The sequence below is a fragment of the Colias eurytheme genome, chromosome 24, assembly GCF_061535395.1.
Source record: "Colias eurytheme isolate Ceu_HAF_F1 chromosome 24, ilColEury1 Martin Lab GWU primary, whole genome shotgun sequence".
Taxonomy (NCBI): Eukaryota; Metazoa; Arthropoda; class Insecta; order Lepidoptera; family Pieridae; genus Colias; species Colias eurytheme.
This window is the reverse complement of record NC_143003.1, coordinates 3,734,676-3,806,764: the sequence shown is the minus strand read 5'-3', so window position 1 is coordinate 3,806,764 and position 72,089 is coordinate 3,734,676. Positions and strand designations below refer to the sequence as shown.

At 32.5% G+C, this 72,089-nt stretch overlaps 6 non-coding genes across 6 annotated transcripts; 5 read left to right on the top strand and 1 right to left on the bottom strand.

Annotated features, from left to right (window-relative positions):
* The first annotated feature begins 41,088 nt into the window (after positions 1-41,088).
* On the top strand, positions 41,089-41,161 carry TRNAN-GUU (transfer RNA asparagine (anticodon GUU)). The gene has a single exon. It is a non-coding gene; the product is annotated as a tRNA-Asn (tRNA).
* Positions 41,162-41,975: 814 nt separating this feature from the next.
* TRNAN-GUU (transfer RNA asparagine (anticodon GUU)) lies at positions 41,976-42,048 on the top strand. The gene has a single exon. It is a non-coding gene; the product is annotated as a tRNA-Asn (tRNA).
* A 682-nt stretch (positions 42,049-42,730) lies between these two features.
* Positions 42,731-42,803, top strand: TRNAN-GUU (transfer RNA asparagine (anticodon GUU)). The gene has a single exon. It is a non-coding gene; the product is annotated as a tRNA-Asn (tRNA).
* Positions 42,804-43,373: 570 nt separating this feature from the next.
* TRNAN-GUU (transfer RNA asparagine (anticodon GUU)) lies at positions 43,374-43,446 on the top strand. Its single transcript has one exon. It is a non-coding gene; the product is annotated as a tRNA-Asn (tRNA).
* Positions 43,447-43,902: 456 nt separating this feature from the next.
* On the top strand, positions 43,903-43,975 carry TRNAN-GUU (transfer RNA asparagine (anticodon GUU)). Its single transcript has one exon. It is a non-coding gene; the product is annotated as a tRNA-Asn (tRNA).
* Positions 43,976-44,301: 326 nt separating this feature from the next.
* TRNAN-GUU (transfer RNA asparagine (anticodon GUU)) lies at positions 44,302-44,374 on the bottom strand. The gene has a single exon. It is a non-coding gene; the product is annotated as a tRNA-Asn (tRNA).
* Between the last annotated feature and the right edge of the window lie 27,715 nt (positions 44,375-72,089).

Here is a 72,089-nt window from a genome sequence, read left to right as displayed (position 1 = left end):
CTGAGATTTTAATGATAAGATTTAGTATATGGTTTAAATGTAAACCTGTGTTTGAAAACCATATTTTATCTATACTAATATTATAAAGAGGAAAGGTTTGTATGTATGTATGTATGTATGTATGTAACGTAACGGCACCAGTCTTGTACAGATTAAGGAAAAAATTGAAGTTTTTTGCATATTTCTCGTAGGTTTTTTAACTTTATTGGATATTGTTAAGTTATACCTTTAGTTCAATGTTAGTTTAACGTAACCAATGTTAGAAAAAAGATTACAATGCATAAATAATGAAGTTATTTATAAATTAAAAAACCACTTTTTTGCACCAGTGATGGACAGTAAAAATCTAATGATGGACACCCAGTTTTGGACAACATCCATTTATGAACACCCATTTATGGACTGTACCTAATGTTTTTTCTCCAGTTATTTACACTTGGAGAAGACTTATAGTTATCAATAGAATCTTGAAAATGATGATTGGAATATAATAAATCGGGGATGTATTTATAAAAAGTAGTACTTATTAATTTTTTGCATAGTTATAATATTTAAAACAGTCTTAATTTCCATTTTCTAGGCAAAAATTGGACAAATGCATCGTTAAATACGAGTTATGTCCGTTAAGAAACACCAATATGGGTTTTTTTTCTCAATAAGTCAGGGATGAAAAATATAACTAAAAAAAGTACTGCCATTCCATCCATTTTGGGACTTCTTCTTCTTCGTCATATCACTCTCGTCAGAGCGAACGTGGTCAACATGAGGTTTGGGGGGGGTAGATGTTACCCGCTTCACGATATTCCGCCATATCTCTCTGTTTCCTGGCATTCCGCTACACTCGTGAAGTGAATCGCCAATCTGAATCCGCCAACAGCCTTAATCTGATCGGTCCATCGATATGGATTCCAAATTGTAGCACGAGGCAAAAAGCTTTTTTTAAACTGTTGTCAAGATGGTGTGGATGAAATTTAAGCGTGTGTGCTATATGGTGGTGGAATTTAGCAGCAGACAGCGATCCAAACAGTTCATCAGAGAACTCTCTATGATAGATGCGTTACAATACGCATAAGTATGCGACTTCTCTACGCAGTAATAGAGAATGAAGCCGAGAACGAGTCGCACAGCACATAATGACCCATTTTTCTAAAATATATTCTTCATGGGTAGATAGATATTATGTTGTTGGACCCATTACTGTAATTTTAACAAAAAATGTCAATGTCCATTATAGGAACCAAAGCAAATCCAGTCATGGACAATTGTTGTACAATATTGGAACCCTTTGTTTGAAATGGTCGTGATAGGTATATTATTAATCAGAATGAAAAGACAATACAGAAAAGGGCATGTAATTAATACCTTTAAAAAAAGTTTATTTTCGACATATGTCCATAAATGGATATATCCATAGAATTAAATCCAGTTATGGACACTGAAGAATTTTATTTAAACAACATAACCTATCATGATACTAAATCGTGTAATATTTCATACAATTAACTACTATAAATAAAAGTAATATCAAATTTTGCTAATATTTATACAAAAATTCTTATAACCAAAATTGTGTCCTCACTTCCTTAAGGATTTCCTTAGTAAAAACGGATTTCTTCGAAACGAGTCGCAGCAACTAAACATAACGTTCTGCCATCTTCAAACGTTTTGGCCGAATAAGATGAAGTGTCGTATTTTGATAGCTTATGAACCAAACTTTTATTTTAAGTATTGCCAAATTATATAACGTTAATTTTGGTCTTAATATTTAAATTTAATATTTATTTTGTCCATTACTGGATGCTTGTCCACCACTGGTGCAACCAGCTCATGGAGTTCTTGGAGTCAAATAACATCCTTCCTGACCGACAGTCTGGTTTCCGAAAACACAGAAGCACTTCAACTGCATTGATGGACGTTGTTGATGACATATTGGGAGCACAAGATAGAGGAATGGCTACGGTTCTTTTGCTTCTCGATTACACTCGCGCATTTGATACTATAAATACCGATTTATTGCTGTCAAAACTAGCATACTATGGATTAAGTACAAATGCTGTGAAATGGTTTAACAGTTACCTCAGTGGTAGAACTCAAAAGGTTTCGGTCGCAAAGGAAGATGGAAGTAAACGCTTTTCGGACTGCAAAAGTATATCGAGGGGTGTTCCCCAGGGATCAATATTGGGACCTCTATTATTTATCCTGTACAGTGCCGATGTAGTATCACGCATAAAACATTGCAATTACCAGATGTACGCTGACGATATGCAACTGTACATATCTTGCTATCCTAATGAGACACAAAATGCCATAAACCAAATTAATTCTGATTTAAATAGTGTATTTACATGGTCCGTAGGTAATTCTTTATTTTTAAATTTATCGAAAACCAAATTTATGCTTCTAGGAAGCCCTAAGATGGTAAAAGCGATTGAGCAATTTGATCCCAAAATAGTAGTTGATAATAATTTAATCGAGCGTGTACACGAGGCAAGGAATTTAGGCTTATTATTTGACGAGAATTTGAGATTCGAAAAACATATTAATAATACCATTTCTAATTCTTTTTATAGGTTAAAAATTTTGTATAAAATAAGAAAATATATAAATTTAAATTTACGTATCCGTCTATGTGATTCTCTTGTATTGTCGAAATTTAACTTTTCGGATACTGTATATGGCCCTAGACTGCTTAGCCGTACTAGAACAGCAATACAACGCGTCCAGAATGCCTGTGCACGATATTGCTGGAACGTTCCACCTAGAAGCCACATCAGTCCCTATCTTAAAGACGCCAATATTTTAAATATGGATGGACGTAGGAAATTGCATTTTGCTACTTTGGTATTTGGTTTAATGCACAAAAAAATACCATTATATCTATATAAAAAATTAGCTTGGTTAGGTCAACGAAGCGACCTAAAATACAAAACTAGATTTGCCAGCATAAAGCTATCAATACCCATGCACTACACTGCATCATTTAGAGGCGGTTTCACATACAGCGCCACTAAGTGCTGGAACAACCTTCCACCACCCCTGTCTGAAGTAAAAAGTATTACAAACTTTCGATTTAAATATAAAAAACATTTATTAAATACGCTGTACCAGCCTTAGTGCCGTTGGTGTGTCCCGCTGTATGTGTATGGGTATCTCTATTCTCTTCGTATATAATATCATACTTCTTAATGTAGTTATTTATTATTCTTAATTTATTATTTTTTTCTATACATATATTTTTATTACACATATATTTCTTATATTATATAAGTAGTAAGTACAAATATTTTATAAATATAATATATCACACTTATCACTATTTCATCATATATAGTTATATATTATCTATTAATATTATCTATTAAAAAAAAAAAAAAAAAGCTGTAACTCCAACCGTCGCAACCGATAGGGGCTCCTGAAAATCAGTGCTGTTAGTGTTCCTATGGGGGCACTACAGCTTATAGCTGAGTAGTCCCTTTTGATGATGGACATTACCACACAGTTCTTTGTTGTTGTTTTTAGTTATATTTTTTTTAAGTTTAGTTATAAGGTTTTTTATATTATTTTATTTGTTATGTCTGTAAGTTTTATTAGTTGTAGTTTGTAGCTGTTTTAAGTCTGTAAGTTTTATTAGTTTTTAAGTTTTATTGGTTTTTTGCTTTCTTTTTTAAATATGTTTGTTTTTTGTATCTGTGTGGTGTGTTTTTGTTGTCAATAAATGTTTTTATTATTATTATGTTTCTCATTTCCATAATACTCGGGTACCACCAGAAGGACGGTACCCGGATCTTTGGAAGGCTTACGTGGGGACACGGATCCAACACGCAGAGGCCCTTTCGAGAATTTTAATGTGTTGTGGGACACCAGCCGCAGCCTGCCCATGACTGCACTATAGAGATACAGCCCTAGGCAGTCCGCGGCCGATGTAGGACTATTGCAGGGTATGGAAATTTAATAACTGGGCTATGGATTGGGATGCTAAATGGACTGGTATTGGGGACTATGGGAAAATATGGCACCTGCCTTTCTACTAAAAGAAAGTAAAAATATGTTGGCAGGTGGTGACTCGCCCTCTCACTGTATGGGCCCCCGAAATAAGTCGCTGCAATAGTGCGACAGGGGGGCAACATATTGTGAGCAGCTAAGGGTGGAGAGGCGTCCCTGGACTTTAAACTACGATCACGCGCTCCCTGAGGGTCCAGCATCACGTGCCCACTCGCCACTTACGATTCGCATCCACCCTTCGAGCTAAAAGCTCTCGCGACTCCACTCTGGCCGGCCGGTTAAGGCAAGCCAGAGGTGGGGGTCCTGTCCTCGTCAGGCTTCACTCCGACCGGACGGTGAAGGCAAGCCGGAGATGAAGACAGGGGCCTCCCCCGGGAGCACTCGGTTCCCGCGGGGTCGCTACTCCCCGACACCCCGCCACAAGGTGTCCTGCGGGTTGACTGACTGCACGGGTGGAATATCTGTTGTCACGTAAACAATAGATATTCCAACCGTGGGCGATGGGGTCGTCACATCCCTACGCCCTTATTATTATTATTATTATTGGTGCCGTTACCTTATGGTTTTCACGCATAAACTAGGTACTGGACCGATTTTGATGAAATTTGGCACAGATAATCTTTAGACCCTGAGAAAGAACATAGGCTACCTTTTATTGCGAAATATGTACCAAGGGCGAAGCCGGGGCGGACCGCTAGTACAATATAAATTTTGTGTTATTTTAACCTTCTTTTCTTCCATCATTACACCAGTACTACTTTAAAATTACTTTAAAAGTACTATAAAATTTTCCAAGTAAATTCCAACATTTCCAACAAAGATATATTTGCAATCGTGGGGTTATCCTCGCTATTTACTTACAAGGAATTATCAAAACAAAATCGTTACTTTCAAATTAACGTTACTTTCAAATCTCTTTTAGCACAAAAAACATAATTTTACTAAATTATGCATGAAGAAAATGCATTTAACCACTCTATATAAATATCATTTTCGGACGCCAACAGCGCGCCCGCGGTGCGCCCGATGCGCGCCGCGCCGCTTGTATATGTCCCGCGCCTTATAGACAGGACATAAACTCTAGAACAAAACTGTGAATCGAAAATGAATTGCACATCGTCGCAGCGTGACATAGATAACTTTACTCTCTTGTTTGTTCTAGTTATGGTTTGTGCGAAAAATATTATTGAAAAGTATTAGAAGTGCATAAAATTTTTTGAATGTTCCAAAGGGAAAAGTAGATTTCAATCTTGATGCTAAGGTAATTTGAGTTTACTATGTTTTGTCGAGTATTATTAAATAATATGATATTACAATTAGTAGCATCAGGCTTCACTTGCTTTCCTTCTAAAAAGTTATTAACGTATTAATCCAGACTATAATCTATTTCTCTCCTAAATTGAATCCAGAAACGATCTCCTGTTTTTGGTCAAAGAGTAACAAATAACCGTACATTTTCATAATATCTCAAACATATTTAATTATAACCTTTAAAGATGTTTTTGCATTGGAGGGAAAACGAACTTCCATCCCATAAAGTCGTGATTATAATAGCACTGAAATAAATATGGTATATGCAATCAAAATAATAAAAATATGAAGCGGCAGGAAATATTTTCCACGCGTCGCTGTTTACAAACGTCCGAACTCCAATACAAGATATCAGCCGAGCGAAAAAAGTCCTCTCACAATGGTGCGTGGCAAATAAAAATAATAAATGCGCAATTCTTTAGGCAGGGCTGTAAAACTGTCGGTCGCAGTTGTGCCCTTGAGTTCCGACCTGAAGTTTGTAGCCCCTGGCGGCGATTGATCACATGTCAGGGGTACGGAATTGTTTTAATGATGCTCTGCCCTATTTCCACGGTGTCTAGGGAAATTTTAATACCTGGTATAGCGTTAAAATTGAGAAAGCGTAATAACCATTTGTGGGTGTTGGTAATTTATTAGTTATTTTGTGAAACTGATATTTGTTGTGTTTCAGTTTTACAACATTGGTTGGGATTGTACAAATGCAACGTAGTGCAGACTTAGATTATTGCTTGACTCGTTAATTATAATATTATGAATAAGATTTAATTGTGCCAGTCTACGAATCAAGTCTTCTTAATTTTTTAAGGCAGGTTTGCATATTTTGATAAAATATTTTGAGTAAATACATTTTGACTAAATATAATGTTTTTCCTGTGAAAAATGTTGCTGATTTTGGAAATATCGATAGCTTTTCCTAATTACATTATTAATTATTATTATCCGCGCCATGTCTACTTCAAACAAGACTACGATATTTACGAAACACTATATTACTCTGATACAACTATGGGCTGAATTCTCAATCCTACGTTAAAAAATATTCGTCGAATACAACCATTACAAAACATTTTATAGGTAACTATATTATATTACTAGCGGTCCGCCCCGGCTTCGCCCGTGGTACATATGAAAAATAGATGTTGGCCGATTCTCAGACTTACCCGATATGCACAGAAAATTTCATGAGAATCGGTCCACCCGTTTCGGAGGAGTATGCAGACTAACATTGTGACACGAGAATTTTATATATAAGACTAGCGGTCCGCCCCGGCTTCGCCCGTGGTACATATGAAAAATAGATGTTGGCCGATTCTCAGACTTACCCGATATGCATAGCAAATTTCATGAGAATCGGTCCACCCGTTTCGGAGGAGTATGCAGACTAACATTGTGACACGAGAATTTTATATATAAGATTATATTTATTAGACAGGTAACTTCTAACCAATTGAAAATTCCTTAATCATTTATCTAGAACTATGTTTATTACTTACCTATCAGTTATCACTTTTTACCAACTTTTTCCCAACACCCTGCCACTGTCAAACAGTATTTGACAAAGTTGTTGAACGGCAAAGTGATTGATACGTTTGTCAATTCATTTACACTCGACGCCATCCTCAGAGGGTTAAATCTTTGACAGTTAGACGGATCACAAGCCTTTCTAATGAAATGGGCTCCATGATAACTTGGCCGCGTGTTTTGATTGATTTCTCCACTATTTGTTTTTTACTGGAAACTGTAGGAGATTGTGTTGAATGTTGTTAATACTGTTTGTGAAGATTTAGAGCGTTCTCTCCTAAATACAATGAAAGGAATTACTTACATTGTTGTTCAAACTCAAACTCAAACTCAAACATTTATTTATTCAATTAGACTTCTTCTAGAAGCACTTTTGAAACGTCATTAGGTACATATTTTTAACATTTACCACCGATTCGGAAAGCAGTATCTACGGAGAAGAATCGGCAAGAAACTCCATAGTTGCTCTTTTTAATCATATCAGTTTTACAATTTTACAAATTACATATGTAACATTATAATAATTATATTAACATAATATGCCAAAGAACTGTCCTGTGGTTTTTACGCGACAACCCTCCATGGGTTTTTATCGTCCTAAAAGTAGTTGTGCCTGTTATTACCTAAAAGTAGTTGTGCCATTTCATGATTTCCTTGTATCTTAGTGTCTTCTGTATGCTGATATTGTTTTATGTTTGGTTTAAATACAAAACGATTTTATTAAAATTGTATTTGTTATATATACTTACTAATTTATGATACCCATTATATTTGCAGTTCCTGTATGAATCTACTTGTGCCTTTCTTCCTTGGACTGGACCAAGGATTGGACGAAGAAAAATTAGACGTCTGAAGTACAGAAAGACATGTCGAAGAGTCATAATATATTAGCTATATTCCTCCATAAAAACCTACAACAGCTAATAATAACACATCAAAGAGAATAAACAAATAGCTCGTTCAAGAGTGAAGCCATTACATACTATTGTAAACTCTTTGATATTACAAAGGTTAATTTAAATATTTCGCAGCGTATTTGTTGCAATTACAAGTTGTCAAACGCAAGTGATGACGTCACGCACACCAAGCGGCTTTGTCGGCCATGTTTCAAGCGTGCTTGACAATGTTGACTTAATGCTTGCGAATGTAAGGGTAGGTTCACACTGTTGTACTTATAACTATTTAGATATAAGTGATATAACCGGTTTTAAATTGTCAGAAGAGGACAAGTTTTTGTAACAATTGTAGAGAAAATTTAAATGGGACCAAAATTATTTAACGGATTTATAAATTGTAATGAGAGGAGATGAAAAGCAAGCATTAGATACGTGTTTTTATTATTCATTTTTATATTTGTAAATTACAGGATTTTTTATTGAAATCGTGTTAAATGTACGTCTACATTATACATATTTTCTTTCCGGAATTTGTTGAATGCTGAAGCCAGCACAATGTGCGCGTGCCTTTATAATTGGAATTTCCATGTTATAATTTCGGGCTATTTCTTAATTTCTTTAAAAAACATTTATAAATTGCTTTGAATGTGACAATATTATAATCGATTGAAATTATTAACCATGAATTGCTTGTTTAATTGATAAAGGTACTGTTAAATAGAGACTTTTATTCAATTCGTTTTATATCATACTAGCTGTGCCTTGCGGTTTTACCCGCATTGCTCCGCTCATGTTGGTCTTAGCGTTATGATATTAGGTATATAGCCTATAGGCTTCTTCGATAAATGGGTTATCTAACACCGAAATCATTTTGTAGTTCCCGAGATTAGCGCGTTCAAACAAACAAACTCTTCAGCTTTATAATATAAGTATAGATTACTTAAAGAAGTTACAAAGGTATTCCGCATTACGCATTCAAGGTTCAGAAGGCTAGGTGTTAGGTTACCGGGCCAACATAATACTAATAAATCTATCTTGACTTTGACAAATGAATGCGAGTTTCTAGGACTTGCGAGGGTGGTGCGGGGTATAAGCGATTACTACATTGAAATAGTATCGTAAATTGTTCTATAATTTATATGATTTTGTTTATATGACTTCTTATAGTAGGAGAAAAGTTTGTAAGCAAAATTACAAGAGAGATGAAAAATTTAATTAGGACATTCGTTTTTTTGTTGTATCATATTTCTATCATGGCTCATTGCAAGGAAGACTAACCAACAACTAACAAGCAACAGTTCAGAATATAGGTAAATATTATAATATTTATACTACTAAACATAGAACAGCTACCTATATTATGTCGAAAAATATTTATGTCACCTCTACAAAGAATAACAAACCTTTGCATTTATAAAATCAGATTCATTTAATATTGAAAATATGTTCGCAAAACTCGTATAAATCAGTGGATTACCAGATATTAATGAAATGCCAAAAGCAGCCAAACCGCTTATAACTTAAGTGTGTCCGTGTGATAGCAATCACAATAAAAAACGCGTGTTTATCTCGCTCCTGAATTTAAAAAGGCCCGTCTAATTACCGTTAATCTTTGTAATACTCGAAAAGCCAAAAATAATTACAATGTTGCCCTTTTTAAAATATCCTGAACGTTTTTCGCAGGGCACTTATACATTTTTAATGTGAGGGATTATTTAGACGTGTTTTAATTTAATTTTACAGTTATAAATTACGGTGGTGTAGCGAGTTTTGGAGTTTCAGGATTCATGTGAAAGGTGTAAAAAAAGTAGAGTTAGAAAAATCTAGTGATTAAAACATAGCTATAGTTTTTTAATGTTCTATACGCAAAAATTATAACCTTCAAAGTTATTCGTAGATACAATATACCGTTATTATAATATTTTTTATAGTATTATCTATACTAATAAGTAATAAATAATAATATTATAATACAGCTGAAGAGTTTGTTTGTTTGAACGCGCTAATCTCAGGAACTACTGGTCCGATTTGAAAAATTATTTCGCTGTTAGATAGCCCATTTATCGAGGAAGACTATAGGCTATATATCATCACGCTAAGACCAACAGGACTGGACACTGCGGGTAACACCGCAGGGCACAGCTAGTTATAAAATAAAAGTACGATAGTATTGAAAATCTTGTATTGTAAAATCTTGTACATGACAGGTATAGTGAGACCGGTGTCGGAATTTATACACGTCTTTTTTAATTTCTTATTTCCAGGTTTTTAGTACACGCTTTATAATACTTTATAAGGTACATTTGCATTATAATAAGTATTTCTTAAATTCTCAATTAATGATTCGGTTGTTAAAAGGACGAAAGCGAAACAGGAATTTAAAGTTAATAAGAAAATCACAAGAACGAGTTACGAAGAGAAAACGGAATATCATGCTGTTTGACTGTTTTGTGTTATCTTCTCGGTTTTTAGTTAATTATTGATTTATTTATGTAATTACTAGCAGCCAGAAGCTACGAGTTTTATAAGAAAAGTTTTGTAGAGAAAATATTTATGATGAGATTTCTGGTTCGCTTAATGTTAACAAAATGGTGTATATTTTCTTGCAAAATTCATATTTTATAAAACAAAATACACCAGAAAATAATTATATCGTAAGCAGCTAACCCAAGAGAAAACTAAATTTTACCAGGAGCGTTTATCAAATGACCCTTTCTGGACCTTTTCGTCCGTAATTTCGGCAAGTCTTCAAGAAATATGAACTAAATTTATTAGTACTGAAGTAGTAAAGCTCTAACAAGTTCTAGATAGGCGTAGTGGATAAGAGGTTTTATTTTATTCTGTAATCAGATTTTTTGGGGTTAAGAAATATAGCTAAAATATTAGGTTGTTTATAACTACGTAATAATATGGTTGGTTGGTAGCAGTTATCAATATGGTGTGTTATAAGCTTAGAAAGTTACTAACGTACTAGATTTCCACCCGCGGCTTTACTCGCGTTTTCAAAGAAAACTCCGCATATTTCCCGTTCCTGTTCCATCGGTTCTGTAGTTTTTACGTGAAAGAATAACAAACATCCATCCGCACAAATTTTCACATTTATAATATGAGTAGGATATTCTTTATTGTTCTGTTTTATGGCTTTATATTTTGGGTAGTAGTTAGGTACCTGCTTATTCAAACTTAACATCTTCCTAATATTATCATACCATATTTATAATATCCGATAAAAATTCTATAAGATTTTAGTGCAAATAAAAAGTTTTTAAACAGCCCCAACTCGAAGAACATCGCGTTATAAATACACCATAAACAAAATCCATAAACTACGAAACGCAGTTAAAATTCAGCCATTTATTGGTCTAATAAAATTTTGTATCGCCACTTGTAAAGCCGATATGGATCTGTTATTTCCCCATATTTTAGGAAAGATTCGTAGGATTTACGACGTGGTTCATAAACGTATTGATTTTTCATAAGCTTATTAGTATCAATAGCGGATTCTATTTAGCATTTCTGCCATTTCTCTAGAGCCCAGGTTTAGGTCAAAATTCACAACCCGTATGAAATATTTAAAAATAGTAAAACTATAATAATCAAACTATAACGTAATACTGTGCATGGTGTACCGAACACTTTGGTAGTATTATAGAATATGTGCCATTATATCTTGACGCCATCATCATCTATATGATTTTTTTTAATGATTATGTTCAAATAAACAACAAATCGATACAATTTTTTATTGATTAGGTACCTACCTATATATTAAATTTCAATTAAACTAAAGAAATACTTTAAAATCACAGTTTAAATACGAAAAGCAGTAAAATTCGATTCAAGAATCCCCAAGTTCGGAAAACACGTAACGCGTTTAAACAATTTTATCAATTAACTGTAGTTTCAGCTCATTTGTTGCTGTTTACTCGTTAAGTGCCCCGGCTTTGTCCGGAACAGAGTAAATACGCTTTTTCCAACTTAAAACGGTAATTGGTTTAAAGTTTTAAATTAACTTGTTTGAAAACGTATGTACGTGCCTCTTGTTTAGTGTTTACGTGATTACAATTAACCGATAGAGCGGGAAAGGGTTATGTTTTTGATTGCAAGTATGTGTGTCTAATAATATAGGTAGTAAACATGTATGAATGTTTGATTCAATAAGTTTTTAAGGATTTGAGCTTCATCATCGTGTGAATGGGCATAAGGAATATAAAAAAATTGGAGCTATTTCCAGAAAATTAATGTGTAATTGAAAAATATTCTACATTACAATTTTTATAAATTTCTAGCTTTCCTTCCGCGGTTTCGCTCGCGTTGTCTTAAACTTGACAAATTATATACTAAAACCTTTCTGAAGAACGAAGCTTTCCATTGGCGTGAATAAATGAAAATCGGTGCAGTAGGGTAAGGTTTAACGCGATCAGACAGACAAACATTTTGCTTTTTATATGTACTGATTGTGTATTTTTGATAAAAAATAATTTCCCAATTAGATTTGTTGGTATTACTATCATTATTATCTATTGGATTAAATGAAAAATGAACAATATAATATTTTGTGAAGTGATAAGTAATTATTTTTATCCAGAATATAAATTAATAAATGTGTCAACAATATATTTGACGATACACAACTTGATCCCTTTAAAACTTTAAATAGCTTCCCTAGTATTTTTCAACGTTTCGTAAAATTGATGAAAGTAATATAAAACCACGAAAACATTATTTATTATTACGTTTCCAAAGCGACATTCAAGATGGTTAGTGAATCCATTTGATATTTAAATTAATATTAAAACTAAAGTCAGCTGGTACCATTTTTCAAAGCAAGTACGCTAACAATCTTTCTTTGTCTCAGTTATCTGGCATGCTACGAGCTAGTGTTGTGCCTGTACCGATAAAAATGTTTTTATTAAGAATTGTTAATTTTTAGGAAATTATTGTTTACTGGTAGATATTTCTCTAAAAGTGCAAAATTTTTTGTCATGTACTGTACTTTACATTGGTAGCAAAGTTATTTTTATTATTTTTAGAAATAAAAGAGACTAAATATATCTATTTATATGAAATTCAATACCACATTGCAAATTATTAGTTTATAAACATGAAAATTCAAAATATCAAATGTATCCTATTAACAAAATAATAGAGTTAAACTTACGTTAAATTTAGTCTTTGTTTTATAACAACTTTTAAATTGACTACCTATATATATATGTATTATGATGTCCAAGCTCATAAAGAGGAAAGAATGAATTATAACAAGATATGTATTGGGGTTTATATTGGAAAGATATTGAAAATTCATTTTGTTCAAACTACGTCTTTGAGTATACAATTTTTATCCCGTTTCAATGCTGGAATAGCCGGTACGTACACTACAAACTAGAAAATATAAAAACTATATTTTATCGACAAGCTGTCCCATCACTAATATAAAGTTAGCTCGCAATGTCACACCATCGCCAGCGGGATCGCTTAGATTAAACTCTTTTTACATTACCTATTCTTCTAAAGAATAATAACATGAATACATACATGACTTTAATTAATTTAAAAACTACGAGACCGTATTTAAAACTGCATTTACAGTTGAAAGTGGAAAACGTCGCATTCTAGTATTTCTATGTTATAAAACACGAATAATGACGTAATGGATAGTTAGTTCTTAATTTTATGGGGTAATATGGGTAAAATAAGGTGTTTTAATGAATAGGCGGTGAAAAATAAATGTTATTAGTGGTTAAGTTCAAAAATAATGATTCTTCTATACAATTTTTCCTACGTAGTACCTAATTTTGAAGTAATGAAAAACTAAAGACAAAGCTTTTCATAACCTACTGAATTCATTTGATTTCTTGGTTTTTATTTTTATATCGAATGTATTATATTATAATGTACATTGAAATTTACTACTTTAATAATTACGAACTTGTTATTTTTTCAGAAAAGAAACTGTAATAAAGATACCAAACCAATACTTGTTTATATTCAAAGCTATATTTACCCATAAGATAAACCACAGTAATATTTCACTAATAACAGTTTTATCTTCCCACCTGGCATCAAACAGACACCAAAATAGACATGTAATAGTGCAATAAAACTAGTGACCTATAAAATTAATACTTATTGAGTTTAATGCAGGCCACGACCTCACTCTATACATAAAACGAATGTTGAAATAACATGGATTTCGTAAAAGGGGTTATCGAATTTTGTAATGGTATATTAATATAGAAAACTAATACATACATTTTTGGTTTTATCATTTAAAAGAGATTACGTGATTCCATCTGCTATGATTTTATCGTATTTTTTATTACGGGGGCAGTTTCAACTTGTCGATAATATAATGCCTATAAAAAAACATGCACTACTTCATTTTAACTGATAGATAAACAGGTACCTAAATAAGTACCTATACAGCAAGTTATACCTGCCCTTACCTAGGTATTCTTAGAAATCTCGAAATCTACTGTTCTTCAATATCTTATTAAAAAAGTCTCATCTCAGTATCTAATTCATGCAGATATCTTGCCAGGCTCAGGTTTCCGCTTGCAAAATACCTTTTTTAGACTCTATATTATAAAGGAAAAATAGGTAACATCGATGCCAGCTGATTCTAAATAGCCTATTTTTAGAAATTGCGTCCAATACGTTACATATAAACCTAGATATATAAGAAAGAAACTTCCAAAACAAAAATAACCACACAGCGAGTCGATAATTGTTCAATATACCAAGAAATTGGGGTCAGACTCATTATTGTTTTACGCTTGTAATTATACGATATTTCGACCACCGAATAATATAATAAACGATTATTTTCTCTCCATTTCATTAATTCAGAGTTTTGTTTAACTTCACTGGAATGTTTGTTACAAATAAAATTACACCTATAATTTTTGATTATACCTTTTTAATTTTTAATTAAATGATTATTGTCTGTGTAAAGATCAAGAGCATCATCAGGATTATCTTGCGTACATTATTAAGCTATTGCATAGCTTCTATCGCGGGCCTTGAGCGCGGGGACCGAATCCAGAAATTGCGTAACGAAAAAACCTCACGCTCCCCACTCCGACGGGCACGGAGGTGTGGCTTGAAGGCATAGCATGCAATAGCTTTACCGCGGCAGTCCCCGAGTGCCACACGTCTTTTTTTTTATTTATTAATCATCATAACCTTCACTCATGTTTTAAACGGCAAAAAATCCCTCTATTATAATATAGCGCTATCTACAAAAATGTGTCTTTGAATGTCTTAATTTTGCTCCTCGAGAACCTAAGACAATATTTACGTACATTATAACGTGCTAACTAGACCCGCGACTTCGTTCGCGTGGGAGTCAATAAATGATACTGAATAAATTGTCGTAAGGTCCACTGATAGATATTATACAAATAGAGTGATACAGATAGATATAGATATAGTCTTTTATAAGTTATTGACTTTCACGAGAAATGGACTATCCAACAGAACACTTTTTCTATTTACAAGTACATACTAATTCTAAGGATATGCTTTCTAATTCAATAAAAACGGTTTTCATTTGCCTCTTTACCATTTTTATTATAAGGTGAATACACCCAACATTATAAGGTGGTCATTACAAAAAATGATCGGCATCAAAAATCCAATATATTTAGCGAGGTAGGTACATAAAGTTTTACATAATGTTCGTGTTCATTTTTTGCCCTGACCTCTTTTATGACAATGGCCCTTGAGGCAAGAGGGATGACAGCCCTGTTACTGCTAGGTAAGAGATTATCTTATGAATGTTACTAACAATAAAAGAGATAAAACTGCCCTTGTCTTCAAGATGTAATATAAGCTTAATGATAATTAAGTTTTCATGTTCTTTTTGGAAACATGAAGATTCTTATGATTGTTATAAGTTGCTAATTTTCTACCAGAAATTACTTTCATCTTTAAATCGGGCAATATTAGTCTTTTAAATAACTTCACAGATGAATCAATTACCTATTTCATATTATTAATGTATATCATAAGTAAATATTTTCTTATATAAAAATAAGTCGGGTTTTCTTTCCTGACGATATAACTCCAGAACGCACGAACCGATTTCCACGATTTTGCATTCGTTGGAAAGGTCTCCGGCTCCGTGAGGTTTATAGCAAAGAAAAGGTGTCTCTGGTGGCAAAACGGAGTTCGCCCGGTTTGCTAGTTTTCTTATAAATTTATTAAGTTATTCATGAAGATTAATTTCATGTCCATATCGCGAGATATTTCGTTAACTTTTTGCACGATCATTTCACATTATCTTCTTCACCTAGTAAGAGTAGTAAGTATTACCACGTATTACGCTATGCCACCGACTATTTTGCTTCTTTTAATTTTATTTTAAAGACATCAAGCAATGAGAAATCACTTAGAGCTATAAGACCAGATTTCTGTGCCTTTGTAATTCTTGTACTTTCATTAATAACGTTCAAAATAATTGTTTTAACCACTTTCCTTGTTATTATTATTACGCTTCAGTAAGAGCAATTGACTGATTTGCAACCCCTAAAGCTGCCTTGATCTTTCGGTTCAATTGTAATAAGTGACAGGAAATAATAAAAAATGTTCATATAATACCATGTTAGGAAACAATCATGTTTTCCCCAATAAGTGGAGTAAGAAAGATTTTAATCCTTAGGGAATTAAAACTTCTTGTGATGTTTTTGAAAACAAAAGCTGAATTTCTAATCTCTAGAGGTTAACTTTTTATTCAATCCAAATAAGTTTTTGAAGGTGCCGGTACAAAAATTTTCCGATGAAAATTGGCGACATTTTCTCTTACGATTTAACCACAATATCACCTAAACTTATAAGCTTACTATAAAACGTAAATCAATGTATAACCATAACTAATACTAACTCACTCTCACTCACTAATAAATAATATAATTATATTATATTACTAGCGGTCCGCCCCGGCTTCGCCCGTGGTATATGTTTACGTTTTCTCTACATAAGAACCATCCTCGAACTTCAAGGAATATAATAAAAAAAGAATTATCGAAATCGGTTCAGCCGTTCTCAAGTTATGCGCTTACCAACACATTTTGGGATTCATTTTTATATTATAGATTTATTAGTGAAGAGCTTAGCAATAATAAAAATTAAAGAAATATTTTAAATATTGTCTGTTTTGATATTTCCTCTGGTTTGAAACTATCATAACTTGGTTTTTAGGATCTAAACATTGCGTAAAATTGAAATGCGTCAACAAACCTTTGGCTATCTTAAACTATTTGTGAATATAATGACTCATATTATAATATACATACTATACATACAAATAAACAAAAACCTTTAAACTTTAACTTGCTTTTATTCAAGCGATTCCTTCACATTGGATTTCGTCAAAATAACATTTAAAAGCATTAGCGCCCACACCGTTTTAAAATTAAAATATTTATAAAACTTTTTGAAAAGTCAGCGCACAAAATTGGATTGTTTTTCTGTTTCATATGAGAAGCTTTCGGAAAAGCGCTGATTCACTGTACATTCATAAATAAAGCATTTGTCTAGATTTAGTGGTAGGTATTATATTGTATGTGGATTATTTTTAACCCTCGTAAACGAGGGGTGCTATAAGTTAAACATGTGTATCTGTCTGACTGGAATTATTGTCCCAAATGTACCTAAATGTCTATCGAGATAGATATCTGTGACTTATTTGAATACAAGCAGTCTGCGTATTTAACTATGATTGGAATTGAAGATAGAATGTTAGTAAGTAAATAATTTTGGTGATATTCTTGGCTACTAAATATTTTTGTATACTAAATATTCTTGTTTTTTTAATAAGAAGCAGTTGCTTTTATTCATATAATTTTTTTTGGACTGTAGTATTTTCATCCACTTTTTGAGTGTTCTTATGGATTTAATTTATTAATGACCATACATAAAAAGAACTGAAAAAGGCAAATTTTAACCAAATACGACGTGAAAGAATTTTAAAATTTAAACATTACGAATTTTCTTTTTTCATGAAATGCAATTTGCCTAACTGGCAACCCCAAGGTCCGATAATTGAATAAAAAATAAACACAAGCAGACAGCTCCTAACACAATGAGTCAACCGTTGAAAATTTAATTCACTTCAAAGTTGCCAGCCTAATTCGTTTACATTCGGGAAATTAAATAGATGGGTAATTTGGCAACCCCATAAAGGGCTGACTTAGGGCACAAACTAGGGGCAAATTTATGGGAACATCACTTAATTGATATGTATGTGGGAAATTTTGTTTGTTTGCTATGAGAGTGTCCGTTAGTTTTGAAAACAATAGAGCTGATTAAATAAATAAATAAATACATCATTTAGAGCGACCCAGGCTCCTAAGATAGTAGGAACTGGATTTAGGATTGAGGGATTTTTTTAAAGAACATTAAATATTTTAAAAGTAAATTTTCCATTTTATGGAAACTGGACATATTATCTAGAAATCTTTAAATATTTAAAGATTACAAGACAATCATAATAATTTAGTGGATAGGATAGGATAATACTTCTTCCTAAATAAAATTTGTACAACCGTTGAAGTCTGAAAAATATAACAATAAATAAAGACAATGTTGATTTAAAATTAAATCAAATAACATGCGCACTCATCAGCTAAGAGCAATACAAGGCGATTCATAAATATCACAGCGGGATACGATCACCCTAATGTGATTCAATTTATACGCATTTTAAATACATTACTCGCAAATAAAGTTTTTTGCACATTCCGAATTCATTTAAAGCGTTAATGGAGACGAATCGTGCTTGGCAAGATGCCAATTCGCCTATAAGTTTTGGATTTACTATGGGTAGTCGATAGAAACTCGAATGTATAGTTCTCGAAAGTTATGAATGTGTAATCGATTTTTCAATTCAAAAATGTTATAGTAGTTACATATTTTCGCTTTTGTTCCGCCTTTAAATTCTTATCAATATTAAAAAAATAAAGTCCGCCCCGGCTTCGCCCGTGGTACCTACATGTTTAAACTATCTCTTAAGTTGGATCGAACTACACATGGTGTGCGAATTTCATTATAATCGGTTAAGTGGTTTAGGAGTCCATTGAGGACAAAAATTGTGACACGAGATTTATATATATTAAGATAAACATTATAATGCATGCCCGTTTACACATCTTTGAAAATTCTACTCTAGATCAAGTTATTGTTTGACAATAAACTGGGAACTTATTAAAAATGTTGATATGAAATACTACGAGACGTTGTGATAATTAGCATTTAATCAATCAGTTGATCATATATTGGACCATTACCCATGCGAGAGCACAACTATAATAAAGTAGAATCGAGAACATAAAGTACGGCCTTTTGTTTTTAATGCTCTGGTTGGGAGGGCGCAGAAAGCTTGTTAAATTATTTTATGTGGCTCCTCGCATCCACTGGATTGAGTTTTGTAAGCGGACGATTAACGCATTGTGTCTAGACTTTTGAATTATTGACCTTTTGCAGTTTTAATACTAATGTAATTAATGATAATGCACAGGAGAAATGAAAAGTGTTAGATACTGCTTTGACTCGTAAAGTTTTCAAAATATGTTTTGGAGAATTTTTTTTGGTGTGAAAAGTATTTTATATTCCGTCTTAATGCTTAAGGTATAACAGGGCAGTAATCATTAAAAATAATTGTTTAAAGGGGTGGGTTTATAATATTGATGAAAGTAATGTTATGTTTTTGTTTCAGAACCTCTAATATAATATAACACGTTTAACCTCTCAACCACCGAGCGGCCAGATCCGACCACTACACAATAGATTTTCTATTGTATCTGTGATTCCGAGGCCTGATGGATTAAAGAAGAAAAACTATACTATCACAGAAGAGTGGAAGAAGATTAGAAGAGAACTGTAAATACAGACGGTCTTAAACGGCACATACAGATATCGAGGAAGGAAAAAGAAAAATCAGTTACAACTTCAATTGTGTTACAACGGGATAAAGACAATCACTTTAAAATTGCCTGTCAAATGAAGTTCACACCTCACAAATCAAACACGTAATGAATCTGCAATGAAATTTGTATCGCATCAAACATTAATAAAAACACGTAGTAACGATTAATAATAAATATTTGCTGTGTCAAATTTAGCATCGACACGGTGGTATTAAATGACATTTCGCTTGGTTATTTAAATAATTCAACAACGGGTTCGCAGTTCACCCGTGAGCGAAACAACCGATTCATCAGAATTAGCTCTGATTGGCGGAGAGTGATGACGTCATCAATATGCAACTACCCGCCGCTAGTTTGATAGGCTGAGGTTACTAGATCTATGAATAGCTTACATCGTTGTGATTGCTAAATATTTTGCTTTAATTTTCATGGAATGTGCTGATGTTTGGGTTGGGTAATTTTAATTTTTTTGTTTGTACGAGTTAAGAATATGGTATGTGGTTAGTTTATAAAAATACAGTAGAGCGTATATGGGTTCGAAGCTCTATAATAAATAAATATTATAAATAAATAAATATTATAGGACATTATTACACAAATCGACCTAGTCCCACAGTAAGCTCAATTAAGGCTTGTGTTGTGGGTACTAGGCGACGATAAATATAATATTTAATAAATACATATTATATAGATAATAACACCCAGACCCAAGAACAAATAATTGAGTGCATCACTCAAATATTTGCCCTGACCGGGGATCGAACCCGGGACCGTCGGCTCAGTAGGCAGTTACTTTACCACTGCGCCAACCGCGTCGTCAAATAATACGCCCAAGAAAATTTCTGGACGGTTAGAGAGAATCTATGGTAAATTTATTTTGCTTACAACAGACCTTTGATTTGAATATAATATTTTTTCATAAATTAAAAACTAAAATAATTTAGAAGTAAGATCGATATTTCGAAAGTTGGAAAAGAATACTACTAGTTATTACTTACATACTATACAGGTAGGTAAAGCATTATAGGTCTTCCATGCCTTTTAACATTTTTATTTAATAAATATAAATAATATTTATTTCGGTAGGTATCCTTCCCTTCAGTGATCAAACATCCTATCATACTGACTCCTACATCTATAATAATAATAGGTCCATGTCTGTATTTAATGAAAATTATTAAATTAGTCTCATGCGTTCAATACGCCAATAAAACGTTACTCGGCCCTTTGAAGGACCAAATAACATAATGGAGTCATCTATTAGCTACATTCAACCGCAAATAATTTAATAATGTTAGTACAAGGTCTGAGCAGACAATATCAATAACCTAACCAATACGATATTTTATAGCTACACAAGTCAGTTAGGATATTTTTAGTTTTATTATAACTGCAATTACAATAAGAGCATTTAATAATTTTGAAAGGACGTCTTTTATAGCATATGTCTTTACTAATATTATAAAGCTGAAGAGTTTGATTGTTTGTTTGGTTGAACGTGCTTATGTCAGGAACTAAGCTACGGGTCTGATCTGAAAAATTAAATAATCCATTTATTAAGGAAGGCTATAAGCTATATATATCATTACACTAAGTCCAATAGGACCGAAGCTATGCAGGTAAAATCGCAGCGCAAAGCTAGTTGGAAATAAACTTGATCTACAACTATAATCAGATACTTATATACAACTCTTCTAATATTAACAAGCTTTATTTAAACTAGTTAATATTATGATTTAAGGCTGCAGTCTAGCAAAATTGCGTTTTCAACAAGTTATTTGACAATTTTTTCCCGGCTAATGAAATGATAAACTGATTTTTTTTTCTTGTTAATCAATTAGTGTTATATACGCAATGCGCGTGAATTTTTTCACATTTATAAAGTTACTTTATGTTACCTTAATCAGGCCTTAAAGATAAGTCTCTTTCCCCCAAAGACATTTCGAGCTAAGTTTGTGCACTCACTACGTTGCAACCGATTACAATTTACACAATCTGATCAGCGCATTATTATCCTCATATAGTCGTTATTAAAAACTGCTGAATACAATTGCCGAAAAACTTATGATTTTCTTAATTAGGACGTTATAAATTCATTAAATTTCCCATTTTTTGCCTTACAAAATCGATTGATAAATACTGCTAAAAGTTATTTTTTCCATTAATTTATTCGAGTTGGTTGAAGACCAATGAGTATTAATCCTTTAAAAAAATTTTTTTTTGAATTTTGATAATTCTTTAAATATTAAAAAAATATTTAAAATAATAAGTAAAAATCCTAGCGAATTTCTTTAGTCGCGCTCCTTGGGCCGGAGCGTTCTGACGTGTGCTCTACGCTCGATTTTCCTTCATACAGAAGTGAAAGTTGCTCTACTTCATTAAATTTAATATTTTTGTTAATTGATTATTTTTATCTTAGTTTTGTGCAAATATTCGTATTTTTAAACATTTGATTTCGATATGGAAAATAAACGAAAAAAATACGCGTGTAACTACTAGAAAAAAAATTATCTTCGAACATAAAGTTAATGAAACCAAATAGATTGCAAAGGTGATTGGCAACAATTTCTTTATTTTACGGGGTGTCAGTAAAGGGATGTATATTTCTTTAAAACTAAAGTAAGCTCATAAATTTTCTTATAATATAATTTTTTTGAAGTTCCAAAAATGTTTATTTTTCGTTTGAGAAATACGAAATATAATATAAACTTGTATTGAGAACTTGAACTTCCCAAGTTCATCCGGGGAAATCCCCATACGGGGAAAATGATTTGTTTACTCCAAAATTGATCCGAGGTGTTTTAATTTTTTCTTCTAGTCATTTTCAACGTAGCGGCATGTTGTTTGATTATTAATTTTGTAACTTAAATACAGGATGTTGGTTTTATATTCTGATCTTACAGACGCGCTGACAAATTTAGTCCACCATTTCTAGTTTAGTCTACCAACTCTAAGTACCAATATTAAAACGAATGGATTATCATCACATCATCAAAACTCAGATGTAATGGAAGATCACAATAACATAGAAAATTCAGTGGGGTTGAGAACTAAACAAACAGAAGTAACAGAGACGCGAAGAATAAAAAAAGAGGACGAAAACGATAATTCGTTGATGCTTTCCCTTTCGACGTATTGTTAGGGTACATCACCAATCTGCAAAAAACAAAACTGATAATTCCCAATTGCTGATTAAAAATGAAAAACAAATAATCGACAACAGTGGTGAAAATTTGCTGATCACAATGAAACATCCTTCAGTGGTAGCAGATTTACTCATTTAAAATGTATCGGTGAACAGCGTAAAGGAGAGGAGGACAGGAAAACATTATGAATGTGGATGGTGGATTGTATACAGGGTGTAATCGATAAGTATGTGCAGGCGATTATGACGTTATTATTGCAGGTATCAAAAAACTTAAAACTGATATCGAAATTACTTTACCTAATGAGCAAAATGACAATAATAACTTTTTAAAAGTATAACGAGAAATATCTAAAAAATTTACTTTATACACTCCCATATCAAAAAGGGAAAATGGGACTAGTAGAAGTTAAATGTCTAATTCCGGCAAAAGACATGAATGCGGAAGATGCGGTTAAAAAAAATTTAATATTTGAAATTAAATGCAAAAAATAACACTTTTGTCATAGATAAGAATCATGACTATTTTTTCAAATTCAGGGACAACTAAACGTTGCAGAAGCAGAAGTCTGCTTATTTGCTGTTTGGACTGGAGTGAATCATTCGTTAAAAATAGAATATATAAAAAAGTATGTAACGTTTAGGCAAAATAAAATGATGGACCATTATCAAGATTTTACATAAATTGCCTATTGTCAGAATTGATTGATTCGAGACTTCAGCATTCGATGCCCATCAAGGACCCAACCTATATCATTCAAGCGATTGAAAAAAAAGAGATTAATCCAGTGCAACCGATAAAGCATCAGAATGCTAGCAAAAGATTTATTAGGTTTATCAATATTAATCTATATATTATACATAATATAATAAATCTGTAGAAGACGCGAAGACTGACATCCGCGCGGACGGAGTCGCGGGCGGAAGCTAGTCAGTAATAAATATCTTTTGTTTTCATTTGCGTATTTTATAATTTTTAACACAAACATTACATTTTTTTTATTAAATACAAAATTTGTTTATCCGTTTTATTAGTTAAACTGAATAACTTTCACTAAGAAACTTAGGTCGAAAAAAATGTATAGAGTTATGCATTTTGTATGGAAAGCTTATTTTTTTTATATTTCGTCCAAATTTCTTTGTAAAAGTTGATCAGTTATATAAACATGAAGTTGAAGATATCAATAGAAAGTATTCGCAAATTTTGTGTACTGATAAAAAAAAATCACCCGGTGTAATTTTCACGAAAATTGTTTCAAATTGTCATTTTTGGTACTTATTACGAATATTAAATTATACGAATGATTTAATTTTTAAAAATTAAGTGGAGCAACTTTCCCTTAGTACATTTGTATTATTTACATATAGGATGACAGGATGCATTTGTTTGCACTACTAGACCAAGCCCTTAAATCTTCCATGGCTATTAAAACTTCCTAAGTTACTCAACCATCACATTAGTCCATTGTTCATTACAAACAATAAACAATCAAACTAACCAGACAACGCTACATCACCCCCTAGTTCTGGAATGTTCTGGAATGTAACAAATTTGAATTTCGAACTAACTGAAATCAGTTGAGCTGCGCGGCCGCGATTGGCGGGCTGACTTATGACGTCATCAATACCTGTCGATAGACCAACCACAACTCGCTCGTGCCGGTAAGTTCGTGACGTTTTGAACAGCGTGATAAACAATGCGCCGTTGTTGTTTTTGGATTTAAATTGCTAAAAAATATCCCTCGATACGAAATTTTAATGTATGTGCATTCAGCAATGTGCATGCATATTTTTAATGCGTAATGCATATAAACATATATAAAGAAGGTGTTATTTTGTTACGTGTTTCATTGAAAGTGCACTAGGTACATAGTCTATACGATAAAATTTGATTTTCATAGTTTTTTCCTAGAATTAAACAGCAAACATTAGACATAAACATACTTCGATTACAATACTTTTTTACTTCACTTAGATATTTAATCATATAACTTTAAAAAATAAACACGTACTTCCTCATATGTAAAGTATTTGAAACAGTACCTACATTATATCCATCGGTCGATGTTAACAAACTTTTGCGTTTAATATTGTAACATTGTAGCATAACACCAGTTCCAACGATAACCAGAACATTGAAAAAGGAAATGAAAAACATATCCAACTCAGAACATTAACCTAATTCACATAAAAGGTGTCTATGTAATACCCTATTATATGGATCAAAACAAATGATTCCATTTGTCGGTTAATATATTCCACTCATTTTCAGCAAGGGTATAAGCTAACGGTTCGGAAAAATCCAACCAACCTTAAACAGGGATAGATGTATACTTCACTGTGCGTTGGAAAGGGATGGGTAATAACTGGCTAATGTTGTTGAGTTGTGTTACATTGTCTATAAATATCTGGATGTAAGTACGTGAAGTTAATCATAGTTTGTAGCTCAATTAGAGCCAATATTGTATGCTCTTATTTGGATAGTGTGAGTCCTGAATGCATTGTGTATTACAGAAGCAGATATCCTTTTTCTGGCCTATTCCTAACCCTTATTTTATTCCCATTATCCTTTCCCATTCAAAAAGCCGTGATATATCTTTAGGAATCTCAAAAATGCTCAGGGTAAACGTGATGGCTTGCTCTTTGGCGACCCACCAGTTCATGTACCAACAAAAAATGTGCACTAATATAGAGCCTACGATTGTTGCAGTAGCCTATTTTGTTTGATGGTATGTCATACATATCTGGAATACAGTATATAATCTTGCATCAGTAAAATGCTGTATTTTTGAGTTATGAGTGACAGGTTAATTTTTATCAATTCTCAAAAAGACTTTACGAGCAAAATAAAGTGAGTATTTTCCCTTCTAAATCTTCTAACAATAACCCCGAATTCGAAGCAACATTGTCATCCAGGTCACACATAATGCTGCGACGGGAAAAATCTAGTAATAAAGCCCTCCCAGCTATCGGTGGTACTTGAATTAATGACCCGGATGACGGAGGGCTTTTCAAATAATTGACGGCTTTGCTTTGCCTACCAAATTAACGAAATTAGCATCGCCTTAATGACGTAGGATTAGTGATTGCGTTACAAATGGTAGCTGGTTCGATAAATACAGAAAAAGAAAAATTCCTGAAGAATCGATAATTGTAGCACGGAAAGGATATGAACGAAATTCGAGTCGCTTCGAGTCGAAAAATACAAATGTTGATTCTATAAAATGGATAAATTATATAAGTAAGTAAGAACTGTGAATTATAGATTAGTCATAAGCCTGATACTGTTAAAGCTTTCCAAAATTTAAAATAATAATTAATAAATAATTAGTGGAAAATATTTGTATAATATCTACTTTCCCAGATCGAAGGTTATAAAAATATAAATATAGGCATCTAATTAGCTTCATAGTTCATACGTACTTATTATCTGTGCTTAACTGGCTTTAACATTTCTTTAACATTTTTTTTGAATAATAATAGATATCTACACATCTAAGTACTGCAACTTTTTAGTAACAAATACTTTTTCCGGTTAAAATATGTATAAATCTATTTTCATTGCTTTTTGCAATTTCGAGGACCACTAAGAAATTAGAATTCCACGATAAATATTTGTAGTACAAAGAAAATTCAGGTTTAGATAATATTTGAACTTACAATAAAAAGGCTGCTATATCATTTTAAAAGTTTATATGCTGTTTAAGCCAGATGAATTGTTTATAATTATTGTCACTTGATCTTTCATAATGAAACAGAAAAACAAAAAAAATGTTGTGTGGTTTTATGAAATCACGGTAAAAGTGAAACTGTTCGAACGGTTCCGAACACTGCTTTGTGTAGCGCATGTCGCGTGACGGTCGGCTGCCGAGTAGGTATACCTCAAACTTTTTGGTCTGTGTAGCGCACTACACAGACCAAAAAGTTTGAGACGATGTAATAAAAGTTTCACTTTAAAAAACCGCTGGTATATTTCAACCAAAAATATACTTCTTGATAAATATTGTAATTTTTATTCAGCGTCAAAATGGCTATTTACCGGGAAAAACCTTACATTTTTAACTACACGTTTATGAATGACACCTCATTAGTTTGTAATGAATTCAACCTATATTTTTTGGCAACTCAGAATTCAGATTTTAATAAGAATTTTGTACTGAAAACGCGAAATGAACTTTTTATTTTCCGTTATACCTATTCGTCTATATAAAATTTATATGGGTTTTCTTTTTGCCCATTCATGAACCGTGAATTGAGATTTATTATGCGTTAAGTTAATTAAATGATTCTTAGGTTTAATTTGGGGCTAAATCTATGCATTTCTTATTTTAATTTCTTTTAAAGTCTAATAATATAAATAAAAGACTTTATTATCACATTTAAATAAATTTTTGTTACTTGACTAGGTTTATTCAAGAGAAAAGCGTGTATTTGGTAAGATTTTCTATGACATTTCATTACTTAAATCAACCTCGGAAATATTTTTTTACTGTTTACAAAGATAATATTTTACTAAGAATAAACTTCAGAGTTTAATTAAAATGTGTGTCTTTCATTTTATAGAAAATTTTTATTCACTCTTAATAATTACATGAATCTTATTTACATTTTGGTAATTGTTTGCGATTAATACTGTGTTTTCCGAATTCGTTAATACTTGGAAACTTTGCAGGTTCGGGTTATGGCCGTAGTGGATAACATAAATATTGGAGTAGGCTGCAGGTGAAGTTACGTACTTCTTCAATTCATAAATATCAGTTATCAGTAATATTATAATTTCTATAGATTACTATATTTTTTTATTTAGTGTTTGTATGAAATGAAATGTATCCATAATACACTAATCATTATACACATTAGTGTATAATGATACATTTCATTACAAACACTAGATTAAAAAAAATAAGAAATACAACAACTTATAATAACAGTGACAAAAACTTATAAATAAACTTTATAAAAACAAAGACAAAATATCTAAAAATCTATCTAAGTACTAAAATACAGATGTTAACAGCACCTTAACGAAATAAAGCAATATCGTTAAGTTATAGGCGAATATTTTTTATCTGTAGCACTCCACAGCTGCGCCATTGTAAAAGGCTCACAACATCAATAAGCCATTCAGTGACGCCCTAATGGACCTTTTACACTTGCAGTTTTTCTCGAAAATTTTCATTTACATTTTATTATTTCCTCGTGCGTATTGTTGTAATATGATAGTTATGCTATAAGAATACAGAATGCTTAATCAACATTTTTCATCGCGATACTTACACTAAATCACAGGTATTAAAAGGTAATCTTCCTTGACATTCTTGCTTAATAATAATAAGAAATATTGTTACCTGCTGGATACAGTCCATAATAAAATATTCTTGGCTTAAAAATTAATATCTTATATTACTTGTAGCATTAAATATGGGTAGCTTAGTCGTTTTGCATAAATAAATAATGTGTCCCTATGATACTTGTAGCTGAAAACTGTGTTTTTTGTATAACGCTATATTTATATTACAAGTATAACGCTCTACATTTCGTATCCAAAAGCTAATTCTCAATCTAATTCTTAATACATAAAATATTTGCTCTATCGTTGTAAAAAATTTTTAGACTTTTCAACCAATGTGCAGGCTCCCTAACAATCACCACATGTTTATTTATAGGGTATTAGAAAAGACGAATTCGTATCTTGCGAGTTCTTTTTGGACCGTTAAAGTGTTTCAGAACATTTGGGAGACAATGGGATTGTTCTCAAATGAACCGTATTCTCTCTGTGTGGGATAGGGTTGGTTAGCAAGCATTATTACTGAGTTACACAAGTACAGTTGACAAGCTGTCAATCCTATTAATAATATGTTTATTAACGCGGAATTTTGTTTAAATATTCCATTTGGTTTTTCAAAATGAATTGCTGGTAAGATTCGTTACGTTCGCGTTTGTATGTTTGTTACTCATTCACGTGAAACCACTAAACGGATTTTGATGACACTTGGCAGTGCTTTTGTACCAGAATAAAACATCCCTACTAATGTTATAAATGCGAAAATTCTGTCTAAGTATCTTTCTTTTTTTCACGTCAATACTAAAACGATTTGGATGAAATTTTTGCAACAGTTTGAGACCTGAGAAAGGACAAAGGAACATTAGGAGGACAGTTATTACATATTTCGAAAATCCTTCGGGAATGGGAGCTAGTCGACACTGTCTTTTCCTTTGACTACACAACGAGGCCTCGGGCAAAAAGCTAGTATTGTAATGTATTCGTCAGTATGAAACTGCGCGGCAGGTCTAGAAACTAAGTTCTATCTGAATATGTGCAGCTATTTTTGTTAAATGGGGGAACAATTATGCTGCTACTTGTTCTAGCGTTTTCTTAATGCTACTCTTTTTTCTATTAACTTTATTTTCCAGGAATCTCATATACAGGGTGTAATCGTTAAGTGTGCACAGGCGATTTTTCCGTAAGTATTACAGATAACAAAAAACTTTAAACTGATATCGAAAGTACTTAACCTAATGAGTAAAATGGCCGTAATAAATTTTTAAAAATAAATCGAGAAATATCAAAAAACTTATCTTAAAACCCTCCCATACATTAAGTATGAAATATGAATATCCCATATCACTACATAGTATAAAACAAAGTCGCTTTCCCTGTCCCTATGTCCCTATGTCCCTTTGTACGCTTAGATCTTTGAAACTACGCAACGGATTTTGATGCGGTTTTTTTTAATAGATAGAGTGATTCAAGAGGAAGGTTTATATATGTATAATAACATCCATTAAATAGTGGAGAAGTACTGTTATTTTTGAGGTTTCTAATGTGATGTCGTAAAAAATTACATTTTTTCCGCTTACATTGCAAACGCAGGCTGAACCCTACGAGTTTTATCAAAATAATGTACTAAGTACTATACACATTGAAAAGGTCTACAGAAAAGTCCGCGATGGTATATATGTCTATCTCTTATGGATAACCCATAATAACTTTTTTTGTCATTTATATTTTACGACAAATAATGGCTAATTTTCGATGCGATTTTAACCAATACAGCATTAATCCTTAACCAATTAAATACCTTGAACACATTGTTCATTTAATATAGATCTATATGGCCCTTTACAGCGTATGATTTAAGTGAATATTTTCGAAGATATTACAGATTTAAAAATTGCGGGACGTAGCGTTTGCGGCGGTACCGCCTACCGCGGCCGGCCGCCCGGTGCGGGTCGCTATGTTTTTACTTTTCATATACAACGTTCACAGTTTTTCTGTAGTGTATTTAGTATCAGCATTGCACCCGTGCGAAGCCGGGGCGGGTCGCTAGTACATTTAATATGAAAGATTTTAGCTATCTTTTTCTTTTTTGGTTTTCTGCTTTAATTACTTCGCAAATTTGAAGTGGCATTTTCCACGCTTTTTCCGGACATTTTCACGCATTTTCCGGATATTTTCCAGATATTTCCCAGGCATTTTCCGGATATTTTCCAGGCATTTCCCAGACCTTTTCCGGGGATTTTCCAGGCATTTTCCACGCTTTTCCCAGACATTTTCCGGACGTTTCCCAGGCATTTTCCACGCACTTCCCGGACATTTTCACGTATTTTCTGGATATTTTCCGGGAGTTTTCCGGGCATTTCCCAGGAATTTTCCTGGAGTTTTCCGGATATTTTAATGTCCGGAAAAAGCGTGGAAAATCCCTGGGAAATGCCTGAAAAATATCTGGAAAATGCGTGAAAATGTCCGAAAAAAGCGTGGAAAATGCCCGGAAAAATCTCGGAAAATATCCGGAAAATGCGTGAAAATGTCCGGAAAAAGCGTGGAAAATGCCACTTCAAATTTGCGAAGTACCTAATTAAAGCAGAAAACAAAAAAAAAAAAAAATATAGCTAAAATCTTTCATATTAAATGTATATGGGATATTCATATTTCATACTTAATGTATGGGAGGGTTTAAAGATAAGTTTTTTGATATTTCTCGATTTATTTTTAAAAATTTATTACGGCCATTTTACTCATTAGGTTAAGTACTTTCGATATCAGTTTAAAGTTTTTTGTTATCTGTAATACTTACGGAAAAATCGCCTGTGCACACTTAACGATTACACCCTGTATACTTGTTAAGTAAGTAATAAATAAGTAGCCCATATTTAAGTAAGGCGTGATCTATCTTACCAGTCCGGAACATAATTGTTTGTGTCGGATAATGTTTCAAAACGGTTTATTGGTATTTAAGTGTATCCATTACAAACAAACAAAAAATGAAACCTTATATCTTTATTAATAACCTACCTTTATTTATATTAATTAATAATTACCTATTATAAACCGTAAATCCATATTATTACAGCATATGAACTCATACGAGAACTGTCACAGTTGAAACGAATAAAATGCCACATGCACAAAAGCGAATCAGGTAATATAGTAATTATCTAGTTATTATGGTAAATTGCGAAGCGGCTAGTTTGATTTATTTATAGTCGGGCTATAAGCCGGCTAGCAGTAATTAACCGTTAGTCAGATAGCTTATACAGGATGCTTGGTATTTTGGAATGTCCTGGCATTGGTGACTTTTATTAAATGTCTTTAAGTAGTTGTTTAGAGGAATGGCTAAGAAGGAGGTTGTTTTAGGTTGTCCATTTTATTTTAAAATATTTGGCGGGAGTTGTTACTTGAAAAAAGAAGAACAAAATATTTGGTGTCTGTATTTTGAGCATTTTAAGAAGTAAAAATTATTGAACGGATTTATACTAAATCCTAAAATATCCTATTAATAATTATTGTAACAGTCAAGTTATCTTGTAAAGCTAGAAAGTTTCAGTTATTACATGAATTATTGTTAATTTTACAATTCACCTGCCTTATGTAGAATTTTTCACAAACATATTGTTAACTTGTTTTATTTATATAACAGCAATTTTAAAACTAATTTCTCATCTTTATCTAACAGAAATTATTCATGCAAGACGCGCATTATTGTATCACACCACTATCTTAGTGCTTACGTGACAAGCCTACAATATTTAAAATTGTTTCTTGTACATTTCACTTTAAGTGACGTAATTAAATAAATATTCTTCAAACTTTCGCGACGAATTGACGTCATATTAAATTTCAATAAACGTTTTTTTTTAATAATGTGTGGTTTATAAATCATAATATGATGGTTGAATCATGATAGGTTGAAAAAAGGAAATTCAAATAAATAATTTCAATTCTGAAATGAAACAGAAAAAAATCTTATCAAAAACCTTTGTTTTATTTTAGAACAGCCTGTATTCCAACCAATAGAAATTGATTGGTTAATCATATCGCTACTCGTGTTACATTTTTGCAATTGTCTGGGCTATTTAAAACTTGTAATCTGACTAAAATTTTAATTCCGCCATCCCTATTTATCCATCGGTCGTCGAGGCGCACAGACTCTAGGCATCGCCATATGGTGGACGTTCCATGTACCCGGACAAAGCTGAAAGCGGTTCGGATCGACATTCTTCATTCGAACCGCGAGGGACTAGAACATGCTTCCTGAGTATATGTGTTCCCCGACGAATACAATATGGGGGTCTTCAAGCGAAGAGTGAACGGGTACCTTCTAGGGAAGCGCGCTCCATCATAGGCCACATCTCAGCTTACCATCAGGCGAGATCGTGGTCAAGCGCTTCCCTATCATACCTATAATAACAAAAAAATCTTCTGCTATTTAATTAATATAATAATGTGAATTATATGCCCAATATTAACTACTTAGATAAGAAATCAGAATTAACACCATAAATACTAGACTTACATATTAATTGGTATTAATTATAACATCCTATCCTACTAATATTACAAATGCGAAAGTTTGTGAGGATGTGTGTGTGTGTTTGTTACTCTTTCACGCAAATACTACTGAACCGATTACAATGAAATTTAGCACACATATAGAGGGTAACTTGGATTAACATATAAAATAGGTTTTATCCCGAAAATACCACGGGAACGGGAACTATGCAAGTTTTTCTTTGAAAACGCGGGCGAAGCCGCGGGCGGAAATCTAGTAGATTATAATGACGTTAATCTTAAAGTAAATCCTCATCTTACTCATACCAATAAAGTAACCGGTCACCGGTAAAACCGCGGGGCACAGCTACAGCTAGTGATATTATATAGGAAATGATAATTAACGAATGAAGCAGCGTCATCTATCATCAAATACTTACTTATAATGTTGTAATAAAAAATCATTAAAATTAACGATAACTTTAAAGAAGGTAACAAATAAATGAAATCAAAAATCTCGTCTGTGTTTTTTCTTTTTTAAACGATACTATACTAGAATTAGTCTAGTTAAACTAGTCTAGTTAAACTGTGCACTGTGCACAGAATAATGATTCTGTGGACATATTAAAAACAAACATGTACACAGAAAATATGTAAATACTTAATATTAATGCGCTAAAAATTATGGCTCACGTCCTATTCTCATCCCATAATGAAATTACGACGCATGTTTTATTCATTGAGCAGACGCTGGGCGACTTATCTAGAACTTTCCATACAAAACACGGAGCGTCCGAACTTATTGAATAACTGATGACCCCAGTTCCTGCAAGTTCAAAATAACTGAAAAACTCTTGGATGGATAAACTAAAGTTAATTTGGACTAATTGTGTAGAATATGTGTTTATTGAACATAGTGATTTTGAAGTGAAACTTCTAAGCGTATTGAGAGTAAAATTTTAAGGTCGCGTCATGGCAATACCGTCACGTCATCGAGTAAGTCGACGATTTTGGATACCCATATCTTTGAATCTTGCCAAAGAAGTTTCACTTCTGACACGTGTGCTCGGCAGTTTGTATTGGTAAGTAAAGTAAGATGAATGTAATTGTTATTATATATAGTTGCATATTATGTAAAACAATGTATAAAACAAAGTATCTTTACTCGAATATAGTGCGAAAGAACAATATAAGAGAACGCCCATGTTAAAATATATGAAGGTACAACGTTATCCCCTTTATAGATTATGGAAATCTTTAGGGTATATAAAAATATTTTGTTGCAAAATATATCAATGTTTCATATAAATTATGTTTATTTAAATAAATAAGCAACCCCGTGTCACGCTATGACTAATTGAAATTAAAGACCTTATAGCTATTATTTTTCTGAAACATAATCTAAAATATATAAACACAACACATGATATTATAAGATAGTCATCTGTATGCCAATTTCATTGGCGCCGCATATCTTAATAAATCGTTTCATATAAGTAATCTGAATTCAAATGAACTAGTTTATTACAAGTTTGCTATGCATTGCAGAGGAGACGGTTAATTTCCAATTTAATGAAATCGTAAAAAGGGATTAGTCGCAATTTTATAGTTGGCAATGAAAAAATCGTTCACATTGGAATGTGGCAATTAATATCATACAATGGGAGGCAAGAGACGATCCACGTTAAATTGTAATGTCTGTTTTATTTGTGGAACGGACACATTAGCAATAGCCTATGTCTAATGAGATTATGTAATTGGTCAATTTTATGAGGGTTAAATAAATGTCAGGATATTCAATTGAAGTTGAAAATAAATTGAAATCTTAAGGTACTTTTACAACATTTAAGTTGGTACTTTTACAACATTCTCTAAGATTGTAAAATATAATAAGACCTTATGTGAAATATATGGGTACATATAGAATAACATCATTATTCTGGAGTGATGACGTAGACATATAGTTAACTAGCTGCTCCGCGCGGTTTCACCCCCGTAGCTCCACTCCTGTTGGCCGTAGCGTGATGTTATATGGCCGATAACCTTCCTCGATAAATGGACTATCTAACACCGAGAGAATTTTTCATCGGACAAGTAGTCCCCGAGATTAGCGCGTTCAAACAAACACACAAACTCTTCAGCTTTATAATATTAGTATAGATTAAAAAAAGATAGAAATCAGAATGTTTTGAAAATGTAGAGTAAAGAAACATTGTCACACGACATTTCTTACAGTACTACAACTACCTACATAATATTATCATTCTAATTAAAAAGAATACAGAATTCATAAACTAGAGCTTTCATAAAGATATAATAGTTTCAGGACCGCACTACCACATAAACCTTGCAAAATACATTACCACGAATTTCCATCGTTACTTTTTCACGACCACACATTTCGACTCATAAATATAACTTTTAAAAATATTAAAACCCTATATAAAACACATGAACTACACAAAATGTGAAGAATTTATAGTTTTAAAAGCGCGCCATTTATATCAATACGCCATAATTCATTCGACCACAGATTAAATATTTCGTCAATAAAGTCTGTTTACGGTATCGCCATAAAGTAAATTGTGTTGAACATATTTCATGTAAAAATACCTGGGATTTTCTTTGGACCCTTTTACGGAATTTCTATTCACTGTGGAGCAATTCGTATCTACACATAATAATATTTCAGTTATTTATGTTTTTAATGCGTTTAATTAAATTGACATTTATTTATTAAGTATTTAAAGATATTTGGCTTTATTCGGCTTGTTTTATTGATTAAGGTGTTATTTGGATTGCTACAATCTTCCTTATAATAAAAATGAATCGCCAAATGTGTTAGTAAGCGCAAGTAGAGAACGGCTGAACCGATTTCGTTCTTTTTTTATAATTTTCCTTGAAGTACGAGGATGGTTATAACAATAATGTCAAAAAGTTATTGTGACAACTTCAAAATGAAGACACGGTTAAAATGTATTTATTTTAAACGCCGTCTTCATCACATCCTATCTATACTAATATTATAAAGAGGAAAGGTTTGTATGTATGTGTGTATGTATGTATGTATGGTTTTCACGCATAAACTACTGGACCGATTTTGATGAAATTTGGCACAGATAATCTTTAGAAGATCATAGGCTACCTTTTATTGCGAAATATGTACCACGAGCGAAGCCGGGGCGGACCGCTAGTTTCACATATAGTAAGTATATGTATATGTATAACCGTAATGTACCTAGATAATGTAGATAATTACAGACTAAGAAATGAACAAGGTATGTAAATAATTCCCGCTGTATTAGCGCAAATTACACCAATAACACGGCATTACGTGCATAGCTGTCATAGTTGATATGTCACATAACTCAAGTGGTAACATAGTGGTTAGGGGCAGGGTTAACAGTGGCACAGTAATAATAATTAGCTCACGTGATCATTCCGCGGTTTTGGCATGCCTGTATGCAGGGGCGGATTCAAAGACTAGTCATCTATATATATAAAACTCAAAGGTGACTGATATAGTGATCTATCAACGCACAGCCCAAACCACTGGACGTATCGGGCTGAAATTTGACATGCAGGTAGTTGTTAGTTAGGACGTAGGCATCCGCTAAGAAAGGATTTCCCGAAATTCTTGCGGGAACGGGGATAAACGGGGATGCACGTACAAAGTCGTGGGCGGAAGCTAGTTTAGAAATAAAATACTACAAGTTGGTTCATAAGTAAGTATGTCGTTTACTTGTGAACTAGTTCAATTTTGGGCTAAAATTAATTTATTTATATTAGAAGCGTTTTATTAACTATTTCGAAGGTTTAACTAAGTCCCTCAATACTTAATAACGGACTAAATAGCTAAACACTGATTTATTTTTTTTCAACAAGAATACAAATTTAAACATTAATTCCTGATTTGAGATATTGCAAATATCCCATGAAAAGTTACAAAATACCATTCATTAATTATTATTATGCAACGACGTCATTATGAATATAGTTTTATGAATCTATGCCGGTCGATCTGCTATTAGTTCCCAGCTTTTGTATATAATATTTTATATTCTATTTTTGTAAACGTATGATATGAATCCATACTAATATTATAAATGCGAAAGTAACTCTGTCTGTCTGTCTGTTACTCAATCACGCCTAAACTACTGAACCAATTTGCATGAAATTTGGTATGGAGATATTTGATAAGGACATAGGCTACCTTTTATTGCGAAATATGTACCACGGGCGAAGCCGGGGCGGACCACTAGTTCCACATAAATTATCATTCCGAGGATCGCGTCAAGTCCGCCCCGTGAAATCATTACGGATCAGGGCTGGCACTTCTGAAGGGATTTCTAATTAATTTTAAATTTGCCTCAACTGGAAGTTTTGAGTTTTCCCGGATAAATTGGATTATCATTACGAATATGATTTAATCTTCTTTAATGTGACCCGGACCTTCCAATCATTCGGATAGGTGAAGCGAAATGGATTTAAATTGTGGTTAAATTTGTTATGGGAACTTTTTATGTCCTTTTTGTAATGATAAAATTATTTTTACTCAATTCCCTGATGTGATTTCATGGGTTTATTAAACATTTTGTTGTATCTACAATCTACATAAAGAACAGTTAACATTAACATTTTAATTCATTTATAATTAATACTTTTTTGTTTTTTGAATATTTAGTATTTACTTACGTATCAGTTAATATAATCAAGATAGAAATCACGGTACTAAATGTTTTTATTTATTTACAGGAAATTAAGCAGACCTTGAGGAGAAACAGCGAGTGAAACAGAAGGCAGTAATCTATATACAGTGTGTCCCTGGATAAAGTGCACTCCCGAAAGGGGATGAAACTAGACCATGAATCATTGACTAGAAAAATATAAAAAAATATTGTAGGATATATTGGTATTTTAAGATTTTCATGTTTCATTAAGGACTCTATGTACAAAAGTATTGATTTCTTCCAAAATAATGGGTCTATTTCTTTGAAATAAAAAAAAAACAGTATGCCTAATACCTGGCGATGACCATGAAATAATAAATAGTCCGCAAAAAAGTAACTATCTTGGGTAAAAAAATGTATTTTTATGAAAAAAATGATTTGAAATTGAAAATCTTAAAATACCAATATAATCTACAATATTTTTTTATATTTTTCTAGTCAATGTTTCATGGTCTAGTTTCATCCCCTTTCGGGATTGCACTTTATCCAGGGACACACTGTATAAAGAACACTGAGCAGTTGTCCACATATCTTGCAACAAGCGAAGTGAAAAACTGAACTCTACCTGGTTTTATCTCAAGCATATCCAGGTGGCAATGATAGTCAAAAACGAAATAAAAATAACAAATGCTGATAATCGTATCTATCCTCCCCTATGAACACTTAGGCACGTGCGAAAGTATTTGTGTATCGGCCATCGAACCCACGGACACTCAGGTTACCTACTGTTGATTTTGGATATACATATTAAAAAGACAATGATACTGTTTGTTCTTTTTTATTTTAATGTAATTGATGGGCAAGTCGATAAACTATACAGTTTTAAACGCTTTCTAAATAGTATTAATACAATATTGAGAAATAAACTTTTAAATATTCAGTTTACTTTGAGAGATTATAAACTTAGTATGACACCGTGTCTAAGATTTCTAAGCCAAGCTTATGGCTATTAGTAGCTGATTTTTCAATAATTGTTAAATTCCTCGGATATCGTATAGGTACCTCAACCATTTCAAAGGTGTATTTTGCCTGTCTTTTGATGTTTTAACATTAAGTGTACTTATTGGATGGCTAATTTTCTACTAAGGATTGAAAAATCAGCCCTAAATTAATATCTTCTAACTTTACCTCATAAATGGAAAAAAAACTGAACTGTCTAGCCGTTCCCCAGTCATTTCAATTCAATAAAAGGTTATTACTATACACTAATAAAACTATAAACTTATCCATAAAACTCAGACTAATATTATAAAATAGAATTAATGGATTTTCACGTGTTTGCAATAAAAACTCAAACAAAGGGATCGATCAATGCTGGAACATTATCGCATCAATCTTTCGTACTTACAACTTATTTGTAAGTTTTCAGGTTGAATATGAAACACACAAGTTTTGTGCTTGAATAATGTTGGCGAGACTTGTAAATTGTTTTATACGATGTGCCTATATGTATAAAACCTTTTTTGTAAATACAATTCACTCCTACCGTACTCAATGTAAAGTTTTTTAAAGATTAATTGATAGGTATACTACTATTGATTGATATTCTTATCGTAACAGCATATTTTTCGTATTTATACACGGTTTTTAATATGAACATAACACATTAAATTTAAAAAATATTAATGAATGGAATTCTTGCTCTATTAGTAGAGGGCATAAACATAATAAATACTACTGCCTATCTAGAGAATTTATTATTCTGAATCCGAATCGAAGCCAGGACCTGATAATGCAAATGTTCAGGTATTTACCTCTAGGTCCGTGATACAAAATCTTCGAGAAAAAAAAATACCACGGAATTTTTCCTTCATATCAATATCTAAAGAGGACTTTTCGTCGCAACCAGCTTTTCAAAAGTCCCATTTAACAAACAAACGAAAACACCCCAAGTGTTTACAAATAAATAAAGCATAGGTCACACTGCAAACAAAACTATGAAGTCATCGCAAGCAGCACTCTGGGGCTATTACTGACTACTGTGCGCTTCGTATGCAGAGTGCGTTCGCCGTGTAAATATTGTTACACGTGTGCTGTTCTGTTAAAGCTTGTGGACTATGGTTAGCTTTGCGATATTAACCTAATGCTAATTGAAGTTAGTTTGATATGATTTTTTCTAAATATTAAATTTATAATCAAAATCTGCATAATCGTTTTTCACCTTAAACTAGTGAATTATATCATCATGAATAATTCAGGACATAATTTTGTTACCTATTTATTTCAATTAGAGTTCGTTATTTTATTTATTATCAAATAATTACAGTATGCCCATATTTTGCTTACGTTAAGTTGACACGTTTTCTATTATAGCATGTATGCTACAGAGGCTGTATGCTACTTCAGAACCTATATTTTTCTTGGACAAACTGAATCAAATAAAAACACTGACATGGAAACCCCTTTATAGTTGTTAGTAAAAAATATAGTAACACATTCAGTGTGTCACAAGCAGCGATTAAAATAATAAAGACGTGGCGTCACGCGCGCCTCCGTCTCATTACCCTGAACTGTTTCTGTTGGCCTTAAATAAAGCGCTGGAAGGTGTGCACCCGCCTTAATGAGATATGCCTAACGAGGCTTGAGTTAAAACTAGTTGTATCAAAAATAATAACGCGAAACGAGTAAATCCTATATTTTTCTTAAAATACAGTAGAGACCTTGTTTGGTATTTTTATTACAATGCAAATAAAATGTATTTATAGAATATGGATTTTTTAAATAGACCAAAATCTAAATGAACTCATGGACTTTGTAAAACCTGAATTTTTTGTTGTATTTTCAATTTTCTATTGATTCCTTACTCCTAGATTCAGTATAGAAAACAATACTTACTCCACTGATCAATCAAAGCATGCAAAAATGATTTCTTATGAACTAAACATTATAATTAATATAAACAGTTTTTAATATTGGTCAAAACAGGCCATCGAACTAACCCCAAAGTGTGATCGTTTACGACTTGTGTACATTAATTTATGAAGGGACACTTATAAGGCTAATTCCAACGCTTTCCGTTTAACGGGAAAATTGCCCCTTTTCAGTGATATATGGGCAATAAAGAAGTACAACATAATTATGGGGCACGGAATTTTCCGACTTATGCTAATATTTGGTTATACTCGATATCCAATATAATTTGTTGTATTTCCGCTTTAATATAGAGGATTAAATTTAATCTTCTTAATAATATATAAAAATCTCGTGTCACAATGTTTGTCCTCAATGGACTCCTAAACCACTTAACCGATTATAATAAAATTCGCACACCATGTGCAGTTCGATCCAACTTGAGAGATAGGATAGTTTAAACATGTAGGTACCACGGGCGAAGCCGGGGCGGACCGCTAGTCTAATATATAAAATTCTCGTGTCGCAGTGTTCGTAGTTAAAATCCTCTGAAACGTTTTGATTCTCATGAAATTACGTGTGCATATCGGGTAGGATTGAGAATAAAACAACGTCTTTTTTCATATGCCTAGGTGATAAGAGAAAGGCAGAACAACGTTTGCTGGAACAGCTGATAATTAATTTATGTACCTACATATAAAAATAAAAATAATTTTGTTAAAGAATTTTACAAATTAACATGAATAATATTTTTATTAAGTAGGTTATATGCAGTTAAATTTAGCTGAAGTTCTAGGATGTTATTTACTAGTGTAGGATTCGAGGAAGCCTTGAGTCACAATAATGGATGTGTCTCACGCAAACGTTGCCTAGATTTTTGTTTCAAAAATTAATCCTATACGGAATTAAAAATTGAAAAATATGTAATATAGCCTCCGTGGCGCAATGGCTAGCGCGTTCGGCTGTTAACCGAAAGGTTGGTGGTTCGAGCCCACCCGGGGGCGGGATACCTTCTTTTTGAAGGTTTTTTGAAACCAAAGTGTATGAAACTTTGTAGTTTCTTTGATTTAAAATCATTAATTTTAAAACAAATATAGTTTACTTCAAAATTACTAAGCAGGTTTTAATAATTACCAATGAGTTTACCAGTTTTATCATATTATCATGGTCGAAAAATAGAGCCCACAGAACCGTAAGTAAATAATATCATACGACAAATTTTTATGTAGACAGTCTAAAATATTACATTTTATTTCATTTTGAAAAATTATAGTATACAATCTAATTTAAATATTTAATTCGTGAAATGGATAGGGTGGAGACAAAATAATACATCGTACTATCCTTTAAATTAAATCCATTTCTCCAATTTCGGTTTTGAGGTCTCAGGCTTGGGTTTAAGGACTTCGTATAGCTTAACAAATGGCTGGCTTAGTGAAGTAACAAAGCCATATGAGCACTCGCTTGCTAGACCACCTTTAACTGAACTAGGAGGTGAATTTAAACTAAGGTGAACTGTACAATATAAAAATATTTATTTCCCATGAAGATAGAAGTATGCAGTTTCTTAAGTATGGAATTTAGGACTCAAGTTGATTAAAAATGTAGCAAATAGAGGGTAATTCCTAAAATAATGATTTTCAGAAGAATCTGGAAAATTGGCAATGGACCATGGCAATGGACATAATTCTTGGAACTATTCGAGAGTTGTTTTTCGCTAATAAATATTGCTTCTGAAAATAATGAATTCTTTATTAAAATTTTAATCAATTAAATATCAATACAAGTGTGTATAGCTTATTGTTAGTAATAGATATGGCCTCCGTGGCGCAATGGCTAGCGCGTTCGGCTGTTAACCGAAAGGTTGGTGGTTCGAGCCCACCCGGGGGCGTCTTTTTTTCCAACTTAATCATATTTTACAACTTTGCATAAATGTCTTTTTTGTCCAAATAATAAAATGTACATTTTCACCTCATGCTAATTTAACACATGTCTGAGAAGACGTAATAATATTAAAACTGATAAAACAACTAAAAACAGATCTGGGATAGGTTTTTGGAACTATTGAGCATTCGAATCAGTCTCCTATTCATTGAACTAGCGTGGACATAAGCGTAATTGTGTCAAATTAAAGAATATGTTACTCAACATGATGTAATCAACCGAAAACGTACTCAATATTTATTCAGCTGCTAGTGCTATGCAATATCACATTACCTCACAGATGTACCACCTCAATTTCGTATGTGGTGTTTTTTTGTTAGTCCCAGTGACCTTGAATAGTTTGAAAATACATTTCTATCGCCTGAACTGGATTGGAGCCAGAAAACAGAAAAGAATGAGCAATGTAGGGTACATTGTATATTCTAGTACATGTTTGTGAAGGACTAATGGTTCCTATGTTCTAAGCTTTATGAAATTCGGTAAATTGTATAATCTACCTTCAACGTAAACGCACACTCGTTGGCAAAAAAACGAATCTTACTATTTAATGTGTAGAGTTGAATTTGATGTTCATATTTAATTCATATATCAATAAAAGTGTGTATAGCTTATTGTTAGTAATAGATATAGCCTCCGTGGCGCAATGGCTAGCGCGTTCGGCTGTTAACCGAAAGGTTGGTGGTTCGAGCCCACCCGGGGGCGGGAAATCTTTTTATAATGAATACATATGAAGCATCTATAAATTGATTTGAACAACATTTTTTGCATCGCTAGGAGAAGCAAATTAAGGGAACTACCTAGATTGCAGAAGATACACACAGCTGCAGCACATCTTCCCCCTTTAAAGGAAGAAAAAGAAAAGTCTTACAAAGAAGTGACAGTGATCTGATCTGTAAAATTGTACTAAAAGAACATAAGTTCATCTTTCTCCTATTATTTTTTGTATATAGGAAGACATGTTGCACATTTCAGGAAATTGGAGAGAAGATCTGACAGGACAACTTGAAGCCTTCGAAGATGCCTGTTTCGTAATCCATATTATATCAACTCCAACAACCTCTCCAACCACATCCTTAGCTACGAAGTTGCCTGATAGTAACTAGCTAATAATATTCTTAAACAGAATGGCTAAATTATAGTGGCCCAGAATATAGCGGCATCACCAAAAATGTTAGGCATTTTAAACTAAGAATAGCTAATGTACACGATAAAATTATAATGATGAACAATGAATTAAAATGTGTTCTAAACATTGCTGATAATAAGACACAAGCCTCCGTGGCGCAATGGCTAGCGCGTTCGGCTGTTAACCGAAAGGTTGGTGGTTCGAGCCCACCCGGGGGCGGGATTTTCTTTTAAACATAAAGCTTGGATTAGAAGTTACCTTTTAGCATCGCAAGGTGTAGCGAAATAAGAAATCTCTAAAACCTCCCATAGCTATGAGCTTATTTCTTATTACCCTTATATATTCCCTAGTAAAACAGAGGTTCATTTTTCTGCTCTCATTTCTCGTGTAGAGAATGTCTAACAATTTGTCTGTTTCAGGAAACTGGAGAAACTCAAAATGACTCAAACTGTATGCAAAGTCTTTGGAAATGCATGTGTCCAAACTCAAAACAGATACTTAACTAGCCAAGAATGTTCTACAAACAGAAAGCAAAATCATTGTGGTCCAGGAATTTACTTCATCAGCCTAAAATTAATACCTATTGATATTTTTTTCGTATAACTATCGCTTATGTACACAATACAATTATAATACATTTAAAATGTGTTTTAAACATTGTTGATTATAAATATAGCCTCCGTGGCGCAATGGCTAGCGCGTTCGGCTGTTAACCGAAAGGTTGGTGGTTCGAGCCCACCCGGGGGCGGGAAATTTATTTTTATTCAAAAATCACGAAAAGGTTCGATTAGAAAAAGGAGTTTCCAATTTGATAAGTTGAAATGAAACATTACTAGTCAGTAACTACTGTAGTAACTCTAATTTCGTTTTGGACATTACTTTACACTCCAATTAGTAAAGTGTCAAAAAATGTTTAGCGAACTTTGTCAGAAACTAAGCTGAAGCTAGATAAAATATAGTTATTTTTACCTCTATTTACCTTTCCTTCTAAAAATTGAATTTTATTTTATGAACAACCGCTTTCCATATTCTAATTGTAGTCAATTTGAGGTAAACTCAGCCAAAAAGATTTCCCGCCCCCGGGTGGGCTCGAACCACCAACCTTTCGGTTAACAGCCGAACGCGCTAGCCATTGCGCCACGGAGGCTATATCTATACATATGAATACAAAATTCGCGCTTTTGTTTTAAAATATTATTCATAATTTTCCTCTTTGATATGTTTAGCAACAACATATCTTACTATAACATCTTCCCTATCTACGCTAGATATTATAACTCTATCTTCGAAGGCAAATATATTGCTCTAGAGTTTACAGATATGCATCATAAAGAGTGGAATAATAATTAAAAAAAAACTTAAGAAGGAAGAAATCTGCTGTCTCCGGTAGAGTAAGGTAAATTGATAATCCATACTAATATTATAAATGCGAAAGTAACTCTGTCTGTCTGTCTGTTACTCAATCACGCCTAAACTACTGAACCAATTTGCATGAAATTTGGTATGGAGATATTTTGATACACGAGAAAAGACATAGCGACTACCTTTTATTGCGAAATATGTACCACGGGCGAAGCCGAGGCGGACCTCTAGTTTAATATAAATAAATGTTTTGAAATAAATATGGCTTTGTTTTTTAAATGGAAAATTGAACCATACAATTCATGTTTCTTGTAATAAGCAAGAGTAAAAGAAAACAGATAATGAGAAATAAAAGTTCAATTGATTAAAAATTAAAATCTTTGCTCGCATAAAAATTTGATATTGATATTATTTTATGGATAAATCCCAAATATATAAAGTATTGCCAGTTTCAGAAGCACACTCTAACAAATAATAGAGTACTTCTTACAAAATAAATACCAAAAATAACGAGCAAAACATCTGTTTAAACTTTAAATGCCAATTAAAAATAAAACCTATTCACGATCTATTTATTTGTTCAGTTTATTATACGTCACAAAATAGTACATAATTTGGAAAAAGCCTCATGAAATAATAGGATAAAATGAAAATAGAATAATATTTCATACATTAATGTTGGCAATCGTATTTGCCGTTACGCTACCAGATAAGAAATGTGGGTGTAATGAGGGTAGTACAAAAGACCTAATGTTAAGGCGACACAATGCTATACAATAATCCAAATAATGTTTCTTGCATTGACATCTTCAATGCTAAACATGCTAAGAAATATTCAACCTTAACTAATGACTTTAGGGTTGATTTTGCTAAAATAATCACAATATTTATAATCAAAGTGACCTCCTACGGGTGTACACTATTAATCTTACCGTAACTAATTTTCTTTGTAAGTAAATGGAAATAGAAAATAATTTATATTATGCCGGTAAAGTAGAAATGTTCTCAAAATACACATCTGCCTATAGAAGCACTTAATCAAAGGAAAACTGTAGAATCTTTTAAGCAAATTGTTTCAATAACAATTTACTTTACGTCAAAGTGAAGGCTATTTTCTACAATTTTCTAGTGAGCCTGATAGTCTAAGAGCTGGTCGGAATTACAATTGTAAAGTTAATTGTTTAATGTTGCTTCTTAGTTATATTATACACCTGAAAGTATGTGAGTATAGATGGATTTATTTATGTATGTATGTATATTTGTTCTTTTTGCATACGAAAATCAATGAACGGATTTTGAAATTACCAGATTAACTATAAGCTGCAGAAATACTTACCTTTTTCTACAGGTTCGGCCGTAGGTGAAACCGCGTGAAACAACTAGTAATATTACAATAAACGCTAAAGCTCAGTGCGAAAGCTTGTAAGAATTTATCAATGTATGTTTGTTACTCTTTCACTCGAAAATCATTGAACGGATTTGGTGATACTTAGCATTAATATATCTTTAAAAATAATAAACATTTATTTAGTACCAATACATTGACATAACACAATTTAAACTCGTCGATCGCCTCAACTTGGTATAAATCTGTGCTAGAGACGACCGGCGCCTTCCACACTAGACATAGCCAGTATTGTACTATGCAAACTTCTGAAATTTATTTCTGTACTAGAATAACACATAAGCTTTTGAAATACTTGCTTTTGCCCGCAAGTTCGTGAAATCGCGATGAACATTTAGTGTAGCATGTAGTTAATAAACTACTTTTTGTTTAAAATTATATAATTTTCGCTTTAAATCTTATGTCACCGTTTTTATCGCCATCTCTCAGACCACAAGTCAAGCTTCAACAAACACTAGACTTTTATCATTGAATCTAGGTCACAAGAATTTCTTGAAGAGCAAACACTAGCATAGAAATTGATATATATACTGATCCGTGCTATCGGTTTTACATACTTCGTTACAATAGTTATGTGACCTTATTAAATTCGTCTTACAGTATCCAAATCTCTTCTATATTGCACGCCTCATAAGCGAAGCGTTGAGGTGGGTACTACTGTCACTTCGCGCAAAACATCTGATTTTTCAAACTTAAAATGTCTTTATGTATCATACATTGCACTTGTAAGATAATACATACACACACATATTAAGAAAAAACACTATTTTTAACGTTCATGATATTTTTGATGTCATTTTTGTTATTTAAACTAGTTAAAAAACAGCTTAAAAAAGTTCTGTCTTGGACGTCCGTGTGTCTGTATGTGCGGATATGGTGCGGATCCTTTTTCTTGTTAACACGATAGCGACCGAAATACTTTACTAATCGAGTCTTTTTTTTTCTCTTACGCTTGAGTATGCTCAGGAATAGAACCCTTTCATTTTTCAGGGTCTGATTCGATGTGGTTTAATTGTTATTAAATAAACAAAAATAATAATTAATAAATATTTATTAAAAAAAAATTATGAGGCGTGCACTTTTGGATTTTCCAAATTATTTTTTACTATATTCGCCTTATTAGTATCCCAAAGTTATTATTTTTTTTTACTTAATTTAGTTCACTTTTATTCATTTGCAACTTAATTTCATTTCGACAATATAAATAGTATAAAAATGTAGAGATATCTCTCCTTTTATTCTTTTGTTGGTAAGGACAACAAAAACATGTTTAAACTTCACATAAATAAAAAATATACAAAGAATACATAAACATAAACTACTTCATCCAGAAAACTTTACTTTTTTTATATTGCAGATTTCTGAACGCATAGATTTCACATAGCCTGATATAACACAAAGTGACATACAACTAATTGCTTTTCTGTCCCTTCACCCTTGTTCTACGGAGCCGTGAGCGTAAGTGACGAGTTTATCTCTCCGACACCGACCATATAAATATATTTTAAATCATTTATACGGTATAACAGAAGAAAGTGACTTCAAGGATGTATCGATGGTATGGTATAATCTATAGTCTATACTTTAATATTATAAAGCTGAAGAGATTGTTTTTGTTTGTTTGTTTGAACGCGGTAATCTCAGCAACTACTGGTCCGATTTGAAAAATTATTCCGGTGTTAGATAGCCCATTTATCGAGGAAGGCTATAGACTATATATCATCACGATAAGAGCAACAGGAGCGGAGCACAGCTAATAATCAATAGAGATTTCTCTTTTATAGAGGTTCTTGTGCTGTAAAGTTTATAAATAGTAGGATAAACACGTTTTTATATAATACCTTAGAAATAAGACATCGGTCATAACTCATAATCCTATCCTATTAATATTATAAATGCGAAAGTTTGTGAGGATGAATGTATGTGTATGTATGTTTTTTAGGTACTCTATCACGCAAATAATACTGAACAGATTACAATGAAATTTAGCACACATATAGAGGGTAACTTGGCTTAACACATAGCATAGGTTCTATCCCGGAAATCCCACAGAAACGGGAACTATGCGGGTTTTCCTTGGAAAACGCGGACGAAGCCGCGAGCAGAAAGTTAGTAAGTATATAAAGTACCTACTTAGTTAAAAGATGATAAATGATTTATTTTAAATATTATGTACTATACAATCATTTAGAAATAAAGAACATACGAGGCGCACTATTATATAACTTAAAATAACGAAATAAAATATGAAAACGAAAAGTAATAATGGCAAATATTGTGCAGTGTGCTAATGGAAAAGGAGATTTAGATATTATTTTTTTAACAAGTAATAGTTCCAAGAAATATATTTTTAATTCCAATTAATGTTAGTGTATTCACATTTTACGACTATACTTTAATCATATTATAGAGATGAGGACTTTTATAGATTTTGCGAAACACAGTAGTAAATTATTTTTATAATGATATTGATTTCTTTAATATAGAGCATAATTTTTTGTCTAGAAGAAAATAGCATTTATGGTCATCATTATGTTCATCATCATCATCAGCCCATATACGTTCCCACTGCTGGGACGCGGCCTATGAGGGTACAGGCCATAATCCACCACAATGGCCAAGTGCGGGTTGGCGGATGACACATGTCGTCGAACTTTTAAATTCTTCGACCTGTCGGTTTCCTCACGATGTTTTCCTTCACTGTTCGAGCAGTGGTGATGTAACAACATGCGCAGATAAATTGAAAAATCAATTTATTTCCTGCGCGCTAGCCTGGTCTCGAACCCCGGACTTATCGATTTGAAGTCCGAGGTCTCACCACTGCTCCATCGTCATTATGTTAAGGGATATAATATATTATAATCTATCTTTCTTCTTTTCTTAAAATAACACTCATAAATCCAAATTTTTGTTCATACATACGAATATACTTTTTTCTCTCTCTGTATTAATACTTGAAGTCACATACAAATCAAGCATTTGAGAATAAAACTTCAGTAAAAAATGTCTGAGTCATCGAGCTAGCGAGTCTACTTAATATCTTTTGTAACCTAGCTGGTACGTACGTAGAGTAAATAAAAAACAGACATGCCAAAATATTTTATTTGTACTTATTTTTTAATTACAATGTGTTCTTGTTACAGATGTAATATTGAAAAGGCTGGTGGAGTGGTTAGTGACTTGCTCTGCTGGACGTGGCTGCTGCTGACTTTGGCTGCCTCCTGGTGTCTCTGAAAAAATATAATTTGATCAATTTTGTGTTGCTTTCTCGTCCTGGTTCTCATGTGTAAAAAATGATTATTACTGAAGATAGTTTTATATATGATATTGTGTAGTTTCATGTTATGTAAAATTAAATTATAATATTGACATGATTTTAAAAGAGCAACTATGGAGTTTCTTGCCCGTTCTTCTTCATAGTTACTGTTTTCCGAATAGGTGGTAAATGTTTAAAATATGTTATGACGACTCAAAAGTGATTCGAGATGTCTAATTGAATAATTAAATGTTTGATGTAAAGTTTATTTTGTACTTGATTAAATAAACGGACTTGTGTATAAATTACTTAGTAATAGGTACTTGAAATGATAACAATATCCACATACAGTTGTTTTACCGCATATTTTAGTTCTTATTTTTAAATATTTTACAACGAATAGGTAAATAATATTTTCTTTTCTAGGTACACATCTGTTCATAGCTTGCTCTATGTGGACGCGTCACTTTTTTGTCGGCACATAACAAAGTTTTTGCCGACGTCATTAAGAATTGTACTCGTTTTAATTATTGTATTGAGATCCGATGTATATCTAGCGATTAGTGAATCGCTGGAATATCTGTTTTAAGCTAACTTTGATTAATTCATAGAGAATTAAGATATTTTACCGTTCAATTGTTGTTTTTTTTTTAATTCTGTAATTGTACTGACAATAAACCGTTTTAACCAATTTTATAAGAATAGTTTCATTAAGTAATTACTATGACTCTACAGTATGAAACGAAGTCGCTTCCCGCTGTCCTTTTGTCTGTCCCCATGTATGTATGTTTAAAACTGTGCAACGGATTGTGATGCAGTTTTTTCATAGATAGGTTTATTTGTTTATTGAATACATAATACATATATATTTTATATCAGTTTTACACCCTTGAGAAGCCAGGGTGGGTCGCTAGTTTGATATAATATAGTAGATTAGATAGTAATATCGACTCTAATTTTTAGTATCGTAATCTATAAGAAAACTAGCTTTCCGCTTGCGGCTTCGCTCGTACTACATAATATGTATACCTTTTGTTTACTATGAAAATATTAAATAATAGAAATGCTACAAAAAATACTTCCATTTAATTTTACATCAATATTCAGCCCAGTGTATAAAACATAGATAAAGCCCTGCAAATGCGCCGAATATATTTAACAACTATACAGTCGTTAGCACATAATCTAAGTCGTAACTCGCAACTTGAAGTGGAACAAAGTTGGAACAAGTGTTGGTGTTAGTTCCATTCGAATCGGAACACGTACCGCGGCTGGCAACATATTTACTGAATGTAAGTGAAAAACAACGGTTCCTATTCAAGGAAATTTACTAAGTACACAGTTTTAGTTTATGAATTACGGTTAGAAAATCTATACTAATATAATAAGCTGAAGAGTTTGTTTGAACGCGCATATTTCCGGAACTACTGCTCCGATTTGAAAAATTCTTTCGGTGTTAGATAGCCCATTTATCGAGGAAGGCATTTCATTACGCTTAGACCAACAGAAGCGGAGCCACGTGGGTGAAACCATGAAGCGCAGCTAATAATAAATAAATATTTCAGGACAATTTTCACACACGGCACGATCTTACTAAGCTTTCGCTTGTGTTATGGAAACCAGATGGCTGATAACCATACCATATATGTATACATAATTTTTAAATAAATGCTTATATACATAATTAACACCCAGACACAGAGCAAACATGTTCATCACACAAATATTTGCCCTGGGTTGGAATCGAACCCTCTGCCTTGGAAGGGTCACTACCAACTAAGCCAACCAGCCAGTCAATTGTGTTTTCAACCGACTTAAAAAAGAAGGTTACGTTTAGACAGTCGTCTATTTTAGTTTTTTGGGTTCAATGATTCTTTTCTTTTTGAAAGCTGATTCCATATATACTTTGTATAGTTTGACAATTTGAAGTTAGACTTGTATATTTAGTTGATCCTTTTTAATAAAGAATATGTACGTCCAAATAATATTTTCTTTGTAACATTTAAAAGAACTTAACATAAAGGTGGTTAATTTAATGTGAATCCATTTAGATATCCTTCTACAGTTATATTAAAAGTGCCTACATATGCCATTTAATCTGTAAATATTATTATAATAAAATACGCAATTAGCAAGTGAAATATGTACTGATGCAAAGTCGGATACATTCCAAAGTATAATATTTCAGTTCACTTTAGATGACACTTATCCGATGCGTTCATATTGCAATAAAAACATCTTATACCTCTATAAATGCAATGCAAGCAGATTTAATCGCTATGTCGTTGGATTAAAATCGATAATTGTGTGAGGTGAGAATAAGGGTCCGTTCACACAGACCGGCTCGGAGAGGAGAGCAGATTCTTATCACGATGAAAACAGAGTTTTTAGTATTTGTAGTAAGGTTTATTTTTGCGTGTGCACTGCGTTTGACATTAAGAATGCTTGAACGCACTTGGTGTGAAATAATAAGAGGAGCTGACCGGCTCCGATCGCGTACTTTTTCTCGTTCGCGCAGCCGTTCGGCTCCGATTGCATGCGCATCCGCTTTCAAATAGCTTCCAGCCGGTCTATGTGAAATAGTTGGCGGCTCCGCTCCGACCAACTCCAAGCGCATACGATCTGGTCTGTGTGAAAAGAAAAATGCGCGCAGATGCTCTCCGAGCCGGTCTGTGTGAACGGACCCTAAGGGTTTGTGTATACGAGTGTGGTTTGACCGTGACTTATTCGAAAGAGAAACTCCTTTTTATAGAAAATATGAAATCTTCCAAGATTTTTTAAGCAAGTGTTGCTATATTTAGATTTGTTTACGTAAACAAAAATAATGAGGCCACAAAGACTCTATTAATAGATCAAGTGGGATTATATTTAGATTTGTAATGGAATAAATAATAAGGTCCCAAAAACGTAAAATTTGCGTTCAATAACGTTTAAAACTAGTAAAACTTTAATAAAACCATGGACCAACATACTATTAAAACCAATGCAATTTTAATTATTGTTTAAATAAATCTTACTGGTAATAATGTATGAGAAACTAGCAATATTATCACTTCTTAGCACTTCCTGAATTTCTTGTTAATTATTTAAATTACGATTCTTACATTTCTAAAAAATTATTACTAGATGTAAACTTTAAGAGGAGGCTCCCTAACATAATTTCTGGCACTGAGAGACCGGTTAGACCGCTAAGGTGCTGGACGCTAACACAGCCGTAATAAAGTTGAATATCGCGTGCGCTCTTTGATCGCATTCGAGCTCGAAACTAAATCTCGCTTGTCTCAATTCTTATTTCATTTATAACTAAAGTAATAATTAATCTAGAGAAAAAATATATTGGGATTGGATAGTAAACTATATTTTCTTACTGTTAACATTTATTTTAGACATAAAGTCCAAGTAAATCTTAAAAAAAAAAGACGTGTGGCACTCGGGGACTGCCGCGGTAAAGCTATTGCATAGCATGCCTTCAAGCCACACCTCCGTGCCCGTCGGAGTGGGGAGCGTGAAGTTTTTTCGTTACGGAATTTCTCGATTCGGTCCCCGCGATAGAAGCTATGCAATAGCTTAAAATGTAATAATCCTTAAAAAAGGCATAATTTTTGAATAAAAAATGAATCGAGCGAAAATGTTACAATTACGTAACTGTCTTGTACAAGGAAAGAAAAAGACCCAATAAATCATATTAAGTATACTAAAGTTCCATTTTGATTGTATGTGTGACTGTTTCAGAATATTAATGCAAATTCACATAAAATTTTGGCAGCCTACTCTTCTTCTTCTTCTCTAAAAAAGTCTTCAGCTAAACCGCTATTCTCGCACACATCCAAACCACTCGTGTATACCAAGCCTTAATCTACATGTATCACAGTGTAGAACAAGTATTAATTCTGTTCAATTAAAACCCGTGATAGCGCCATCTCGTTACAAGCTCCGTAAGTTGCAATTATTTTGCATATTAATTACGAGAATACTTGCTAAGTGAAAATCATGACCTTTCGATCTTGAAAATAGATAAAAACGGGAAATACATATTCTATGAAAATACATTTTTATAACTGAATAAATGATTATAGAACTTTTAATAACAATTTCATAAAATTTGCGAAATAAACTAATTTTTATGAACCATTAATAATGAAAACCTTATACTAATTAATTATACCTACTAATTAAGTCTCTACTTTAGTGCAATTATCGTTTAAACTATATAATATAACAATGCATTAAATATTATAGTCTTAAGCTAAATACAGATCATAATAATGACTAGCGACATCCATACTAATATTATAAATGCGAAAGTAACTCTGTCTGTCTGTCTGTTACTCAATCACGCCTTAACTACTGAACCAATTTGCATGAAATTTGATATAGAGATATTTTGATACCCGAGAAAGGACATAGGCTACTTTTTATCCCGGGAAATAGGATAGGTTTTATCCCGGAAATCCCACGGGAACGGGAACTATGCGGGTTTTTCTTTGACTGCGCGGGCGAAGCTTCGGGTGGAAAGCTAGTATTATTATAAACACGTAAATTTACGCTTCTCTTCTAAAATATACCGATATACTTATATATATACCTATTACATACCATATAATATGATATAACCATAAATTTATAATTGATATAACCAACCAAAAATTACAACATAACCACCAACATTCAAAAACCAACAAGCCACTTAACAAAATAAATTCAATTAAAACAGTTTCCAGGGGCTATAACATCCCTTCTCTACTGTAATCATTGATCAAAGTACACTTAAATAAATGTTCTTGACTCTGTCCTAACTAACGAGCAATTTAGAATGCATTTTATGTCAAATAAACTAACACGTGCTTCAACAATAAATAGATCTTGGCGACGATGGAGCGCGGCACAAGTTGTAGGAAAACGCGGGTAGAAATTATTCTATGAGAGTAAAGGTTTTTCGATGGATTTGGTTAAGTAGGCAGGTAGATCACGTTAAAGAATGGAAAAGAAATAAGAAATTCAAACTTTGAACACGTACAGTACATAGAGCATTTATATAGCCTACAATCTACATGATAGAAAAAAGATAATAAATATAGAGTTTCAATTATAATATATAAATTCTCTTAATTTTAAATGTAACTAGAGGTTATTTTATATCTTATTTGGAAATTTTCTCCTTTAAAAAACTACATAGATTAAGATTCCCAGATTATTTGTAGCACAATAATTCCATACGATACAAACTTACAAAGTAAAAAATATCACTTAAACATTATCTCCAAGGTACGAAGGTAACAAAGTAGCGCCTAACGATCTCTACCAGACAACCTTAAAAATAAAATCTATCAACTTATACCATAGCCCAGCTTCACCCGCGACCAACAGCTGCCTTTACTAGTGGATTAAAACAATTGATTAATTCAAGTGCAACACTGAATGGACTTTCTGGATCCCTTCCAGATGCTAACATGTCCTGTACACTATCTGGTTCTCTTTATACTATGCTATCTGTTAGTGTGTCTATCCGGTTCTCAGAAATGGCTCTCATATTTACCCGTAAGTGCACTGCGGATATTTTATTGTTAGCATAATGATACTAATGGATTAACTTGGAATGTGTTGTTTTAAAAGTTGTTTTTGGATGGAGTAGTTGTGTTTGAAATAATGTTCGGACAAAAGCTTGTAATTACAATAAAAAAATATACTAGTACAATAATTGATGAGGAATATTTTACTAAATTTCGCCCGCGGCTTCGTCCGCATTTTCAGAGTAAAAACCGCATAGTGCCCGTTCCTGTGGAATTTCCTGTATAATAATAGCCTATGTCTTATTCTGGGTCTTCAGCTATCTATATAACAAATTTCACTGTAATTGTTTCATCAATGCATCCATCCATCCATCCATTTGTGAGGAACAAACTTTCGCATTTATAATATTAGTAAGATTAAAACATTATTTTATCGAGATAAACGTTTCAATAAATCATAACGTACGTGTTATCTGTTTACATTATGTTTATAATAAAATGTAAACATGCCAAAATTTATTTACATTCTCATTGATGTAATTCTAACTAATAATATAAATGCGAAAGTAACTGTCTGTCTCTTCTTCACGCCTAAACTACTCAACCGATTTGGATGAAATTTGGTAAGAAGATAGTTTAAAATGAGAGAGGATATAGGATAAGTGGAAATTCTACAGGAATGGGAGATATGGCTTTCCTTTGGCTTTGTACGTGAAGCCGCAGGTGGAAGGTAAGTATTCTATAAAATTAAACATCATATTTAATAGTTCTAAATATAGATAAAATCTATTTCCAAACTTGAACTGAATATTTGCGGTTCAACCTTCAGTTTAGTATTTGAGAGAGAATCAATTAATAAATAGTTTCATTTGTAAGCCAGAATTACAAAACTAAGTCTAGTAATGGTCTAGTATAGGTTTTTTGAGTTAATTATATTATAAATTATGTGGTATTATATTATTATTTATCTGAGGCGTGTAGACGTGTAGACGTAGCGGCGCCTTAAAGCTTCGAAGGGAAGTAAAAATACTTAAATACAAATAAATAAATTCAAACAGATGATAACCGGTTATTAAGAAGATTAATTTCCTTATGCAAAATATAAGCTAAGTATCTCACCAACACAAAAAACGTGGAAATCACATTTAATACAGGCATACCTTTGAATAATCGCGAAATAAATTACTACATTTTTTACTCATCATTTCGTTCATTTTAAAATCCGGTGTGACGAATTACATGAAATTATTTATTAAAAATGTCCTCTGATGCAAAAAAGATGACGTATTTCGGGTTATTGGCCTCGCATATTGGATGTAAAGGTTATCGTACACTTGCCACTGTCCAATATTCAGATTTACAAGCGTCAAGCCAGATTTGCGTATTTTTAACGTTTATACAAACATTAAGTGATGGATGAACGAATTCTTTTCAATACAAAAATAAGTTTTTTTTTTAATATTCGGTGCGTTTTATCAATTTAGATATTTATGTATATCGATTGCAAATCTATATTAAAACTTGTATTGATATGATTTTGGAAACATTTATTTATACTTGATTTGACTAGTCAACCACTGGGTTGTGTAAATTACAAAAAAATAAGCTTTTGAAAGTTCCATTTGTTGCCTATTTTAGCCTATCATATTGTAATTTTTTTGTTATGAATTAAGAAAATAATATATCTGTTTCTCTAAGAAAATAATCTGTTTTCCAAATTGAATTTTATTCTTATTTTTCATTTAAATGCATTTTTTTGACATAATTGAAAACAGATTCAGCTTAGCCTTAGTGAATTCTAATTGTGAAACAATTTAACGATATTCATAAATACAGATACTAACATAGATATCGAACCCTAGTATATATTCCTATTTTTGAACACATATGCAAATATTATGCTTAGTGAAATATTAACAAACAATCAATATTATAGATTCCGTATACAGAGTAACATAATTCGATTGGCCGACCATATTATTGTTTTGATATTAATTAAATTACAATTATTAGTTAGTAAATTAAATTGTAACATATTTCAGCTTTTCCGGAACTGAATTGTTTGTATATGACCACTATAATAATGCTGTTATTGAGCGGCCTCATTGAAAGTGTTCAATGATATTTTTTGCCATTAACTATAGCAAACAGCTTTTTAGTTTTCAATCCCAATAATATTCGCCAAGTAGTAGGTTTTTACTTCTATAGGATAAAGATCGTATAGATTTTATAAAGATAAAATGGACTGTTTATAAACTTAAGATAAATTCAAGTGCAACACTGAATGGACTGATGTGATAAATTCACGAACTTTAGGTAAACATATTCAACCCTATAGTAGTCGCGTATCTAAAAGTGACGTGTGAGGTCGCGTGGTCTACAAGGGTATACCATTTTTAAAACAAGAAAAAGTACATAAATAAATTAAAAAGTCCATTTATTTATAAATCTTTATTACTAAATATTTTCTATTTAAAATAATCAACAAAACATATATCTTTTACGATTAGAAAAAAAAAACTACAACAAAAAATACCTTTTTTTCAGGTGTCACATAATTCACATTATATGATATCAAAAAAAAATATATACATAAAAAACCTACTCTAATCAGTATTTTACAAACAAAATAAGCATACAATTTCAAAATGGTCAGAACATATAAATTTTTTGCACGTTGTTTCCTTTGAAATATAGAATTCTTAAATCTAAAATCATAAATACAAATTGTATCAATACAATTAATATCATTTTGACTAATTAACACACGAGCAAACCCACAATACATAACTAACACTGCCCACCAACGATTTAATAGACCCCTAAATGATAAACATGATTGTTCATTTGAGTCTATCACCCCCAAATTGTTATCGCTTCAAGTGTTTTGTTCCGGGTCTGACCCCTGGACATCCTGTCACGTATGATTGATGAACTCATCACTTTTGGCTTAATTAGACGGTCCAAACTGATATTATTTTGTTAGTGCCTATTTATGGGCAATATAATGGGTAAAGTTTGTTCGTTGTTCACTTGATTTAAATGTACTAAATTTAATAAAATAAGTTTAAATGTAGATAATAATATAATTATTTTTTATTGTTCATGATTATATTTAATTATTGTATAATCGTTATATTCATTAAAAAATACTATTTATTGAATTTCACTGATGGATTATGGATAAATTAATTATACAGGTGTGGAAACAGTATTCATAAAAAGTTAACATTTTCATAGTTAATGCGGAGATAGCAGTGACAGCGACAGCAATGAAGATTCAGAATATGACGACGATGACGCTGTGTTAAGTGGTGTAGAGGAAATATTATCCGATTGATAAAAACTGAAATAATATATATGTTTTTTTTTTTATATACGTGCTTTTATTTTCAAATCCTACTCATTCAATAATAAATTTGGTGTGAAATGTATTAGAAATACCAACAAAGCGTACATTAAATATTTAAACTGAATATAATTTCTTTATTGATTTTTTTGCACACCATACGCTTTGGTAATGAAGTTAGCGCGTATTACTGAACAATATGGCGTCTTGACAGTCCTATTCTTATTTGGCACGCATAGTACCAGCAGTTTATTCTTTATGAAAAGAAAAGTGCAATGATCTTACCTCTATTGTATCTTATATATTGTACTGGTTTTTCATCACCCCTGAATGTTTATTATCAACTCTCAAGTCCGATTGTCTTGTACCTACACTACTTCGCTCTGCAAAGATAATACAAATAGGTACTATCTGTCACTCTGTTAATCAATAAAATGTTGATGACGGATGAGGGTAGTCGTGAATTAATGCGAATATTATTTATTTGCCTACCCTCTTTATGTGAAATGAAAGCAAATGTGGTTAGGGCGTGTCCACATGTACACGGCACGGCGCCGTCAACGCGCAACAATGCGATGTCGCAGCGCAGTGTGTTGCCGCGTCGTAGAAATTAACGTTGCCGTATCGTAAAAATTCACGTCACTATGCCGCAACGTTACAGGGCACGGCAGCCTTGGCAGAGAAGTGGCAGTCTGTAGCACAGTGTGATCAGAATTACCAGAATTCTGTGATTTTAGCAGAATACGAACCCTGATTTAGGGCTTAGCATAATACGCCGCACAAAAGATAAAGTTGACAATTTTTAGCAGAATCTTAATAATCTTAACATAATTCAACATTTATTGAAAGTTAACTAGGTTTCATTGAAATAGTTGTGCTAGAAACATAGAAAAATCTATCATTTCCATTTTATGTAACGTTTTTGTTGGTGTGTTTGCCTTGGCCACCCTTCAGCAGAGCAGAAAAAATTCAGGATTTTTTTAAATGTTTAGCATATTTTAGCAGATTAACCAAGCAACTAGCAGAGTTTCTGCGGGGGTCATATTTTGCTAAAATCGCAGAATTTTGTTAAATCTGATCACACTGTGCTACAGACTGCCACTTCTCTGCCAAGGCTGCCGTGCCCTGTAACGTTGCGGCATAGTGATGTGAATTTTTACGATACGGCAACGTTAATTTCTACGACGCGGCAACGCACCGCGCCGCGACATCGCATCGTTGCGCGTTGACGGCGCCGTGCCGTGTACATGTGGACACGCCCTTACCAGCCTATACGTTTTTGTAACTTTTAATTTAATATAACAAAGTTACACTAAAATAGCGAACATAAATAGATTTTAAAAATTTACTAATACCGTGTTTTATTTCTAATTTACATCAAGATAAAATTGAATGATTGACTTTATCATCGTAATTGACGAAATAGACCAGTAAAGAAACAATAAAATAATATGGTGTTTAATTTCCAATTTTCAGAGAGATAAAAAAAATTGAATGATTGACTTTATCAGCGTAATTGATGAAATAAGAATATAAATAAACTAAATTCTAAGATAGTGAGGCGTCAGATACGTCTCTCATATTCTATCATCACGTCTATTTGTCAGCGTGAATCCAATTGACCTTGCTGACACCTAGTGATAATTTTATCTATCCCACACATGTATCTAGGTCTTAACTCTAGACATATCTAAACTAAGGGGACACTGTATGTAACCTTTGATCTCGATAATAGTGTTAGAGAAAATATTTATGCAATATATAACATACTTTAAAGTTTTAAGTCATACTAACAATTAATAATGGTGAAAAGAGCGTTATTGATAACTATTTTTAAGTTTAAATAAATACAGACACAACCCTAACATGCTATATGTGTTAATCACTAAAATTATTTCTCTGTTATGCGTGTTTTACGAATCCAGTCCGGTTCTAAAACTAAGATCATAAAAACTTATGCATATACGTGGTGTTATGTATAAAGTTTATCCAAGACGTTCCAGTTTATCATAAAATCACTTCAACATTAATTTTCCCTATTAAAAGACTAACGAACGTATACATTACTATACTAGAATTCATTATTCATAACTAGCTCCTAATTAGTTCTATTCATAAAGCGCTAACTTCATAAATAATGGTGCATCTACACACTCATGATCGCCAATGTCTCGTCACTCGACAAAACGAACCACTGTTCACACATTCGTAGGTAGTACAGTAAGTTGGTGTTCGCCACTTGTGCTAAGTCCGAAAAACTGCTCTTTACGCGAATACGCGAATCTCAAAGCTAATAACGATTACAAGGCTAATTAATATGAACTTACAAGGCACAAAACGAGCAGCCTCGCGAGGCAATAGGCTGCGCTTAGCAGTTCGGTCAGTGTGAACGTGGCGCGGCCAAAGCAAGTGCGCGTGCCGTCTTCGCCTCGCTATTGGCACGAATGTAAATGCACCATAAAAGCTGTATTCCACCACAAAGCTATTAAGTAGCTGACAAGGCTGACGTCACACTCGCGTGTCCAATAACGTACAAACGAACGTCGAAGCGATTCGATTTACAATTTTGACGGTCCACTTGACGTCGCGCCGCTGACGTCTGTAATTACACGCGGCTCCGCGTGGCGGCGCTAGTTGCCACTTCAGTGTGGATAGATTAAAAATACGACGCCCGTGAAGGGTTAAAATGATTTTTTTTTATGCTAAAGAAGATACAGACAGATATTTAGTACCTACGAGTGTTAATTATACAACATTTATTAACAGTTCTTCTTCAACTTCAATTTCTACTCTGAAATCGAAGATTTTATCATAAAAGTGCAAAATCAATTACCTTAAATACTTCTCACTTAGAAGATACTCGATATAAGTAATATTTATAAGTAAATAATATTTATAAGTACCTAGGTAACTTTAATTCCTACGAGAATAAGGTGTTAACTAACAAGTTTATAGCCACATAACATATGTATACAAGCGAATTTTCTTTACAGAAACTACATTGGTTCTTACTTTTGCAATATCAAAATTAATTATAAAGCTTCATCTTACAAGAATTTAACCCTGAAAAAACGGCCAAATCAAAACCGTCCCAAGATTTAATTCAGATAGATGACAAACAGAAAACTCGACACAAACACAATATATAATAATTTACATACAAACACCGAAGGAACCCGGTCCCAAATCCAGGGATTAACATCAAAGGACCACCGCAATTCTGAAAATGCGTTTTTATAGAATATCCTCTTTGATGAAGATTTTGTCGTGAAACACTCTGGAATTGAGGAGTTTAGTTTAACATGCCAAAATTTATTTACATTCTCATCGAACTCTAGCGAAGTATCAAGTAGATAAGATACAGTCGGCTTCATTGATGTAATTCTAACTAATAATATAAATGCGAAAGTAACTGTCTGTCTCTTCTTTACACCTAAACTACTTAACCGATTTGGATGAAATTTGGTAAGAAGATAGTTTAAAATGAGAGAGGATATAGGATAAGTGGAAATTCTACAGGAATGGGAGATATGGCTTTCCTTTGGCTTTGTACGTGAAGCCGCAGGTGGAAGGTAAGTATTCTATAAAATTAAACATCATATTTAATAGTTCTAAATATAGATTAAATCTATTTCCAAACTTGAACTGAATATTTGCGGTTCAACCTTCAGTTTAGTATTTGAGAGAGAATCAATTAATAAATAGTTTCATTTGTAAGCCAGAATTACAAAACTAAGTCTAGTAATGGTCTAGTATAGGTTTTTTGAGTTAATTATATTATAAATTATGTGGTATTATATTATTATTTATCTGAGGCGTGTAGACGTGTAGACGTAGCGGCGCCTTAAAGCTTCGAAGGGAAGTAAAAATACTTAAATACAAATAAATAAATTCAAACAGATGATAACCGGTTATTAAGAAGATTAATTTCCTTATGCAAAATATAAGCTAAGTATCTCACCAACACAAAAAACGTGGAAATCACATTTAATACAGGCATACCTTTGAATAATCGCGAAATAAATTACTACATTTTTTACTCATCATTTCGTTCATTTTAAAATCCGGTGTGACGAATTACATGAAATTATTTATTAAAAATGTCCTCTGATGCAAAAAAGATGACGTATTTCGGGTTATTGGCCTCGCATATTGGATGTAAAGGTTATCGTACACTTGCCACTGTCCAATATTCAGATTTACAAGCGTCAAGCCAGATTTGCGTATTTTTAACGTTTATACAAACATTAAGTGATGGATGAACGAATTCTTTTCAATACAAAAATAAGTTTTTTTTTTAATATTCGGTGCGTTTTATCAATTTAGATATTTATGTATATCGATTGCAAATCTATATTAAAACTTGTATTGATATGATTTTGGAAACATTTATTTATACTTGATTTGACTAGTCAACCACTGGGTTGTGTAAATTACAAAAAAATAAGCTTTTGAAAGTTCCATTTGTTGCCTATTTTAGCCTATCATATTGTAATTTTTTTGTTATGAATTAAGAAAATAATATATCTGTTTCTCTAAGAAAATAATCTGTTTTCCAAATTGAATTTTATTCTTATTTTTCATTTAAATGCATTTTTTTGACATAATTGAAAACAGATTCAGCTTAGCCTTAGTGAATTCTAATTGTGAAACAATTTAACGATATTCATAAATACAGATACTAACATAGATATCGAACCCTAGTATATATTCCTATTTTTGAACACATATGCAAATATTATGCTTAGTGAAATATTAACAAACAATCAATATTATAGATTCCGTATACAGAGTAACATAATTCGATTGGCCGACCATATTATTGTTTTGATATTAATTAAATTACAATTATTAGTTAGTAAATTAAATTGTAACATATTTCAGCTTTTCCGGAACTGAATTGTTTGTATATGACCACTATAATAATGCTGTTATTGAGCGGCCTCATTGAAAGTGTTCAATGATATTTTTTGCCATTAACTATAGCAAACAGCTTTTTAGTTTTCAATCCCAATAATATTCGCCAAGTAGTAGGTTTTTACTTCTATAGGATAAAGATCGTATAGATTTTATAAAGATAAAATGGACTGTTTATAAACTTAAGATAAATTCAAGTGCAACACTGAATGGACTGATGTGATAAATTCACGAACTTTAGGTAAACATATTCAACCCTATAGTAGTCGCGTATCTAAAAGTGACGTGTGAGGTCGCGTGGTCTACAAGGGTATACCATTTTTAAAACAAGAAAAAGTACATAAATAAATTAAAAAGTCCATTTATTTATAAATCTTTATTACTAAATATTTTCTATTTAAAATAATCAACAAAACATATATCTTTTACGATTAGAAAAAAAAAACTACAACAAAAAATACCTTTTTTTCAGGTGTCACATAATTCACATTATATGATATCAAAAAAAAATATATACATAAAAAACCTACTCTAATCAGTATTTTACAAACAAAATAAGCATACAATTTCAAAATGGTCAGAACATATAAATTTTTTGCACGTTGTTTCCTTTGAAATATAGAATTCTTAAATCTAAAATCATAAATACAAATTGTATCAATACAATTAATATCATTTTGACTAATTAACACACGAGCAAACCCACAATACATAACTAACACTGCCCACCAACGATTTAATAGACCCCTAAATGATAAACATGATTGTTCATTTGAGTCTATCACCCCCAAATTGTTATCGCTTCAAGTGTTTTGTTCCGGGTCTGACCCCTGGACATCCTGTCACGTATGATTGATGAACTCATCACTTTTGGCTTAATTAGACGGTCCAAACTGATATTATTTTGTTAGTGCCTATTTATGGGCAATATAATGGGTAAAGTTTGTTCGTTGTTCACTTGATTTAAATGTACTAAATTTAATAAAATAAGTTTAAATGTAGATAATAATATAATTATTTTTTATTGTTCATGATTATATTTAATTATTGTATAATCGTTATATTCATTAAAAAATACTATTTATTGAATTTCACTGATGGATTATGGATAAATTAATTATACAGGTGTGGAAACAGTATTCATAAAAAGTTAACATTTTCATAGTTAATGCGGAGATAGCAGTGACAGCGACAGCAATGAAGATTCAGAATATGACGACGATGACGCTGTGTTAAGTGGTGTAGAGGAAATATTATCCGATTGATAAAAACTGAAATAATATATATGTTTTTTTTTTATATACGTGCTTTTATTTTCAAATCCTACTCATTCAATAATAAATTTGGTGTGAAATGTATTAGAAATACCAACAAAGCGTACATTAAATATTTAAACTGAATATAATTTCTTTATTGATTTTTTTGCACACCATACGCTTTGGTAATGAAGTTAGCGCGTATTACTGAACAATATGGCGTCTTGACAGTCCTATTCTTATTTGGCACGCATAGTACCAGCAGTTTATTCTTTATGAAAAGAAAAGTGCAATGATCTTACCTCTATTGTATCTTATATATTGTACTGGTTTTTCATCACCCCTGAATGTTTATTATCAACTCTCAAGTCCGATTGTCTTGTACCTACACTACTTCGCTCTGCAAAGATAATACAAATAGGTACTATCTGTCACTCTGTTAATCAATAAAATGTTGATGACGGATGAGGGTAGTCGTGAATTAATGCGAATATTATTTATTTGCCTACCCTCTTTATGTGAAATGAAAGCAAATGTGGTTAGGGCGTGTCCACATGTACACGGCACGGCGCCGTCAACGCGCAACAATGCGATGTCGCAGCGCAGTGTGTTGCCGCGTCGTAGAAATTAACGTTGCCGTATCGTAAAAATTCACGTCACTATGCCGCAACGTTACAGGGCACGGCAGCCTTGGCAGAGAAGTGGCAGTCTGTAGCACAGTGTGATCAGAATTACCAGAATTCTGTGATTTTAGCAGAATACGAACCCTGATTTAGGGCTTAGCATAATACGCCGCACAAAAGATAAAGTTGACAATTTTTAGCAGAATCTTAATAATCTTAACATAATTCAACATTTATTGAAAGTTAACTAGGTTTCATTGAAATAGTTGTGCTAGAAACATAGAAAAATCTATCATTTCCATTTTATGTAACGTTTTTGTTGGTGTGTTTGCCTTGGCCACCCTTCAGCAGAGCAGAAAAAATTCAGGATTTTTTTAAATGTTTAGCATATTTTAGCAGATTAACCAAGCAACTAGCAGAGTTTCTGCGGGGGTCATATTTTGCTAAAATCGCAGAATTTTGTTAAATCTGATCACACTGTGCTACAGACTGCCACTTCTCTGCCAAGGCTGCCGTGCCCTGTAACGTTGCGGCATAGTGATGTGAATTTTTACGATACGGCAACGTTAATTTCTACGACGCGGCAACGCACCGCGCCGCGACATCGCATCGTTGCGCGTTGACGGCGCCGTGCCGTGTACATGTGGACACGCCCTTACCAGCCTATACGTTTTTGTAACTTTTAATTTAATATAACAAAGTTACACTAAAATAGCGAACATAAATAGATTTTAAAAATTTACTAATACCGTGTTTTATTTCTAATTTACATCAAGATAAAATTGAATGATTGACTTTATCATCGTAATTGACGAAATAGACCAGTAAAGAAACAATAAAATAATATGGTGTTTAATTTCCAATTTTCAGAGAGATAAAAAAAATTGAATGATTGACTTTATCAGCGTAATTGATGAAATAAGAATATAAATAAACTAAATTCTAAGATAGTGAGGCGTCAGATACGTCTCTCATATTCTATCATCACGTCTATTTGTCAGCGTGAATCCAATTGACCTTGCTGACACCTAGTGATAATTTTATCTATCCCACACATGTATCTAGGTCTTAACTCTAGACATATCTAAACTAAGGGGACACTGTATGTAACCTTTGATCTCGATAATAGTGTTAGAGAAAATATTTATGCAATATATAACATACTTTAAAGTTTTAAGTCATACTAACAATTAATAATGGTGAAAAGAGCGTTATTGATAACTATTTTTAAGTTTAAATAAATACAGACACAACCCTAACATGCTATATGTGTTAATCACTAAAATTATTTCTCTGTTATGCGTGTTTTACGAATCCAGTCCGGTTCTAAAACTAAGATCATAAAAACTTATGCATATACGTGGTGTTATGTATAAAGTTTATCCAAGACGTTCCAGTTTATCATAAAATCACTTCAACATTAATTTTCCCTATTAAAAGACTAACGAACGTATACATTACTATACTAGAATTCATTATTCATAACTAGCTCCTAATTAGTTCTATTCATAAAGCGCTAACTTCATAAATAATGGTGCATCTACACACTCATGATCGCCAATGTCTCGTCACTCGACAAAACGAACCACTGTTCACACATTCGTAGGTAGTACAGTAAGTTGGTGTTCGCCACTTGTGCTAAGTCCGAAAAACTGCTCTTTACGCGAATACGCGAATCTCAAAGCTAATAACGATTACAAGGCTAATTAATATGAACTTACAAGGCACAAAACGAGCAGCCTCGCGAGGCAATAGGCTGCGCTTAGCAGTTCGGTCAGTGTGAACGTGGCGCGGCCAAAGCAAGTGCGCGTGCCGTCTTCGCCTCGCTATTGGCACGAATGTAAATGCACCATAAAAGCTGTATTCCACCACAAAGCTATTAAGTAGCTGACAAGGCTGACGTCACACTCGCGTGTCCAATAACGTACAAACGAACGTCGAAGCGATTCGATTTACAATTTTGACGGTCCACTTGACGTCGCGCCGCTGACGTCTGTAATTACACGCGGCTCCGCGTGGCGGCGCTAGTTGCCACTTCAGTGTGGATAGATTAAAAATACGACGCCCGTGAAGGGTTGAAATGATTTTTTTTTATGATACAGACAGATATACTAAGTACCTACGAGTGTTAATTATACAACATTTATTAACAGTTCTTCTTCAACTTCAATTTCTACTCTGAAATTGAAGATTTTATCATAAAAGTGCAAAATCAATTACCTTAAATACTTCTCACTTAGTAGAAGATACTCGATATAAGTAATATTTATAAGTAAATAATATTTATAAGTAAGTACCTAGGTAACTTTAATTCCTACGAGAATAAGGTGTTAACTAACAAGTTTATAGCCACATATACAAGCGAATTTTCTTTACAGAAACTACATTGGTTCTTACTTTTGCAATATCAAAATTAATTATAAAGCTTCATCTTATAAGAATTATTACAAGAATTTAACCCTGAAAAAACGGCCAAATCAAAACCGTCCCAAGATTTAATTCAGATAGATGACAAACAGAAAACTCGACACAAACATAATATATAATAATTTACATACAAACACCGAAGGAACCCGGTCCCAAATCCAGGGATTAACATCAAAGGACCACCGCAATTCTGAAAATGCGTTTTTATAGAATATCCTCTTTGATGAAGATTTTGTCGTGAAACACTCTGGAATTGAGGAGTTTAGCCGATTATATTCCATCTTGTTTCATGGGACCGTACTTTGAGACGTTATTGGATCTCAGGATAGACTGGGCTTTTTTAAATTAAACGTTTATAGGTATACCTTAATGGTGATAAGCTTTTGGGAGTTCAGGGATATCGAGATCCACGTGCAAGTTATTTTGAAATAAGTTCGCGTGATAGTGAGCATAATTATATGCTGATTAGGCTAGATGAATAAGTTTCTAATATAAACTAGCAATGAGAATAAGTTTTAGCCTACTCGTGCGATATTTTCTCTTATATCTTCTCAATAGAAACACATATTCATTTAAATGTATGTAGACTGCACAAAATAGGGGTAAAATTAATTTTGTTATTTTTGTCAAATTTTTGAGTATATAGAATCATTTGCATTTTTTATATATACTTAGGTAGGTACCTACACTGCCGTAAAATTATAGTACTTAATTATTATTTAACAAATATGAAATGTACGTAATTAGGTAAATACTACATGACTTAACATCCGCTACATTTACGCTGTTTGCTTGTTATGATTGTAGTAATATAGGTACATATAGGTAATATATTTTGAGCACAAAATGTTATTCTTATGTACATAGTTAGATAATAAATTTGAATTTTTATAATTAATATTATGGTTCTTTCCAAATCAGCCATAAAGATTCCTCCGTGCCTTCTTCACAAACGTCCTGATACCTAAGAATTATATCACAGATTCAAAAATTCAGTTTCTGCAAATAAGAAAAGAAATACTGTGGTTGCTTTTACCATCATAATATATCAATACATTTTTTTATTAGTTTAAATATTCTGCGCTTCTGCCCTATTAATTGTTATTCAGAATTATGCTTTAGTGAAACTAAACAACAATCGAAGACGCATGCTACCAAATACATAGAATTATGCGTCCATTTACATAGTTCAAATAAAATATTATTTATGTATAACTCATTCGATTACTCAAAACCGAATTGGATGAACGTAAATATTCGCCGAATATTGTATTCGCCGTTATTGTTAATCCAATAATTTACCCATTAAATAAAACCGATGTGAAAATGAAATATCTGCTTGACATGTAGGAGTATTTTAATGTTTTATTTTTGGTTTTTAAAATACGTATTTAGAAATTGGTTTTAAAACTGGTTTGTTGTTTTATGTATCCTATAATGCACATACACAAAAACATGATATTGTAACTGCAAAAGGCAGCTTTATTGCAATATAGCAGTTTCTTTCATGCAACCAGTTATGAGGTAAGACAGGTAAAAGTACCTATATCAGAAGATGCGTACAAAAAGCATCACATCATTACAGTTAAAACACTATACAAGAATGGTTGTTTCTTGCAACCTATGGGGAATATCTATGGGCTTATGTTAAGTGTATAAGAGTAAATGAAGGGCTAAAATATGACAAAAAATGAATTTCCGTTAAATACATTAGAATCAAATAACAGCGACTACTTGTTTAACCATGTTTATGTTAACTAGCGCTTTCATATGGCTTCGATTGTAAGACCTAGGGGAGAGCGAGTAAAAAGAAAAAAATATTAAGCCGCCACAATATTCAGTACAAAAATGATATTTTATGCAATGCTATATCATACTTTGTTTTCATTAGAATGCATTTGTCGATAATAAATAAAAAACCTTTTAATGGATTTAAATATTTAATCAGTTTTGTGTAGGTCTTTAGTAGGTAGATGATATTTTCTGTTTTAAACAGCATAGTGCAATTAATTATTATAGTGTTTTTACTTTTTACTGCAAGGACTGGTTCAATAAATCTATAAACTAAACCAATAAGCAACACAAATTTAAATGTTTGTTATTACGATTTATTACGATTGAAAATACTAGGCACCTTTAAAAATACATACAATTTCCTACTAACTACACCCCAAAAACAAAAATACCTACAAATAAAATGATCATATATTTTCTTAATTTACAATCTACATATTAAATCAATTCAAAATAGCAATCAGATGGCATTGCAATAGAGTGCACTCAACTCCTCCATTTCGGTTTAATCCTTCTGTAGGTATGCAAAGCGACCGTTCGGAAACTACATAGATTAGCCGTTTTTGACGTGTTCTGAATTAATTGAAACAAACATCCATTTTGTTTTACTATTGCAATGTAAGTTCAGGTATTGTATTGTTATCACTACATAGTATAAAACAAAGTCGCTTTCCCTGTCCCTATGTCCCTATGTCCCTATGTCCCTTTGTACGCTTAAATCTTTGAAACTACGCAACGGATTTTGATGCGGTTTTTTTAAATAGATAGAGTGATTCAAGAGGAAGGTTTATATGTATAATAAGATCCATTAAGTAGTGGAGAAGTACTGTTATTTTTGAGGTTTCTAATGTGATGTCGTAAAAAATTACATTTATTCCGCTTACATTGCAAACGCAGGCTGAACCCTACGAGTTTTATCAAAATAATGTACTAAGTAATAAGTATTATACACATTGAATAGGTCTACAGAAAAGTCCGCGATGGTATATGTCTATCTCTTATGGATAACCCACAATAACTTTTTTTTGTCATTTACTTTTTACGACAAATAATGGCTAATTTTCGAAGCGATTTTAACCAATACAGCATTAATCCTTAACCAATTAAATACCATGGATACATTGTTCATTTAATATAGATCTATATGGCCCTTTACACCGTATGATTTAAGTGAATATTTTCGAAGATATTACAGATTTAAAAATTGCAGGACGTAGCGTTTGCGGCCGCCCGGCTATGTATTTTATACCCGTGCGATGCCGGAGGCCGGAGCGGGCCGCCGCTATATTTTTATACCTATACTTACAACGTTCACAGTTTTTCTGTAGTGTATTTAGTATTGCAGCATTGCACCCGTGCGAAGCCGGGGCGGGTCGCTAGAAGAAAATAAAATAATAAGGACTAGGTACATGTGTAGGCGTTTTAGATCATAAGATCAGATAAAATGGATTTTTTCGTAAAAATATAAAAAAAGCAAGCTATTTTATATTTGTTTAAATATAATTAGTAACAACCCACTAAAAATTCAACTCAGAAGCTTACACAAGAATTTAATATAATATTACGTACCTAGGTAGTGAAATTTTTTTAGAAAGTTTATTTTGAGCTTTTTGAATTTCGAATAGCTTTGTTTTACTTTCAATATTGATTGCAAGATAAATGTTACCTCAAAGATTACTACATTGTATATTTTATATACCTGATGATAAATTCCCATCTCGACATAAAATATGTACCACTCAAGGAATTATAATTTACTTCTAAATGACCCTTAAGTGCATTTAACGTCGGAATCTTTCAGTACGAATTAAATCTTAATTTGAATCATTAAATAAATGCTATCAACCTATCAACATTATAAAAAATTAATTAGGTATGAAAAATGTATTTTAAACTGTGAGTTATTTGACTCTAGTACCTAAAAATAAATAAAAGCACAACTATCTAAGTACTAAAATGTATAAATCACTACATAGTACATAGTATAAAACAAAGTCGCTTTTTCTGTCCCTATGTCCCTTACTATGTCCCTATGTATGCTTCAAACTCAAACTCAAACTCAAACATTTATTTATTCAATTAGACTACTATTTAGTAGCACTTTCGAATCGTCATTACATAGTATTTTTAGCTTAAATCTTTAAAACTACGCAACGGATTTTGATGCGGTTTTTTGTAATAGATAGAGTGATTCAAGAGGAAGGTTTTAGTATATAATTTATTAGGTTTTAGACAAAGCGGGCGAAGCCGCGGGCGGAAAGCTAGTTTAGAAGAAAACATTTGTTTTCATACATTCAACACATTCAGTTACACGTAAATAATTTAACTTTGAATATTCCAAGAGTTCTTATGCAAATGTAATCTTCGTTAAGTTTAGATGTCTAACTTTTTTACGACACTGTAGATGTTGTAGATACTGCATTTAAATTTAAATGCATTAAAAGGAATTCCTCATGTCTGTTAACATAATTTTTAATGAGGTTAATTTAATTTGTTATGCTCGCTTCATTAAATTTTATGTGCTCGATGTTGAAGTATGATACTCAACCTAGATTTTTACATTGAAGATGATGCAAGAAAAAAGCCTTTTTAACTCTTTTCATGTTATGCTACGTTTATTTCTACGTTATTTAATCTATTTGCGTGTTATCAATATCCAAATCAAGATAATGCGTCCAATAAGAAACTTAATACCGAACCCACCCAAACGCTGTAAATTCGATTACAGATAGCATTAAGCATAGCAAGCGCCAAGCGCTAAGTCGCTGAGCTTTTGCTGTTGAATAGTTAGCGTAGGCAGGAGACAAAGACCCCACAAGCCCGGCCACTTACCGCGACTACGTAGGTTTTTATTATCTTTATCTCCTTACCAACGATGCTGTTCAATCGAAGACTACGAGCGGCCGACGCACTCAAGTCTCAACATAACACGTGCATTACTCACAAAATATTTTCATAAAAGC